Genomic DNA, 72,089 nt, shown 5'->3' with positions numbered 1-72,089 from the left:
TCGCGTGGTACGACTCGAAGCGAGAGAGATGCAGGGACGAAAGAACAGCAGCCGTGGCTGTAGCGTATGAGCTGGCCGAGAACCAAGAGCGTTCTCTTACTTCTCTTGCTCGCACCTCAAGCGACGTGGCTCTTTTGCCAAGGCGGCCAAGGCTGAGTAAGATATTCATTGCAATTATTATTGCGTAGCGGTTGAAAACGTCTAGCCGTAGACTAGCATGGTGTGGGACGGCCTATATGATGCGTGTCCTTATAGGCGTAATTCAAATGCGAAGAATTTCTAGATCACTTCTCATACCTTTATTTTCGAGGTATTTTGCATTTACACATAATAATTACCAAATATAATCACTCTGTGCTGGCCAAAATATCCCCACAAGCAATGAGGCTGACATAAGCCACGCCGCTCGTAGGTTACGTCCCTAGCGGCAGGAGGTATGAACTAAACGTGGGCGCTGGAGAGGGGGCATCTGGGCAGGTTAGTAGTACAGCAGGTCGTGGTCAACACGTCCATGCCTTTTGCTTTTTCGGTCACCACGTTTCACTAATTTAATTTTAATGACCAACTTAATTCCCGTAATGGCATCTTTACAAGCCATGAAAAGGGGTCTGGCAAGTGGTATCCTGCGCTGCCCCTTCATGCAGCGTTAACAATGCCCGATCATTTCTCCAGAATAGTGTTAAGCAATATACTCTGTTACAACCAAAGAAAAAACGTAAGCTCCGCCCACAGAATTGTGGCACGCCTGCCCTACACCTGTGAAATGCAGTCGTGCTAGCTTGTTTGTGCTCGTACTGCAAGTACTTTTTCTATGCTTATGTAAACGCTACTGATACGAATAGTCAAAGGTTCGTCGTTACTGCATAAAACATTATGTTTGGCTGAGCAGCTATGCCTGAATCCCTGACAAAATTTTGCCAGGACGTTTAAGTTTCTGACCAAACCAACGAATCAAACGTTTCTGTATGAGAAAGTCAACTACCTGAAACACTCGAGACGTGCTTGCGTGATTGACGTCACGAAAATGAATAAGCGCTATTGGACGGAGCATTAATGCAAATTCTCTGTGGGAGGGACAGCGATGGCTGTGGGCGGAGCTGGCATTTTTTTCTTGGGTCATAACAGACTATAACAACCCCTTATAAACAAGTACGCTTTCCTGCACGACACCAATGTACTGCGGCGAAAGTGACTTCAGCGGTCTGTCACGATGAGAAAATTTTGGAACTGATGGCTTTAGTTGTAATTTTTAAGGCGAAAGCCTTAGATGCCTCTTCACACGCGAGAAGCGACCATTGGCGTTGGCACAGGAGGAGTCAACATGAGTGATGCAAAGTCATCATGCGATGGAGTCATACTGCGACGTCATCGTGATGTCACAGGTCGCCAAAATTTGCGACGCCATCGTGACGTTGCTACGACGTCGCATTATGGTCCGATCACATTACATCGTAGCTTGGTGGACCGATCCTGGAGGCATGCGAGGTGCAGAAAGCTTGCAATGCCACCGATCTCTGAGGCAGTGCAATACCATGCAAAGCTTTCGGGGGCGAGAGAATCTATAAAATCAACTGAGAGTAAAAAGTAAAAGATGATGGCTTTCACCTTCGAGTCATCTTAGGCGAATGGATAAAGGACCCAGCGAGCTTTTCTTTTCACTGTGGTGCTAGCGCTGTTTTTCGGGAGAGTTACGTCTGTGCCCGTACAATCGGCAGGATTGCTCAAAATTTGGGAGTCATCCAGGGGCAAATTAAGAGAACTGGCAGGCATGGTATCTACTGCAAGCATTAGCTTCTTGTCCCATACCTGGTTCTGCTGCTCCATCTCGTGTAAGAGGTTGGGCACCAAGGACGTGTCGTTGACCGAGCACCCAACCACGGTGGGTGCAAAGACGCGTGCCAGGTTAGATAGAGGCATCTTGGCCTCGGGATGGGCGGCCACCGTCTGCAGGTGCAGCACCAGGGCTGCCAGCGTGTCCCGGTTGGCCGGAGGAAGCTGCGTCACTGCCTGCCATATGGCCCACACCCGGTCCTCATGGTCAAGCTCTGCACGGGCGAGAGAACCAATAAGAAAAAAAAAAAAGATTTGGGTGGCATTTAGCGGTACGACTGTGGCAATAATAATTTTTGGGGTTTAACATCCCAAAACCACGGTATAATTATGAGGCACCACATAGTGTAGGGCTCCGGAAATTTCGACCATCTGGTGTTCTTTAACAGACATTGCTTAGTACACAGGCCTCTAGCATTATGCCTCCATTGATATATGACCCCTGCAGCTGGGATAGAACCCGCGGCTTTAGGGTCAGTAGCCGGGCACCGTAACCCTTGTACCATGTATCGTGGCAGACAGCAGTAATAAACTTATGTCATCGACAAGTCGTGGTGTGTAGACATAACATGGCTGTAAAAGGGCCCAAAAACAGTCACTGTGAGGAGCACAAAACATTGACGCGCATACTGGTTTTCCTTGTCTACGGAGTTTCACTGCGTAAAACTTGTTCATCACTCGGCAGAAGCCATGCTTGAATGCAGAGGAATCTTCTCAAATGTTTCTGAATGTTCCACTGAGATTGCATGCACAACGCATAAAGGTGAGTAGATTCCGGAACTTGAGTGGGCACAGGCAACAACACTGGTCAATCAATACGTTCCCTTCGTTATCACAGTGCCCTGGCATCCAGTATATCACGACATGCTGCTTCCTTGCGTAAACGGTGCACAAATAAATAAATACTGTGGTGAAAGCGACTTAAGCATTTTATAGCAATCAGAAAATTTTACAACTGATGTCTGTGGTTCTTATCTTTTCACGGCGGCACTCTGTGTGTGCCATCGTGGATTTTCCTTTGTCCCGTCTTACGAGCAAGACTACTCATCTCAATGCAGAACCAAAAAGCCCATGTGGAAACCCTATTGACGAGTTTAGCCTTTACTGGCTTGACCGCTGTGTTCTTCACTGTCACAACACACACACACCTATATATATATATATATATATATATATATATATAGAGAGAGAGAGAGAGAGAGAGAGAGAGAGACAGAAAAAGGGGCTGTGGATAAAGACGTGATGAAAGAGTGATGTGCTAATGGTGTCGGTAGCAATTGCTGCCAAACTAAAGCTGTCGAGTGCAGGTGGCTGGAGGCATGCGATCCCGTTTTCATCGCAACAACGGCCTCTCATAAGAGGACACGCTATGAATCTCGTGAACTTCGTTGACACCAGTGGCGTAGCCAGGAGGGGAGGGTTCGCAAAACCAGGTTAGCTGCAGAAAGCTTGCAATGCCTCCAATCCTGGGGGCAGCACAAAACCACGTTAGGTGCAGAAAGCTTTCGGAGGAGGGCGAGGTAGGAACAATACATCGAACTGAGAAGAAAAAGAAGATGGCTTTCGCCTTCCAGTCGTCTTAGGAAAATGCATAAGAGACCTGGCGAGTTTTTCGATCTCCTTGGATTATGAACAAATGTGAAAATTTATTTCGACAGAACTCTTCCTGGATGCCGCCTTGCACCTTCCAGTGTACTTGTACAATCGAAAATTTCCAACGGGGCCTGTAAAAGTCTTGCTAAAAGGATGAAAGCCTCACCTGTAGCGCTGACAAAAGTGTGCCACAGCGACTTGGTGACGAGGCTCTCCCGAAGCGACAGCAAGAAGTCCTTGAGGACTCCACACACGGCATAGATGTCGACCTTGGACTGAAACAGAGAAAACACCGACGAACAGCCCGTCATGCAACCCAATCCATCATGAAACAAGAAACTAAGCAAGTAATAAATGTTGCTCCCGAAGTCGGGATTAAAACATGAGCACAGCACATGCAGGTGAACTTGGGACTAAGTCTACATTCACAGCCAAAACGAAAGAATGCTTGATCTGTGTTCAAACAGTGAGATTCCTGCAAATGTGCATGTTAGAATCTCGTTGCCAGCAGGGGTGTAGCGAGAAATTTTTTTCAAGGGGCGTGGCGGGGGTGATTATTGAATTTAGTAGGTTGATTTTTTTTTATTGACTTGCCATTTTCACCTTAGTTGCGAATCTTTTGTTCTACATTTTTTATACAAGCACGAATAGAAGGTCCCCCTGACAGTTTTTACTTTGGGACGTTCTATATTGTATTTACTTTGTATTTGTAAAAAAAATAATAAAAGAAAGCTTACCAAATTTGGAACACCTTTGCCTTGCTGGAACTGTTCCCTTATCTCGCGCACTTCACGCTCCGAACCAGATACCCTGGATATGAAAAGATGCGATAAGATCCATCTTGCTTGTTAGAAGCATGCAGATGAAATCGGCAATAGAAAAGCACCAAACTAGCCAAGCTCGACAGCTTTCAAAATATGGCCAACCCAGTAAATACACGGGTTGTTTGGATGGGCGGTACATTTTTTACGTTGGAGATTTGATGTATTGTCGAATGCCACGTGACAAAGCCGATCAACATTCTGCAGAAAAGGCTTTGTTAGAATAATCAGCTCCTCGCCTCCAGTTATGTCGTGTGTACCCCTCTTCAATGCACTGAACATCAAGGTGCGTAGGATATTACTATACAGTTGGAGACTTTCCCATTTCGTCATTCATTTTTCCACTTACCTCAATAGAACAGAAAACAAGCTTATCAGAAGAAGCTGACGATTATTCTTGAACTTCTAAAGATCTCAGTTGCAGGTGCCAAATTCTGCAGAGATTTGCCTCTAAGCACGTCTTCCACTACGTTTGTACTCAATTTGAAAAGGTATTTCTTTATGCAAACAATCCATCCTGTCACAACGTATGCAAAAACAATGCATTCTGCAAGGCAAGCGTGTAGTACTCCGCACTTTGAAAATGTATCCAAACAAGTAGACAAAGGCTGTGTATCCGGACGAGTTTTCCATAATTTATTCCTGTCAAAAAATTAAGGGTGGGGGGTGGGGGGATACGAAATAAATATGAATGTTGGCATGTTAAAGCAACATTACATCACAACTAAAAACTTAGCTTACAAATTAAGCTTACATATTAAGCATCAGCACTAGCATACTAGTACTGTGTGCCCAAGTTTTGATAAAATTATCATTCAAGTACACTGCGTGAAGAAGGAATAAAATGCTATTTTTACAGTTCTGTGAAATTCTCAAAAAAAAAAAAAGTGAAATTGACACAGCTCTTGGCATGCGCACTGACAGTCTGAAAGTTTCTTGCCGGCATTGCACTGCCTACCGACTTCGAGTTGTGGTAGCACTGTTATCATGTAGTGCTTCCACACGTGTAGAAAACTCCACATGTGCACGTATAACGAGCATGTGTAACGAGTGTGCAACACATGTGCAATGAGTTTTATGCAAAGAAACCATAGCGCCAGCTGCCGACAATGAAGTGCAGAGATGGCAATGGCATATACAATGTTAGAAATCCTCGCTAAGGGGTGTGCGATTTGGATCTTGCTAGACATCTGCATGAAAACAAGTACTAACAGGGTTTCTGGTATGGTATTGTAATAGTCAATGTTGACTTCAGGTGGAGTGAGACTTTGAAAGTGAGCTTCAATATTTGGCTGTACAGTGGTGGTAATAAAAGCTATGGCTATAAAATTTGCAAGGTATTTTAAAGGTAGACGCAGGTTCCATGGGAGCTCAAAGTTAGTTTCAAATTGTGCTTAGTGTTCTTTTTTTTCTACATACGTTAAGATCTGCTATCTGCATAGCATTGCAATGTTGCACAAACGTAGCTACTAACGTTTTACAACTAAAAACTAAAACTAGGAATTAAAATGGTGAGCGTACAACAAAATATAGATTTGTTATGTTTTTTTTAAGTTTGTCATTGAATGAAAATTGCAACTTACAAACGGTTTTTTTACACTAACAAAATTACAGATGCACCTAGGCTACAGATTCTAGTTCCAGTTATGTAAATGTCACTAATTAACATATGTGAGAATTTTTTTTTTGCTTACGCTCAACAGTTTTTGAGAAAAAGGTATACAAACTCCAAAAATTCTTTGAGAAAATGCAGAATTTGCGTACAGGTACACGTACATTTTCTGTCAACGCGTCAAAGAAAAAGGACCAAAAATTATAACTGAAACAGCGAGTGTCCAAGTGCGATATATTATCTGAAAGATAAAGAAATTCTCTATCGGGTGATTGCAAAATCTCAAATTTAAGCTTTTTGATCAACGGAAGTCTCACCCCGCCTTAATGGTATTTGCCAGCCTTGTAAAAAATGTCAGTGCACTTAGTTGGGCCAGTTGGTTCTGCATGCCGATGAAGTGGATGCGCTTGAAGGACGAGGACGAAGAAGAGACGCACTGTGTGTCCCGTCTCTTCGTCCTCGTCCTTCAAGCGCATCCACTTCATCGCCCTGTAAAAAAAAAAAAAGAAAACAAGGTAGGTGGAAACACTGGATGTCATCCTGTGTAGGCAAGAATGCGTGCTGACCGGTAGATGCCCACACAGTCCAGGCCTCTGCGCTCCACCTCCTGGATGCAGTGGACCACTAGTGCGGGCACCATGGGCGGCGTGGACGGTGCGTGGTCCGAGATGAGGGGACCTCGACGGCTGCCGGCTCCGCCACGCTTGGGAGTATCGCACACCGGGATGCAGGGCAACGGGACCTGGTGCAAATGATTAGTTTTGTGCATACTGCGAGACCATGCAACGACAATGGTACGAGAGTTTGGGAGTTGGATAACACTTTACTTAGAAGGCCTTACTCTGTGCTGAAAGTGTTCTCTCGAGTGTACTAATTTCACAAAATCGTTTACACCAACCAACTACTTAAAGGGGTACCGACACAAAAATTTTGGCCTCTCATTTCTTTCGCTGCAATGTGTTGCTGGGGGCTTGTTAGCAATAACACGGCACATTGTTTGCTGCAGCGCGCGATGGATAATTACAGGCTTCTCATTACCGACCAGTGTCAGTTTTGGTTTGAAATCAAATCAAATCAAATTTATTTCAACATACAAGCGATGTCGTGGACAATGAACTAAAAGCCAGCAAGGCTTGACAGGGTCCATTGCCCATTTTTCAGGCAGTGACAAAACGGGAAAAACAAGAAATACACCGGAATTAAACTATAAATACATCGCATGATATTACAAGAATACAAGAATTACATGAAAAAAGAAATACACAAAAAATACACAAGAATTACGCTATCAATACACCGAAACATGTAACAGGAATGCAAGAATAACACAAGAAGTACCCAGCATTATAAGCACTAATACATAAACATTGGCATTGCAGTAAATAAACATAGTACATAAGCATAGGCATTGCAGTTGCATACATTTTTTTTTTTTTGACATTATGAAGAGTTATATTACATTTTTTGTATTTAAGTGATAGGGTAGTCTATAACGTAGCATCTGATAGGTATAGTTCGTTCTAGACCTCGGTAGTTCCCATATTTCAGAGCTCCTTGTATTGGCCATTTTATGCTTTTGCGTTAAATTAGAAATACGTTTTAGAGTGTCATTGTTCTTTTTAATAGCATTCTTATAACTTCTTATTAATATGCTTTCGTAAATGTTAGGCATTGGTACCAAATTTAGTTTTCGAACAGAGGACTAGTTGGCGTTAAGTAAGGCACATCTAAAATGCAATGCATGGCTTTTTTCTGCATTCTATGCAGGCTAATGATGTTAGTAAGTGTCGTAGTGCCCCAGACGAGATGACAATAGTGTACGTACGACAGGAACAGGGATTTGTACAGTAGAAGTTTAACACTTTCAGGAAGAAAAAAGCGCAACTTGCATAGCATTCCAGTTAGCCGAGAGAGCTTACCTACTACCATTTCCACATGAGCATTCCATGATAAATGTTGCTCAAATACAACACCAAGACATTTAAAAGTAGGCACAATAGGCAAAATAGAGTTATTAAGATGCAAATTTGTTGTAGTAGCAACGTTTCGATTTTTCGGCCTAGAAAGTACGGCCTTTGTTTTATTGACATTTATTGTCAACGAGTTAGCGGTGCTCCAGGATGATAATTTTGACAGTACTTCGTTGGCTTTAATCATGATATCTTCAGCATCTTTCGCGGTTACTAGAATTGTAGTGTCGTCTGCATATATAATAAATTTTACGTCATCATCAATACTAACTACGTCATTAATATAAATACAAAAAAGCAAGGGCCCCAAAATACTTCCTTGGGGTACTCCTGCAATAACTGGTTTCAAATCGGACACGTGACTATTTATAACTACTTTTTGCATACGGTGCTGAAGATATGATTTTAATAATTTCAAAAAAACCCCGCGAAAGCCATAATATTTAAATTTTTTTATAAGTGTGGTATGATTGATGCAATCAAACGCCTTTGAGTAGTCCACAAAAATACCCAAAGTACATAGCTGACGTTCGAAAGAATCTAATATAATTTCCTTCCGTGTTAGAAGGAAATTATATTTGATTAGAAGCCTCCGAGTGCAACTATCACCACCTAGTGGGTGCAGCGCTCAATCACGTCAGCACAGAGAACTGCGAGGCACTTCCGCGCGGTTCACGAGCAGCCGCCGAGAAGTAGGCTGCTGGAGCAAACGCGGCAAAAGGAAATGGCGGCTATAAGTCATCATAGTGGTAACTTGTTGCAGCGTGGTCACATGAGGGAAGTAAGGGGGTCTCCGAGGGTCACCTTTGAGGGTGCCAATAGCGCGAGGGTGTCGATCACTCACGCAGACTTCAAAATTCATTTAAAATACCTTCCAAGCTATATTCGATGTTGATATTTTGCAGATGATATACGCGTGTTCATGGGAATCGATCCCGCAGGCTATCTCGGCCGCGAAATTTTGTGTCAGTACCCCTTTAAGAAAGTGCTGCCCCATCAGCCATTGTGTGCATCATCTAGTGTTGACAATTGCTAAAAAGTTGGAGTACCTTCTGAATACATCAACATTTGCTTCACCCGCCATTATGGTCTAGTGATTATGGACCCGCAGGTCGCGGGAGCAAATCCTGGCCACATTTCAATGGAGGTGAAATGCAAGAGGCCCGTGAGCTTAGATTTAGGTGCACGTTGAAGAACATCAGGGGGTCCAAATTTCTGGAGCCCTCCACTACGGCGCCTCATAATTATATGGTGCTTTTGGGACGTAAAACCCCAACAATTATTAACAGTTGCTTCGACTGTTGTTCCAAAGTCCTAAGAGGAATGAAACCATCTCCCTGCCCCCTATGCTGGTATCCCCACATCGATAACATAAAATAAAAATTATGTTCAAGGAGCTTTGTGTGCCAGAACACAATAGTGTGAGGCATGCCATAATGAGGAGACCTTTTTTTGACATCTAGGATTCTTTAGCGTGAACATAAATGTAAATAAATATACAGGCGTTCGATTTTGACCCCCTTTACTGCTGCTCTTGTAGTTTGAGGTACATTATGTCGCACACTGTGTTATACACACTTATCCACACAATGTGTCATGACACCGCACTTTGACACCGTTGAACCCTTTCAGGGTTGCATTTTTTTGAAAAATAAAATAAGCTTTCCCCGATGGTCGAATTACTTTATTGTGGATTTTGAATGTACGAAACGTGTAATGTCGGGAAAAAATTGTAAAAAAGGAGATCGGGAGCAGTGTTTTGGTGTCAGCATCACTCATAACTGCAAAATGTTCAATAGTACCTCAGAGCGTGGTATTCCTTGAAACACAGGTCTACGCAAAGCACCTTATTGCGGTCTGCACACATAAAATGAGTGTCCATTCTATTGGCGCAATGAGTTGCTGGCACACAGACGGCATCTTCTCTGTGTGTGGCTGCCTTCAGCAGAGTAAACTCGGTAAACAAGGAGAGACGATACTTCGGGAGTGTTGGTTATAAACAAGCCAAGAGCCGCGCCGATAAAGATTGAAATCTACTTCAGTCGTCGCTGCAAGGGAGTGCTGATAAAGATAAAAATCAAGTTTCACGCGCCTCCATTGCGATCACACGGCGCAATCAAAACCACGGAAGGGCATTGCCCATTGGCGTTGCCACGGACCACACAACATGCTGAAGCTAGAAATCAGTCCTGTTTATCGCCACAAGAAGGTAGCGCAATCATTTCAAATGCTTCTTGCGAGTCCTAGGAGGTGGCCGCACCTCACAGTGAGCACGCATAGTCATCACGGCGCGAAATTTCAAACGGAGGGTCAAAAACGCACCCGTACATGTACGACAAAAACCCTCAAAGGGTTAATGGCACCGCATTACGACACTGCCATTTCAAAGACTGCATCACCCTTGTCTTGTCATGCAATCGAGTCGTGTACAAACATCCAAGTTCTGTTTTACGACTTGCATACGTAAGCAGCCACATGCCACAAAATATATTACAGTCTTGTAAGAGGTACAAGAGAAGACCGAGGCTTGAAGAGGTGAAAAATCCTTGAACAGGGATGTCGTTGGAGCCGATGTTTAGACAAGTGGTCAAGTCTTCTTAAGGCAGCAATTGCTGCCCTAAAGAAGACATGTGTTGGCTCCAGCAATACCCCCTGTTCAAGGATTTTAACAGCAAAGCTGTTAAAGCTCAAAGCAAAATGGATGACCACAAAAAAACTATCATCATCATGAATGACCTAGCTGCACCTAGCACATGCAACGCAATAACTCTGCCAGCGCGCTGTCTCTTCTTCCTCTTCATCTTAGGATAGACTATAAATAAAGACATAAACAGAAAGAAAGAAAGAAAAGAAGAAACATAGCATAGAAAGACAGAGAAATCAACAGAAGGAAAGGGAAGAAAAACAAAAGGAACTAAAAAGAGAAAAGAAAGAAAAAGTAACCAGCGTTAGCCAGAAGACTTGAGGATTGACAAGCTTCGCTGTGCCAAGCTTTGCACGAATTAGTGCAAACTTCCAGCAATTTTTTTCATCTCGTAAGAGCACTGACCTGGTTCTTGCACTCCGGGTGGCAGATGGCGTTGCAGCGGCTGCACCTGTAGACCGTCTTGTAGAACTTGATGCGCTTGCCGCAGGGACCACACGTCTCGGTCTTGATCACCGTCTTGGGGCAGAAGGTGTGCTGTCGGGAGAGCAGCTTCTCGGCCGAGTTGCTCCGCCTCGGCATGGTTGCGCTCGCTGCGACCTTCTCGCGCCTCTGAGCAACTGGAGTGTTCGGTGCAGATCCTTCGACGGCAGAAACACAAGAAAGAAGGAAAAGCAGAATAATCATTCATCCATTGCCACTCCAGTCTCGTCGCAACCATCCAGCATAGCAACATTGGCAGTAGCTACGAGCGAAGACACTCTGCTGATGGAGCATCTAGAGCAGTGGCTCTCAAATGGGGTTCCACAAAGCTATTTTTGGGGGTCTGCAAAGCTAGTCCTCGCAAAAATTTTTTTGTAGGCACACTGTGACAGGGGCTGCTTCCGATTTATGGTATGCTTCACCACATAACATTTCCGTACTGCGGTGGAGCTGACTTAAGTTTCCACTCTTCCACGAGATGGCTGTAAAGCTTTTCTTGCAGTTTTGTACATTATATGCACGCAAGCACACTTTTTCTAGACTTGAATATCTGAAGAGCAAACATAGCTAGAAACAGCTGGAATGTGGCTGCACACCACACAAAGTATTGACAAGCTGTTGAGATCGAATTGGCATGGCACTTTAGTTTGACTAGTCTATGCCAGGGAGAAATAAAAGGCGTATATTTCACGCTGCATGTTGCGTTAATTTATGACCCCCCTCCCTTTCTCTCACTGCAAGGCATCCCATTACTTCCACTGGTCCACAAGTGGTCCTCGAAACATCCATGGCTGAGAACCACTGATGTAGAGCATAGAGTTTCATTATAGCACACTAGGGTGGAATCTGGCGCTAGTGTCTGTGGGAGCTGCAACGCCAGCATGGGAATGACGGGCAGTGCATGGATTTGACTAAGCTTCATTCTTTCGGCTTTGTGTGGTCTGCAGCCGCTTTGTTGCAAGACGAAGTTCAGCAAAAGTTCAGCAGTCCAACTTCACCACCTTGACCTTTTTAGGCTCACGAGTTCAAATCGGCTCACGAGGTTCACAACGAGCCATTCCTTTATCCGAAACAAACGTGAAAACAAAGAAATAAACGAAGCCACAGGTGCGTTCAAAGCTACAAGCACGAAGACTAAGCATATCCATGTACTACCCATCATTCCGATAATGACTGAACGGTCGCAGGGCCAGACTTCCCTCTAGCAAATATTGTAGGAAACTACGATCTAGATTATGCCCCAATACATACAGCATTTTCTCGCATATAGCCCACACAAAAAATACAGAAAATTCAGAGGTAATGCATGTGTGTGTGTCGTGCATGAATTTCGGTGTGCAAAGAAGTTTCACAGCAATGCTTCGCGACAATGCAAGGAAGGCAGAGGTGACATTGACAGCTGAAATTGATGATGTTCTGGAACGGCCGAGTGCCATTGGCGACTGAGACCGAGTGAAAATAAAGTTCGTGCAATACATTAGAACCCCGCTGTTACGTTCCTCACTGCTGCGTTTTCCCGGCTGTTACGTCGTTTTCCGCCGGTCCCGGCATAGCTCCCATAGGATACAATGTATTGGGAACCCCGCTGTTACGTCGTAACTGTCGGACCGTTCCCGTATGATACGTCGCGAAGTGCGCCCGGAGCCGACCAAGTGACTACCAAAGAGAGCGGCCATGGCGCATTTTCACGCAGCTTGGCCTCGTTTGACCGTAATATTAGCCGCATGAGAGGCGCAAACAACAGAATCTTTCAATTGATGCAAACAAAAGCATGGCCTTCGAGATTCAAATTGCAAACATGGCGTCTATGATGTAACTGCTCGCGTAAGCAAGGCCTTCGAGATTGGCATTTACTATTGACAAAAGCATAGCCTCCGAGATTTGCATTGCACAAACATGGCGTGTATGACGTAATTGCTTGCGAAAGCAAGGCCTTCGAGATTGGCATTCACTTCTGCCATCGCGTTGGCGTAGACTCATTATCATCGTTATTTGTCGGAGAACGGGAGGAGTTCGAGCTGGTTGGAGCTCGCATGGTCGTGCGTGTGGTTCGCGGTCGGACTCGCCGCGCCGGTCGCGATTGCGTGTGCTTAGTTCTTTCATACCTACAGCTGTTGGTGTTAAAAAAATCACATACGTTGATTACATTTCTGTGGATGAGGCCGTCCTAAGCTCCGCGTTTCTATCCATCGACTAGATCGCGGCTGAGCGCGCCAATTTTCGTGCTGCTCGTAAGAATTGAAATAAAATTCTGTACCACTAAATATTTTGCCGTTTTTCCTGTTTTTCGGCTCTTACATTTCCCGTCTCTTACGTTTATTTCCTACGGTCCCTTCAAAAACGTATCAGTGGGGTTCTACTGTATTCAAGCACAGTTAGTGTGGTCATTTCTATCAAGGTGTAAAGCGAATTTGCATGGTTGGTATGTGTGAAGAATAAGCAGAGATCATGTTAACCACTTTTTTTTCACAAGTTTAGTTGGGGGTTATGAGTTATACGCAAGGGTGGGTTGATACGCTACGTGCTGCACCATTTCATGAACTAATGGGAGATTCGTTAGATGTACAGCCTTGGTATTGAGGACGTCCCAAGAATCTTGGCCCACACGTGAATCTGTCCTCCTGGTGGAGAGCAATCAGTTTCCCTGGGAGAATTTTAGCTTTGACCCTCTAATAGCCTATGACTATAGGTTCAACCAGATTTGCGCGTCTTTTCATTATTAGATGTGCAGTCATGAAAACGCAGTTGTGTTTGAGTGCTCAATATCTTTTTGCCAGTCAATTGATTTGTACTGTGTAGCTTCCAACTGAGCGATGAGACTGAGGGATGCTGCATTAGATGGCTCAGGGTTACTTTTGCAGCCACCAAAGCTGAAAATAGAATCAGACCTCTAAGGCAGCAGGTCGTGTCGGAAGGATCAGATGAGTTTCATATCAGGAATTTATCCATGAACTGTTAAGAAACACAAGTGCAATAAAGCGAAGGAGAATACAAAAAAAAATAGGGATCCGCAATGTACAATCACACATGCTATTTTTCAATATGTATCGAGATTTTGCTAAAAATCATTTTGCCATTTACTTGCATAGTGCATACTAGTGGTGGTGAACATACATGGTCCACAAGACTTAAGTAGGCACACTTGCACTTGTCATAATGCTGATGCACAGCACAGACATACACCAAATTAAATATCGCCACGTGTGCTTGGTTTTTGCATTTCTTCACGAGCGGGTTTCACCGACTAAAATGTTTACACGTTATCGTTTCGCGCAAGCGCCACCCAATTGCATTGAACATTCTCGAGTGCTTCCGAACGCCCTGAGAATGCACGGACAACATGTGCAGTTAAGCGCAGTCTGGAACTTATATGCAAGCACCAGCAATAGCACTGGAATATGTGATGGTGTATGTACAGAAGGCCATGCTTTTCACGAAAGATCGGATTATCCACGACCGTACATTGTGCTTTCCATTATTGTACTGCTAGTGGTTTCTTTTGCTAGGCTTAGGTTTGCACATAAAAAGTTTAATTTCTGCCTTATTGACTGCTGCGTTCTTCACAATCACAACTACGTGAAAATATACAAGCAGAAGCACATCAACATCAGTGGAAAGGCATCGCATCACAACGTTCAATTGGACATTAGTGAAATGCAACGAGGTTAATCGCTGAAAAGAATGGAGCAAAAGCTATGATCCGAGGCACAAGCACAGAGGTGTCATGTTTGCATGAAAAAACAGAGGTGTCTGGTTAGAGAGCTCAACTCATGATGAATCTCTTATGACTGATTTCAACGAGACTTGAACGACTGAACAAGCCAGAACTAAACGATGCATGCCATGTAGCTGTCGAAAACAGCGCACACGAAATGTTACCTACCGCTCGAGTACTTTGGCGTTGTCGTGGGGGTCGAAGAAGCTGGTGCCGGTGGTGGCGGTGGTGGCGGGATCGGCACATTCGGCACAGAGGGTGTTAGTGGCTGTGCGACAACCCGTGTCGTCGCTACCAGGTCCTGGCCATCCGTGATGGTTACAGTTGTGTGCACCATGTTCGCATGAGGTTGATCACCCTCATCGTTTATCTGGAACGCAAGAACAGATTCATACCAAATGAAATGCAATTCAGTGACACTTGCTTACTTGCAAATTGATTCATATGTAGGTGGAAGTGAATGCCTTTGCTCCAATGCCCGGGGGCACTCGCCACAAGTATAAAAAATAAGGATATGCAAGGGGCCTGCATGTGCCTGGTTATCTGTTCTGCAGCCTGTGTGTCAGCAGTCTTCTTAATGAAAAATTTGCGGTGCAACTGAGAATGAGAAAAAAAAAAAGACAGGAGAGGGCACAAGACATTTAACCAGTTTATTGCACATCACTCATGTGTGTATGTATATATATATATATATACACACATACATACATACATACATACATACATACATACATACATACATACATATAAGAAATGTGCATGCAGAGAGGGCGTAGCACATGCAAACTATCACACAACCCTATCTAAACATAAGCATTCACTCTTTAACAGAGACTGAAGGAACAGTGATGCAGCCATCTTCCTTTTCTTGTGTATGCAATAAGCTTCAAGTGCTTGACGTGCTAACGATTCCCTGCTCCTTCCCATCATATGCGTTTCTGCAAACAGTTTTGTGCTGCCACACGAAGTACTTCGGCTGGGCACCACTGTTTGGAGAGACGCGTATTATAGGAAGGAGCAGAGAGTCGTTAGCATGTGGAGTGCTTGAAGCACTGCCTTCGACAAAGTAATCGTGCGTAGCAGAACATTTCAACCAGAGGCGATAAATAACTTCAAGTAACAAGGACTTTTGCTTTACCATAAGCTCAGTGTTCGTGGTTTTAATGCCAATGGCACACATAAATGGCAGAAGAAAGTTCTGTCTCCAAACAAGAACGCTGTGTTATAAAGGGATAAATAAATGAATAAACAAACAAATCACAAAGACCAACCTTGGACTTCTTTGCAAGTGGCGACAGGCCATCGAAGAAGTTGTGCCGACGCTTGCCCTGCGAGCCGGGTGTGTCGAAGCAGCCAGCCGAGTCCTCACTGGCATCCAGGTCATCTCCAGATGGGGAGAGCACCGAGCCGACGGATTCGTCGATGATGCTCATCCTGGAAATCAAATGTTGGGGCACCCTTCAACAACTTCCGCAAAGTCTTGTGCGACCTACACTGTTGCTTTAGGTAATATGCAAGTGTGGAGGACTCTGCCTGAATCCCTCCCCCCCCCCCAACACCCTTTAGTAACAAGCTACACTCAAACCTCGATATAACGAACACGGATATAACGAATTATCGGTTATAACGAAGTAAATGAAAAATAGTCTTGTCACAAATGCAGTGTTAGAATGTACATTTATAACAAATTTTCGGATATAACGAAGTTATTTTCGTGTCAGATGTGAATGTTATAATGACATTATAGTGTAGTAACACACTAAAGAGGTATACTAGAAGAGAATACTTTTAATGCAGGCATATTTATCTTGAGCCGTTAGGCTAGCTTCCCCAAAATGAGTGGCTGCCTCCACCCCCAGGATACTACAGACTATTACAATGCGTGTGCTTGACGTATGCCTCAACTAACCTGACCGGGCGATCTTGCGATCCATTGTGAGTAGGCATAATAACCGAGAGCTTCTCGACTGTCTCGTCGCAGATCTCGCTGTTGGTGAGGAGCCTGCGCACCTGCTCAAGTTGGCGTTGCTGAAGAAAAACGAGCAAAGCGAATGTTAACATGCGCTTAACGACCCGACAGTGGAGCAATTTCTTAAACAGTCTCCACAACACTTTCCCAAGTAATCATCGAATGACCTCACTTTTGGAATTCATTGTATCTCATAAACCGACTGCCGCAAAAACTTTTATAATTCGTCAAGTAAGAGCATAGTTGCGGGGATTTGTCACACGCTGGAAGCGCTTCCTTTCTTTTCGTCCCGGGGAGCACGCTGGAAGCTACAGAGGAAGGAATGACATTCGGGAAAGAAGTTACTCCAGTCAGAGAGTTTTAACCTTGAGCACTTTGCAAGGGTAGATTTCTGGCCTTGGTGCAACATATTCACACCGCTGAGCGCAGAACTAACTTATATGACTGAAGAGCGAGGAACACAGTGCTGGTGTGCGTACTCCTTGTCCCATCCTGTAATTATAAGTTCTCTGCATAACACTGAACTGCGCATTTTCTTTTTTAACTGTGTCTGGTCACTTCCTGTGTGATCGCAAGCACACTATTTTTGCTACTATACAATTCTAGCAGACTAGAGAGCATGGAGTCAGCATGTGGTGGGAGCGATAACCACGCAGCACACGAATGCTCCTATTGACCAATGGCAGTGTTCTTCCCTCCAATGGCCTATTGGGTAAGTTGAAAATTTGTAGAGAGAAGAGCGAGCGATTTCTTGCCTTCTTTAAAATTAATTGTAAATACCCTGACGTGTGCTGTGCTATAATATTTGGCTCTCATGTTCACAGGAGCCTCGACTACCGACCAGCAGCATTTTCTGCTCAAGAAGTGTTGCAGGGCCTAAAGGCCTTTGACGAACTCTGTAGCTTCTATACAAAACTTTTTTTTCTTACTTTCAACAGCCCGGCCTCTGCATTTATTTTAATGCTGTAGAACACCGAACAGCTTCATATACTACAGCTACTACTGGATGCAAGAGATGCTGGTAGTAAACATCGAGAACTTTAAAGTTGAAACTACCGCAGGAGTAGCTTCGCGAGGCAAAGTTTAAAAAGGGAATCGAAGGACCATTTTTGCACTATTTCTGGCAAAGAAGTGTCCATTAGAAGAATTACTACAGTACTTATGGAAATCAAATGCACTTTCAGGAAGTCTTTGTCACAACAAGATTCTTCATTTGGCTTGCTTGCATTTCCTTTCCCGAAAACCTTGCACCCTGCACTTTTCTATCAAGAATGTCATGCCGTACCAAGTAACGTGCATACTGTTTCTGATATTAAAGTACAGGGCACATAGTGTTAATGACAGGAAAAGCATGCAATAAACAGACAAGTTATTGAAGTGGGAAAGAACGATGTACGCAAAGGCTTTTTCGAGTGCAGGGCAACTACGCATGGTGCACACAACTCAAACATTTTCCTTCTAAGCTTTACCTTTTGCCGAGACTCTTCTTCCCATCTTTCTCTGCGCAGCAACTCTTTGCGCAGGACTTCCCTGTGGGGAACGGAGAGTTAGGCCGTTAGTCAGAGAGCTCAGAGAGCCATCACCAGTCAGAATCGCTACATTATTACCTAATAAATGTTGGGGTTTTACGTCCCAAAACCACGATACGATTACGAGGAACACAGCACTGGACGGCTCCGAAAATTTCGACCACCTGGGGCTCTTTAACATGCCCCTAAATCTAAGTACACGGGCCTCTAGCCTTTCGCCTCCATTGAAATGCGGCTGCCCTGGCCGGGATTCGATCCCGTGACCTTCGGGTCAGCAGCCGAGCACCATAACCACTAGACCATCGTGGCGGGTACTACATTAATATCGTATTTGCAAAACATTACGAAATGTGTATACGTGTCACATAGATTTCATATTTTTTCTTTTCCGTTCACAGGTATTTGAAAATGCGAAAGCGATTAACAATTTGATGTTTTAGGTGAACATTGTACTTGCTAATTAATGGCGTACCACAACATGTCCTCTTTGTAATGGATCTATAGCAAGACATATTTGCTATGGATCCATATGTTCTCAAAGAAATTTCGTACATATTTCCGGTTTAAAAATTTTTTTAAATAATGGTTGTAAGTAGAAGCATCGGCAAACAAAACAAGTTGGGACTAATCAAGGGGTATGCAGTTGCGCGGCTACGCCAAGGCGTCCTACATGAATTGCGGCCGACATGCTGTTACCTCTGGCAGAGGGAAACGCAGCAATGCGTGAAAGCAACTCGCATGTGGCAAATCACAAGTGCTGTTCTAAATGTGGGTAAACAGCTAGCATGGTCAGACTTTCCTATCGTCAAACTGCAAATGGCACATATTGTCGCGGTAGCTCAAGTTTAACGCTAGCAATGAGTTACTTTGACATGTACAAGATTTCGGATTATCTTCAGAGCCGTAGGTTATGCAACACTGCTTGGCAGCACTAACTGGCAGGAAAATGCTTACTTGGTGTGGGCAAGCTTTCGTTCGAGCTCCACATTGGTTTCTGTCAGCGACGCAATCTGCTCCTTGAGCTCTGCGTTTTCGAGGACAGTGGCATGCCACTGCTTGCGGCACGCTTCCTGGTTACGCACAAATTCCAAGACGAACTCTAAAAAATTCAAAACAAAATTTATTTCAGTAAGTCAGTTGCTCAAACATCGATGATAAAGCCACTGCCCCTAGCGACATAAAAACTCAGCGGTAAAGATACACGAATCAAATGTAAGGCCAACAGTAGTATCGTAACGCCCTTAATTTACGCTACTCTCGAGAATGAAAAGTGTCATGAAATTTCTCGGAAAGAGATATGATCACATTTATTTTACCAGCTAGCTGTGCAGATGTGCCACCCAAAATGTTCTACGTTGAAATTACCTTGTTATGCAAGCTTGCATATTCCGAAAACAAGATTGTGGACTGAATAAACAAGGCTGCATCTATAGGAATAACGAACTTGAGCATGCTACAAGCAGTGCACGGGAAGTCAAGCAAGAACATGTGCGAGTGAAGCACTCTGTATGTGCGATGCTAAAAGGACTGCCATTTCAAGTAGAGAAACAAGCTTTATTTTTTTTTAACACGCAAAAAAGTCTATGCAGCTTGAATTAGCTTTCTTTGTGAACCTTTAGCACTTTGAGCATTTCTGCCTGCCTGCCTGCGTCTGGGTGCTCTAATGATCGCCTCCTTACCTTGGATGTAGACCAAAATTGGCATGGCAGGATAAGAGGACTTGACCAATATGACTGTCGGGTCATGACATGAATAACGTGAAAATCCTGTCGCGTATGTCGTCAAACCCTTTCCTCCAGACACGTGCTGCATCATACCTGTTTACCACAGGCCGCGGTGTATGGGTATGCGCCACAGGTGATTAACAGTTTATATCTACCCAGGAACGGCGAGAACAGACATTGGTAATTAAATGCGAGTGCGTTGAGAAAAACTGACAGTGGCAGCAGTGACCCGGCGAAGGGAAAGAATAAGAATTAGGATCCCAGCAGGAATCGAACCCAAGCATTCTGCATGGCAATCAGGTATTCTACCCAGAGCCACGCCAGGTCTATAAACTGGTTTGGAAAAACAGCCTATGCAGGCGTAATGAGGGTGCAACGTCAGTTGTGGCTGCGTGCTGGTTATCTAATTTTACAAGAAAGCAATAAACACTACATATGTATTCCTACGATACAGGTGTCATATCAGATTAACATCTGTGGTTCCAGTGTTGGCTCCGCTAATAACCATTACATTTGTATTCCTGTGAATAAGCAAGCTATATTGCAGCATTGCGCAACCCCCAGAGGAATATATTAACGAAAGTTGTGCATGATATTCACATGATTGCACCATAAAGTGCACTTAGTTACGATAATACTGACGTATGTACTCGAACGTGAGGGCTGACATTACCGTCGCACCATAAGTTACCATTTAAACGCCAGTGTTGTTGACGTGCCTGACGAGCCCACGATGTGCATACAGCTACTACACTTACAAAAACATGTCGATTCACCTCATAACGCTTTGCTCAAAGCCATAAAATACAGCACAGAAGGTACTTGCCGACTGCTTCGCATGAAACAGATTCCCACAACGCATGGGATCTGCCAATTTTTTGCTTTGCAGTATCCGCTATACCCCACTAAATCTTCGATGCGAGAGTGATCAACTGGGCGTGTTGGTTTTGCACGATTCAAAATAGTAGGTGCAAAGAAGACACGGACGGAAAGGGAGACACACACACACAGGGACTTTCTGTCCGTGTCTTCTTTGCACCTACTATTTCGAATCAATGGAATAAGACCATGTTTTCCTTACAGACTCCACATATAATGTATACGAAGTCCATATATTATGATATTATATATTAGCCACATATGTCCCAAAAAACTTAGGGGAAACATATTGAGTTGTTGGAATGGCAGACTGAATGTTTCAGTAGGGATACTGCAGATACTTTAGATGAGTATATTGCCATGCATACTTCCTTTGTTTTTTTATGTAACCATCCTGTTACACATGTAGCCAATGCTCTGTGCAGGCCGTGCCAATGTATGAAAATATTCATGATTATTTCAGACTCTTCCGATAAGATACTGCGCGCACAATGTTGATAGTAAAGTTTATTCTAGAAATAATACGGCCACCAATGATAAAGTTGGAATCTTCGATGCCGCTTGTATTAATGCCGAGCACCTTACCCACCGATCACTTTTATTGACGACCGACGACTGTGCGCCGATATACTGTTAGAATCAGAGTGTCATTTTTTTTTTTTCTGGGCACAAGTTCGCCCAATAAAGAGTTTCATCTTTTCCAGCTTCAGCATTTGTTTATCGTCACGACCACGTCACAATATGACACACAGCAGGCTTGTGGAATCGGCGAAGTTCAAGATGAATAGCGTCAATTCGCAGTTCTAAAAGCTCCGCACTGTGGTCAAGATTAAATGACATTCAAACGCAGTTCTGCACACAGTAGTGGTAAGTAATTATAGTTATAAAGACGGCTGCATCTCTATTATGGTATGTGCTGTCGTGCTCAATACGACTCAACACGTAAGCGTGTGTCCTCACAATATCCAAAATCACCCGCGTCTTCCACTAGCCCTTGCCGTCACAACTAAACGCTCTTTTAACAGCCACGTTGCTTGTTGGGCGAGTTGGAACGAGTCAGTCATAGCGTAGTTCAGCGCAAAAAACGTTTTTTTGCGCTGAACTACGCTATGACTTTTAACAGCCACGTGCCGAGCACCCACTGTCCAGTCGAGAAAGTCGGGCCTACGACAGGGTCTGGGTTCATAGGCTTGGTAGAAACAAACTCACCTTCGGCTGCAGTGTCCGTGAACATGTTGTGCCGTCGACAGAGGTCGTCAAACTGGGCGACCAGCGAAAGCCGAGAGCCGCCTGGTGACATGATCATGGCCCCTGAGAAAAGAAGGCCGATAGCAATGCGTTATCGTCGAAACCGATACCACAGCAGTGGCACAGCCGTTGCCAGCCCCGCCCCCCCCCCCCTTTCCCACTCACACAGACTCAAATTTTGTCCTCCCCTCCATTATCCCTGCAACAAGCATAATAACAGGATAGGAAGTTGGGCTAGTAGGTAGAATTGCATAGTTGAAGCAGCGCGACTAGACGTTTACAAGGAAAAGACTCATAGGTTCCCCGCCTCTTCAAGGGAACTCGCTTGTCGTGGGTGAAAAAATCCCCAGTCAAGAAAAAAAAAAAAATTCCTGATGCCGCCCCTGCTACGCTCCTGTGGCACAGCTTACCGCGGCTTAGGTTTAACGTTCCGTAGAAGGGGAAACACGGCATCCTATCAGCCTCACAACTAGCCTAGGACGACAACAGAGGCAAGGGGAAACGAAACACCAGCCTGGGTAACGGGCGAAACCAAATGCACATCCGTGTCGCTCACAGAGAAACGCCCGATGCAGAACAAACGCACCTCTGTTTTCGGCGTTCAAGAGTCCCTCGAAGGAATGGGCCGGTGTGAAGCGACAGTTAAAAGGGAGGCGGTTGAAACAAGCGAGTCGCTCCCGGTCTCCCGGTCGTTGTTTATATCAACCGCCGCGCCGCACCTCCTCGAGCTGGCCAGGCCCCGGAAAGTCGCAAGTTCCAGCGATCGCCGCAGAGGGCGAAAAAATCGACCGCGGCGAGTTCCAGCTTCAAAGACAGGGAGTGGATCTACTAACCTCTGCGTTAGGATAACATGGCGACGTTGTGGTGGCCGCCATTCGCGCTATTTGACTTTTTATGTAGGGGCGCCCTCGTCGGACCCAAACTTCAAATTAAAATATTCTTGAAATAAGGAAGTTTAGTTGTTTGCTTACTGTTACACTTCAATAAACAAATTGCTGTTTATACGAAGTGGCCTTGCCTTGCCAGTTACCACGTCATCAATCTTTCGTAATAGTTTTTGCTCCAACAGACTCGTAGTTGTCAGCAGCCTATCGGCATCATTATCTTCATTTCAAAATATACGGCGGCCGAGGCAACGTAACGGCAGGTAACGGTTCACGGTGCATTCGGATGGGTCTCGCGCTCTTTCGTTTCGCTGTAAAAGTTTCCAGTCACTGCCGGCCGAGACACTCGCTTTCGTTCTATTTGTTTTGACTCGTTGAAATGCTTTCGCGAAACGCATTCAGCAGACTTCGGGAGAACGAAGGGACCGTTGAAGCGTTCACCGGATGAACACTCGTTTCAAGCCCGAGAATATACGAACCGGTGAGTATAAAAACCCACTGCTTCAGCTTTTTACCAATGACCGTGTGGGTGTCACACGGAGGCGACGCACTGCAATATTAAAATTTTCAACGTGTCAAACTCTGTCGATGAGAAAACGTGCGATCCTTGCGGCGTGGCTTCAAGTGGGAGCAAGTTGCTGAGTTTATCGTTCGGCTCACATTAACCAGGCCGCTGCAATAAAGAAAGGCAACTGCATCACCAACGTCTCGCATGTATCTTCGTAACTAGCCCGCATATCAGTGCAAAAAAGATACGAGTTATATTTTGCCGCAGTCGCATTTGAGAAGCCAGGTTTAGAGGTCTCATTTCTCCTGTTGTCAGTTTAGGTTATTTTTAGTGCAACGAAAGCTTCAGATAATTGTGAGTGCACATTCACTTTATTGTGGTGAAGAAACCGGCACTATAATCAGAAATATTTTGTTTTTTTTTCTGCCATAGCCTCCTGGTCTGACAAGGAAACAGCTGTGTGCAATGAGCAAGACACCTGTTACATGACACGCCTGTAAAGAAGCTAGCCCGAGTGTAACAACATGCATTATAAGGTACGTTTACATATATGTATAACAAACTGGTGTTTTTGTTCACTATGTTTATACGTTTATTTTTCCAAAGTTTAATATTCACTGATAATGCTTATCAATATCTGGTGATGTCATTGTTTTTCCAGGATTGCCGGGCAACGACAGGATGACTACCCCCGAATGTCCACTCTGCAAGTGCGGCGAAACATGTGAATGTCTGCTACAACAGGTCATCTTGAACCTCACGCTTGCAATGCTGTATTTGTGAATGGTTTACTAGGCATTTCATGGAGGTGTGCCTACAATCGTCCACAAGTATTAGCGGTCTACTGTGTCATGCAATCTACACCGCAATAGCGTTGAAATTGAGCACTAGCTCCGTGCATTAGTTACGTTACCTGGCACTGCTGAGCTCAACGACGCAGGTTTTATACCCAGCCACGGTGGTCACATTTCATTGGGGGCGCAATGCAAAGACACTCGTGTGCTTAGATCTGCGTCTGAAGTTCAGGGAAAGACGGAAGCTTGAAGAGACGAAAAATTTGTTAACAAGAGGTGTCGCTGGAGCAAATGTTTCGACAAGCAGTCTTGTCTTCTGCAAGGCTACAACTGCGTTTGTTAAACTCCAGTCAGTTAGAATCAATCTAGAGTTGCCCACTACTGTATCACTCATAATCATATCATGGTGTGTAAATTATAAGTTTAAGGGTAAATATATAGAAGTCTGTCTGGCTGGGCAAGATTATAAGAATAAAAACACTCTCCAGCCACATTTAATCATTAGTCTTCTTAATTAAAAAAAACTAAGAGACCAAACGGGTCTCGAAACGTAGGGTCAGTTTTTTTTTAATTATAAATCGCATTACAAAACGAACATCACGGCAGTGAGGGGAATTAACAGTCTTTCCAACATCTAATAATATGTAGGGTTTAACGTCCCAAAATGACGATACGCCGTAGTGGAGGGCTCCGCAAATTTCGACCAACTGGGGTTCTTTGACGTGCACCTAAACCTAAGTACACGGGCCTCAAACATTTTCGCCTCCATTGAAAATACAGCTGCCGCGCAACGTAAATGCAACATTTAGTTGTGCCTTATGAGACAGTTTACACACTATGCTCAAAACTGTTTTGCCTTAATTAACTGTGTTTAGATCATAGAAGTTTACAAAAAGATACGACAAAGCTTTACAAGGCTGTGCTCAATTACATTAGCCTTTGCACATATGTTCAATGGGCTCCTTCAAATTATTTACAGCTAATAAACAAATTATAAGTGTGACGAGCACTTCTTCCAGCACAGCTTCACCAAGCACGTTTACGTTGTCGTGATGAGTGAGATTGTGTTCAGTGAGTATGGTAGTGTTTTCTTTTTTACATAGCAGAGAAACGTGCCAAATTTGTTTGAACACACCTACTTCTGCTGTTTGATTAAATTAACATGTCACAGTTGTAGCACCTACCACTATGAAGTGAAAGTCTGTAAACTACTGTCACGAAAAAAAAACCTAGGAAATCGAAGAGGTAATTTAAAACATACACGAACTTGGACTTATCCACAGCCACACTACAAGATTTTACGTATTTTCACGGGGTCGTGACGTCGACGAAAGCAGCAGTCGGTGTGTCCAAGATGAAACTTCTTATTGGGCCGAACTTGTGGCCGGGAAACGAAAAGTCAAACTACAGCAATACACACTGCACACTGATAGCGGCGAACAGGCGTCGGCCGTCGATAAACTGATCTGTGGCAAGGCGTGTCGGCATTTATACCTGCGGCATCGAACATTCCAGCATTATCACTGGTCGCTGCGTTAGTTCGACAATAAACTGGGCTGTTTGCAATTGCACGTTCCAGCCTAACAGAAGATCCTAAAATAATCTGGAATGTTCCCAGACATTCTGGCACGGTTTGTGCAATGCAGTAACTACACGTACAATTGGCCAATAACATAAAACATAGAAAGAAAGGAGCGCATGTGACAGTATTTCAAGCCGGAGCTTCTAAAAGTAGCAGGGAGAATACATACTTGTGCTCCCAAGCCCAAATATATTGAAAAAGTAAATAACACAATAACAAGTATGCAATATATATATGACCTTTATTTATCCAGCATTGGCACAGGTTCACATCGTGCCCCACAGTTTGATTTCGTGAGTGTTTGCTTGCAACAGAGTGCTCAAGTTCTATCGACATGTCTATGTGATACAGAGATTGTGCTTGCGGCTGAGCAGTTGTTTAGTGTTCTGTGCGAACACCAACGAAGATGTACACTGCATGCCTAAAGCTTATTTTCTTAGAATTGTGCTTCTAGAATCTGTAAGCACTCGCCTTATATCTCTGTTTCTTTAGCATATTCATCTACGCTGCATACTCAGCAGTCCGATTACTACTAGCGCCACGAAATTCTAGCTGTAGAAACTGTGTAACTGAACTATATCGAGGAACAAAACGAGCCTGAAATATTTTCTTCCACCTATTACCTGAATACGTACTACCTATGGTATGGCTTCACGGCCGAGAAATTCGTGCCTGCCCTGTAGACACAACGCGATATTCCTTATTTGTAACGCATTCAAGGTGACATCGCAGAGCGAGAAAGATGCAGAACTGTACGCATCCGCGATTGTTTACGTAAAAGATTAATCAAAACTACATTGCTCTCACTGCGCCAACTATCTGTCGGCGTAGCGCACGTTTCGTTTCCGACTCCACACCATGCACTCAAAGATCAACACAACCTGGCAAGCGCCGCATAACTAAAGGAAGGATAAGACCTTTGTCCTAAAGCTATGCTGTTAAAACTCGGACGCTGCTACACAACGAGAGCAACGTTCTTTCAGCGATCTCGGTGTTCAGTTATGCACATAATTGTTAGCTTTCAGACTGATTACACACGTACGGGTTGAAAGCTTTCGACGTGTATGAGTGACTTGTTTTGCTTGGACCTGACTGTATACATTGCTTGTACCAGCTTGGGCACTCACAATAAACGATGCAAACCTTACTTGATTGACGTTGTTTTTGCCAGTCGAGGCCAGTTTGGTCACCTGGCGATAAATATTACACACGCGAGCCGCGATTTAGCAACGACAAAGAACAAAATACCATAGGGAGGAGCAAAAAGCGCAGTAGCGCGACCAGGGCGAACCAACCGCACAAACGCGTTTGTCTAATGATGATGATAGTACTTGCAGCGCCATCTCGCCTCGCTCTATTGCAGTTCAGTACGCCGCCGCTACCCTTATTTCCGTACTACAGTCAAAGGTACAGTTTCCGTTCTCTAAAGTGGTAGATATTCTCTGAGCTGGCAGTTAGATTGATTCAGTTAACCGCCGCTGTGTGGCGGGGCTGGCGGCACCAAAAGCGCGATTCAAACAGCAGTTGATAGAAAACAAAAAAAAAACATAAAAAAAACAGAAAAAGAATGGTATGAGCGGATTTGTTGAGGGCACGAGCAAATGCCATGCAGCACGTTCCGGCCAAAACGATCGGCCCATTGTGCCTTAGAGAAAGCCGTCGTTGTGGCATGGAAATGACAAAGGCGTGCGTTTCTTTCCGTTTTTTTTTTTGTTTTTACTGTTGCTGTGGTACAGGTGAAATGTTAAAACAAAATTGCATCCGAAACATGGTCTTTACGACGAATTTTCGGCCTCCAAGTAGACGCAGCCGGCAAAAGCATGGCCTTCGAGACTTGTTTTTCTTATGCGCGATAAACTCCGTAACAGCTTTCGGAGCCGATTGCGGAGGCCACGCTCCCGCCCCCCAGAAGAAAGAAAAAAGAAAAAAAATCGAGTAAAAAAAAAGGTTTCTTTTCGTTTTAGAACAATAATTTTCATTTGGCTTGCTTACGCTTCCTTTCTAGAAAAATCGGCGCTCGCCACTTCGCGTATGCCGTTCTTTGAATAGCGTACGCAAGGCTTGCGTTGGCTTTTCGCGCAACTACGCATGCGTCATACGCTAACCGCTTGCGGGCTCCCGCTAAGTGACGGGGCAGGGGGAACTCTGCGCATGTATGTTGTCTATGTATTTCTTGGTTAGCGCCCAGACCCATTCAATGCTCATCCTTTACAAAGTGTGCAGCTGCGCATGTGCGTGTGGCGCACGTCACGCGTAAGGCGCCGTAAGAAGAATTATGGAAATCTAGTAGAGAGAGAGAATTTATTTACAGAAAGGCAGAGAGGTCGGCCTGAGCTATAGTTTGCTCTGGCCTGCTACTCTACACTGGGGAGGGGGGACAGGGGAGCGAAAGAGTGATGAATGACGATGGTAAGGTAGGGAGATGAGAATATAGTTCGTGACGCTGGGGCAAATCTAAAGACGTGCATCCAGTCCAGTGGCTTGTAAGAAGGCTACGACTGCTTCTATGACCACACTTGTGCTGCTGACGTCAGGCCAAGGACCTAACACAACCTCATCGGTTAATGGCCTACTATGATATTGCCCAATCGATGAGATCCGTTTCTGTCGTTCTCGTGCGTACGCTGTACAGGCGCAAAATATATGTTCAAGTGTCTCTGGTATCCGACAATGACCACAATCGGGACCTGTGTCACTGCAGCCGATCAAGTGGGCATAGCGTCTTGTGAATGCCACACCAAGACGAATGCGGTGAATCATGCATGTCATCTTTCGCTTCAGCTTGTGAGGCATACGAAACTTCATTTCTGGGTCCCATTTATGAAGCCGCTTGTGCCGGCGTTCCGGTTTTTTTCCAGTGCTCCGAAGTGGAGGTGCGCATTACTTGCCGAAGTAAGGCGTTAGTGTCTGTTCGCGAAAACGCAATGCACACTTCCGGTGCATTATGTAAAGCTGTTTTAGCTTCGGCGTCAGCCTTTTCATTCCCCATCACGCCACAGTGAGCAGGTATCCACTGGAATGCTACATCGGAAATCTACATCGGAAATCTACATCGGAAATCTGGAATGCTACAGAGGAAATCTAGTACACTCTAATTATGGCATACTGGGCCTTTGGCAGCTCTACTTGCACTAATAGTTTGAAACGGCCAATGTTACCACCACAAATGTTCCTTTCCTGGCGGCATGGTTGAAGGCGATGCGCACGGGACCCGATTACGCTATCGCGTTCTACTCTTGAAGGCCATGCTCAAGCGTCCTCCAAATTTTTGTTCTGACATGTCACAGGCACAGTTTTCCCATGTGCACTGGGGGAGGGAGGGCGCCAACAGAGGATGAGGAGTTATAGTCGACGAAATATGCGCACTGAGAGTGAGTGCACAAAATAAGTTTTTCATATTCAAGCTGCGGGTGTGGCCGTCGTTGCACGCGAAAACTCCGGCGCGTATGTACCACAGAAATCGGCAGGCCATACTACTTTTAGCAAGTTACGGAAATACGGTAAGGCAGTACGGTATCGCTCCTCCTTTCCCTCTCGTTCTCTCGTTGTGCTTTTGCCGGTGAAGGCACCCCAACACTACAAAAGCTTTTTCAAAAATTACTGCGGGGTTGTCCCGCCTCATTGTTGCCTGTCAGCCTACGCGTTGTTGATTAACGAGGAACCTGTCGTTCGGGGGGCGCACTCTGGAACTGGGAGCAGGTTAAGCAAGACACGTGGGAAAGGAGGAGCGTTATCGTACTGCATGGCTTACCGTATTTGCGTACCGTATTTCCGTAACCTGCTAAAAGACTGTATTGAATGTAAATGTGTTTATTGGACGGCACTCGGCGACAATGCGAAATGGCGACAGTCAAGGAGCAGCACGGACACTCAGCACGATCGGCGTTCTTTCAGAGAGGAGTCAAAGAGGACGACCCACTAGAGAAGACGACCCAAGGCTTCACTACCATGAGAAAGACTGAACTGTGGAGACGGCTCATTAACGTCATCCAAATAAGGGCATGGAGGAAGGAAAATGTTAGAGGGGAGCAGAGCGCGCAATGCGAAAGAAAGAAAGAAGGAAAGGAATAAATATATTGCCATGCGCGCTTCTTTGGCTATTTTTATTAACCAGCCTGGGAAGTCTGGGAATGTCTGGGAAGCTACTCGATTATTTCAGAATCAACCGGTAAGATTGCACGCACAACGCTAACCATAGAGTTATCCTAGGAGTAACGCGGCCACCAACGATTACGCTGGAATCTTCGACGCCACATGTATAAATGCCGACAGGCTTTAATTACCACTGATCACATTACCGACGACCGACGATTATGCTCGAGGCTATCGCTGCACTGAGACTCAATGTCACTTCTTTTCCTTCTGGGCACAAATTCGCCCAATATTGTGTTTCACCGTTACCTACTGTGTTTTGCTAGTTTCACCAGCGCCTCTATTTTTGCGCTGGCTTCACCTTCACAACCACGCGACAATATACATAGCACCAGATGCCCATTACATTCACCACTACTGTGGTCTACCGAATTACCTTGAGGCTCTGTAGTGGTAGGTAAAGTGGGATTTCTCACTGTATGTCTTTACCGGTGGGCACTTGTGGCCCGAGTTGGTTAATTTGTGGACACGTCCTGACCAATAAGGGCACGCGTTCCGTTTCAAGACGGAGTGTGGAGGGTGGCACAAAAACACCTTGAAAGCGGTGGTGCCACCAAGCGAATAGTCCATGCTGCTTGAACGTGCGGCGTGTTTACAAAGGTAAACCAACGCAGTGGTAGTTCCCTCGAGCTGCTTGTATAAGCTGCTCTATTAAAGGTTAGAAAAATATAGAGTCTCGGCCGGGACTTGGGGCATACCACAACGCAGGCCCATTTCAGTTCTTTGGCTTTGCGCTATCCATGAACTCCCCCGGAACTGTTTTCACGCATACCTTATTTTCACACATATAACCCGCATAAAAAAACGGAAAATGTGCTTAAAAAGAGGGGTTCGGGCTATATGCCGTTGGAGCAGATACTGTTATTTTCCTTGAACAAAAGGTCCCGATTTCTGGCGTGCGCGCTCTCTCGGCACGCATGAGCGGACGGCTCGTATACCCTTCTACATGCTGTCAAAGCGGGCTGTGCGAAATCCGCTTCTGTCCCTGGAGCGGCCGTATTCCCTTACACCAGCTTTTTGTACAGTTACGCGAGATTAGACCTAAAAAAGTTAGCCGCCAGCCTTACTCCGTATATTGTTATCATTTGTTGCTATCGCATTCATTGCTTCGCTCTTGCGGTGAAACTGTGATTCTTTTCATGTTGACTATTTCAGTACACGGTAAAAACATAACGTCTGCCCAAGACGTTAAAGCAGGGCGGGATGTCGTTAGAGCAGATACTCTGGCGCGCGCGCTATCTCGGCAGACATGAACGGACGGCTCGTATACCCTTCTACGTGCTGCGCTCTGAAAGCGGAGAGACTATGCGAAATCCGCTTCTGTCCCCGGAGTGACCGTATTCTCTTACACCAGGTTTTTGTACAGTTACGTGAGATTAGACCTAAAAGAGTTAGCTGCCAGCCTTACTTCGTATAGCATTACCATTTCTTGCTAACGCATTCATTGCTTCGCCCTTCCTATGAAACTGATTTTTTTTATATTGACTATTTTAGTACACGGTAATGCTTTTACATCTATAGACAGAACGATCTATGCTACATCGAACAAATATAGCCTGAACACTTGATATATCGAGCGACCCAAGAAGTTGGCTTTCCCTCATAAGCTCTCCCCCCCCCCCCAAAAAAAAATTATTCATCGTTGCGTCACCAGGCCACCGTGCTTGGTCGCCGTTCACTTCTCCGCTGGTTTTGTTAAAGGGACACTAAAGAGAAAAAAACGTCGGTCTCGTATAAGTAAATTACAGCCTCACAATTCCAATACCAACACGCTTGCCACGAGAAGACTCTTGGTAAGCGAGAGAACGCGCAAAATAAAAATCTGGGTGGCGACGCCACCTTACAATTCCGGCACCAAACGTCGGGACGTCATGATTTTCACGGCATCTACTAGGTCCTACGTTGTTCCTAATCAGTACAATAGTAGTACATTGTCCTCTGACGGGGCCATAGACTGAACATACCAAGTTTCAGGAAAACTCGTTGAGCTAATGTTGCCAGAATGCGGAAAGTACGCTTCGAAATCCGTGACGTCACGCGCGACGCTTTCGGCGCGAAATTTAAAAATTAGACATTGACCTTGATTTTTTTTCCTTCTGTTATTAAACTTACGATGGTGGAATTAACGACATAGTATTCTCAAAGCACGATTTAGCAATCTAAACCGATTCATTGTTTCACTTTACTGTCCCTTTAACGTGATGGTTGCCGTAAAACAGAAGAACCTACCGTTATCCGCAAAGCTGGCAATAATCAATGCAGTCGAATGTGGCGACAAGAAGCCGCACGGTGCCGCTGCGTGCAGCGTCCCAAGAAGCACGCTGCAAGGCTAACATTATGACCAAGGCAGACTGGACGCTGCGGGCGCGCGACGAGTACGCATAGCTGCGTACGATGACTTTGAGGTACTAATTGCTCGATACCGCATTATCTCGCGTATAACCCACCCCTGCATATTGTAAAAACTTGGACGCAGTACACAGGTCCAGAACGCAAAAGCGTTTATTGCCGCGTCAGTTTCTTCGAGCTTTATAATCCCAAGCCACAGTGGCGTCACGAAGTGTGCGCGCTTCAAACGCTGGCCAGCATTCTGATCATCCTGCTTACGCTACAACAGTCGTCCCCACTTAATCGAAAACAAAGAAGATGCACATCACTTATAATTAGAATGCTTAAACCAGTTCGGCTGACGACGCTCCATTATACACTTCGCCTCAGTGGTACTGTAGACAAATCTGCCGCTGTGGTGTCCCTCTGAGGACCATTTGACGGCGAGTTGTGTGACAAGAGCGACTTCAGAGTCGTCCTTGGAGCCCTCGATCTTGTTACGGTTGGGCTCGAAGGTAAGGGTGGTGAACAGTCTTCTTGCCTCGTCTGTGACTCAAGAAACGGCTGTACCTGCTCGTCTTGCGGCTGCGGTGTCGTAGGTATAATGGGTCGCGTGTACATCGGGTCACGTGGTGGTGGATCAACAGCAGGTGTAGGTGCTGGCAGACCTGATTCTGGGCAAGCGAATGATGGGCGCAAGTGGTCAAAGTGGACCAATCGCACTTGTTCTGCCACGCGCACAAGAGAAGTCACTGGGCTAACCACTTGCGTCAAGATGCCTTCTTCCCAGGAAGTAATCTCGCAGCGCACACACTTCACCCCCCTTTCCCCTCGCACCCACAAACACACGTTGACGGTCTCTTCTGGTGTCAGACGTTAACGCGGACTTGTTTGTTCACCATATCACTCACAAAGTCCGGTTTTAGGAAGGTTCTAACTTCACGCTAGGCTGCTGCTCTAGGAAGAGCTCGGCTGGTGTCTTACCTGTAATGGAATTCTGTTTATTGAGATGGGACATAATGGAGCTATTCCGTCCTGCAGAGATTTTTTTATTTCTCATTTTAGATTGCCCAAGAACCTGCTTCAGCAACACTTGTTTAGCTCTTTGTTCTAGGAGCTTGGCAGCACCATCAGAACTTGCGTGATTGGGCAACGTCTTTGTACGCTTTAATTTACTCTTTTGCATAAGGTCGGCAAACTCCTGTGAAGTAAACTGTGGCCCATTACCACGAACATTTTTTTCTCGGTAACAGTATGCCAGAAAACACTGCGTAGCCTGCGTATTGTTTGTGATACGTTCATTGAAGATATCGCCCAAGCATCTATCCTCTTTGAATAAGCATCAACCAAAACCAGGAAGTTGTGTTGGGTTTTTGATGCTAAGTCAACGTGAAGGCTCTGCGAAAACTTTGCAGCATTTGAACATGGCTGCAGAAGAGCAAGTCCGACTACACGTACCGTGCGTGCACAATAGGGCACACTCCGCTGTCAATACTCTTCAATACCTTTGTCTAGTCCCTGAAACCAGACGAAACTGCGTGCTAGAAATTTCATTCTGTTGGAGCCAGGATGATCCTTATACAAAAAATTCGGCAGATCCCACGCATTGTGGGAATCGATGTAATGCGAAGCAGCCAGCAAAGAGCTGCATACATCGCCTTGTTTGTCTTTGAGCCAAATGAAATCATTCATGCCATGGCATCTAGTCCACCATATATCGCATGTTTGCCATGCACGCATGCATGCACAATCTAGTGTACACCATGCCAATGAAACGCATATTCTGGTATATAAATACATGACCTGTCGCTTATGTTCCTCACGCACTCGTGTCATGCCATACCCATTTCGGTATATATCTCACGTTAACAAAACGGCCGGAAGCGCACCATGACAGTGGCATGTAAATCATACCGTACATGACATGCATAACATGGTTCGCATGTTAAGACCTCTCATTTATGTTCGTCATACAGTCACATCGCGCAATACCAATTTTGGTGTATATCAAAGGAGCGAAATGGCCGCGAGCGCACCATGAGTAGAGCATGTAAATCATGCCATACATGACATGCATATTATGGTTTTTCATGTTACCACCTGTCACTAATGTTCATCATACAGTCACATCGCGCTATACCAGTTTTGGTGTATATCAAACTATCGAAACGGCCGCGAACGCGCCATGAGCGTGGCATGTAAGTCATGACATACATGGCATGCATGTCATAGTTTTCATGTTACCACCTGTTATTCATGTTCTTCATACAGTCACATCGCGCAATACCAATTTTGGTGCATATAAATCTAGCGAAACGACCGGGAATGCACCATGAGCGCGGCATGTAAATCATGACATACATAACCTGCATGTCATGATTCCATGTTACCACCTCTCATTTACGTTCGTCATGCAGTCGCGTCGCGCAATACCAATTTTGGTGTATGTCAAGCAAGCGAAACGGCACGAGTGCGTCATGAGCATGACATGTAAATCATGTCGTGCATGTCATGCATGTCATGATTTTCATGTTACCACGTCTCATTACCTTCGTCAAACAGTCGCTTCGCGCAATACCAATTTTGGTTACATCAAGCTAGCGAAGCGGCCGCGAATGCATCATGAGCGTGGCAATTAAATCATGACATACATGACATGCATGTCATGGTTTTCATCTTACCAGCTGTTATTCATGTTCTTCATACAGTCACATCGCGCAATACCAATTTTGGCGTATATCAATCTAGTGAAACGGCCGCTAGCGCATCACGAGCGTGGCATGTAAATCAGCTCGTACATGACTTGCATGTCATGATTTTCATGTTACCACGTGTCAAGTCGTAAGTTTCGTATGTATCCTTCATTACAGAATGGAGCGCCCCGAGACCATGTCTGTAAATATGTGCCATGATTTGCGCGTCATGATTTGCATGTTAGGACCTGTCATTATGTTCGTCATGAACTCTTGTCACGCCGTACCAATTTTGGTATATATGAAATTAACTGGAACGGCCGCAAGAGCCCAAAGGCCGTGGAATGTAAATCATGCTGTTCATGACATGCGTGTCATGATTTTCATGATATGACCTGTCATTTACGCTCATGATAAGGCAATGTTATGACACACCAATTTTGGTATACATCCGATTAACGGAACGGCCAGGGAGCCCAAAGGCCGTGGAATGTAAATCATGCTGTTCATGACATGCGTGTCATGATTTTCATGATATGACCTGTCATTTATGTTCGTAATAAGGCTATGTATTGACACACCAATTTTGGTATACATCCGATTAACGAAACGGCCAGGAGAGCACAAAGTCGTAGGCGGCTAGATAGATAGATAGATAGATAGATAGATAGATAGATAGATAGATAGATAGATAGATAGATAGATAGATAGATAGATAGATAGATAGATAGATAGATAGATAGATAGATAGATAGATAGATAGATAGATAGATAGATAGATAGATAGATAGATAGATAGATAGATAGATAGATAGATAGATAGATAGATAGATAGATACGCTCAAAGTCGCAGAAGTTCGCTAAGAAATGCTTCGCATTTAATAAGGCTAGTACCCGCATTCTCAACGTCTCCTGTAAATTACTCGTCACCCCAGATCCCACAGTCATGCTCAATAATGAGCTCAAAACGCTGTAGATAAAAACTGGCCGCGTATCTGCGTGCTTCGTTGCAAATGTCATCGAAAGACGATAGTCTCCTGCCGGCCGTACTACATGAGTCCTCCTCCTCTATGCTGAATCGCCGCATCTGGCTCATAACATCGCCTTTTCAGTGCAGCCTAAGAAACACTGGGGTATTTAGATTTGCGTATCTATATATTTTCTAGTAAAGGAACACAACACCTTATACTTGTGTATTGATGTTGCGCCTCAGATATGCGTAATATTTGCTTTCTTGATCGATACTGTTCACAATTATGAACGCCGCTACCAGTTCAAGATGGCTTGGCGTTCAGCAAGTGCTTAAACTTTGGCCGGGTGGCTGAATCGTGTGGCAGACAGACAGACCAAAGTTTCTGCGTTCAAGTATCCCAACAAATACTATGGTCTTTAATAAGGTTGCAGATGTTCCGATACGTCTGCAGGCCATCCTGGGAGAGTGTGCTCGCGAATGGTGCAAAATACAGCATCTCTGGCAGTCGCTCCTAGTCATATCCTGCGCCGTAAGCGCAGTACACTAAAAAATTGATAAACACGCGGTTTCATCTGTTTTGGTGTCTCAGCTTGAAGGTAGTCTTGAAAGTCCATAGGCCACTCCAGATTCACTTCTCTTACGGTACCTTAAGGTGTACCGGCATCCTGGCAGTATTTAAGACCATCGATGTTATGTAGTCTATAGCCGCACCTAGAGAGTGAGTGGATAGGCTTGTCTTGACCAAGAATACCAAAAGATGGCCGATTGACAGTGTAGAGAGTACAAACTGGCGACCAAAAAGAAACTTATGAAACTTATTATTTCGAATATTACCGCAAGCGCTTTACTTTTACACTGAGCGTAATTTCTTTCCGCTGGTGTCAGAGTCCGCGAGGCAGGGCAATAGACCATGACCTCCCCCTGCAAACTCTTTCACGAGTAGTTCTTGAGTTCTTGATAAAATATCTCGTGCGATTCGCATGTTTCACAAAAATGCCCCTACTGTACTGAAACCGCTGATAACTCTTATTTGAAGGTACAAGAGCAAAAGGCGTATCGTACAGAGCACCGATTACGTGAGATATTGGTGTTAAAGAGCATTGACACCATGATCGAAAAAGCTAATTTTACACTAACGGACTCATGAGTCAGGCTCAGGCTCACTCAGACTCTGGTCAAGCCGCGAGTCTGAGTGAGTACGGCTGAGTAATATGTTGGTGATTTTGAGTCTTAACGAGTCCGGTCGAGACAAAAGCTTAGCGAGTCTGAGTACAAGTGAGTCCGGTGTTACGAGCGGCGTCGTTGGCCAACGCGGACTCGGGGGGTAGCGTGGAGCTGAGCGGCGGGAGTCGTACCGCAGGCCCAGGGACGTCCAGAACAGCAGGAAGCCGAGGCAGAGAGACCGGGGTTGAGGAATACTTAACAGACGTTTATTTACAACATCACAGAGGACAGGATCGTCAGAACGACATCTAGTCCGATCGATCCGTGCCGAGCAGACGCTCTGCTGCTCCTTAAATACGCTTCATTCCCAAGATAGGGAAACTCCTTAATCGGCAAATGTCCAATCACAAACGTGCATGCCTTTGAAGCTGCATAACTAGCAAACGTCCAATCACAAGCATGCATGCCTTTGGAGGGTCCGTCTCTTCGACACATAGGTCACCGCCCCCAGGATGGCACGCCAGGGACCACTGCAATCTCACTCTCCACGTCCGACCAGTTTGATAGAAAGGGGGAGGGGGGGGGCAATGTTACCTCAGGGAACTGATAATCCTTTTACGAACAAAGGCACCAGCTTTAGCCAAAGCAAGCTCGTTGCAAACACGTGTTCCACGGAAGAGATCCGAGCGTAGCTGCCAGCTTCCCGCCGAAGCGCTCAGTTCAGGGAAAAGACAGCAGGTGTAGGTGTCTAATCCGTTCTCCGAAGTGAGGGGGGGGGGAGTCCAAGAAGCAGGAAAACTCGTTTGGAGACAGCTGGCCCAGGACCCCCGCATCTGCTTTGTAACATCGGTTGAGGAAAATTTTGATGAGTCTTGAGTCCGAGTGAGCCCGCAGAGCAAAATATATTTGAAGGAGTCTGAGCGAGCTCCAATTTTCTTGACCTATGCTTGTCGGCAGTCTGACAAGTCAAGCAGCACGCAAACCACCTTTACACTTCAGACATTTCACGGACAAGACGACTCTTCTTCGATCGTTGTATATACATAACCCCGCAGCCCCGCGGACAAAGGACACCCATTTTTGTATCTGTATATATGTTTTTGTATGAGGACAATGAAAACTACACAAGAACATTCATTTAGTGATCGTCGGTGTCGTTCTTCGCATCCGTGCTCCTGGGAGAGTCCTAGCGTCGCCGTGCACAAGAACCCGGTAGCTGCGGGACGCCATTGTTGGTAGCCGGTGTGGCTGAATGTGTGCCGCATGCTTACGAGCATTTTACGGGCTCGCGCAAAGTGCCCACGCGACGGAGTGCCAGCTGTTAATGGAAATTCGCAGATTTTAAATGCGCTGAATATTAAGAGAGTTTATATTAGCAAAGCGGTGTGCTCCAGGGCTATCTATGAGACCACCGGCATAAGCGTACAATTGCACCTGGTGTAGCACCATGTCAAATAGTTAAAAGCTGCCTACCCCTTACAAAGGGCTCAGTCATAATTCAACATCACCGGCTACAGCATCAGCAAAGCGTGCAGCTATTTAGGTGAACTTCTTGCCTCACAGAGGTGCAATGGTACCTGGCTATAGTTTGCAAGATGATGAATTATGGCTTAGTCGGTACTTCGCAATTGTGTGTGCATTAGGTGCCCTAAAAGAGTTCACAATGAGTTCTTAGAAGACCATATTTCCAGCTTAAGCTGTAGCTGTGCTGCGTGTACTGCGCAGGTCTGGCGTTTTGCACTAGATGGGACGGTTGTAATAACATTTTACCGTAAGAGATGTGAAAGATCAAAGCAACCAGCATAGAACAGTTGCTTCTCTACGGTACTTCAGTTGACACGCAGAATAACAGTTTTGCAACACAAATTTATTAAAATAGCGCACTGTACAGAGGTTGTCGAAGCGTATAAATAAAATAAGAGGGAATCAAGGGCGTCCTGGCATGCCGCAACTTATAGTCAGGACGAGAGATCAGCAGGGTACTCATTACACCAGGCCGGGCCGCCTGAAAGTTGCAAAAGGACATAGCGACAAAAAAAGCGTTAAGCTCGACGCAAGCTTCACCATGAACGTATCGAAACCCTCTCGAATGCTTTAGATTACTATATTCTAATCAGATCACGTGCAAGACAAATAGCGGAGCATGCTCCTGAACGTATGCAAGCACCAACGACTGTGCTGGAATGTACCGCGGCTCATGTAATAATTTCAAATGCGTCATGTCTGCTGATCAGATTTCGAGGACCGTGTTCACCAGTGTTGTTGGACTGGGAGCGCTTTGTTCGCTGGTCAAAAGATTTCGAAATGTAGAGTACAATCTTTAGGTTCAGCTGCAGCGTCCTTCGCGGTCAGAACCGTGCGACATTATGCGGGGCAGGCCAAACTTCGCAAATGTGCTGTGACCATAGGCCGGCAAACTCGCTCATGAGTCGACTCACTCAGACTCAGATCGGGCTGTTAGTCTGAATGAGTAACGGCTGAATAATATGTTGGCGAGCGAGTCCGAGTGAGCCCTCAGAGAAAAATATATTTCTTGCCATACTGGAGAGTCTGGGAGCTCTCAATGTAGGCACGAAGACTTACAATTATATAAAGGATTTTCTTACGAACAGAACGGCAACGATCAGCTTGGGAGGGCAGTCATTGGAAGGTATTAAACTGGGAAGCAAGGGTACGCCGCAGGGATCAGTTCTGTCGCCCACCTTATTTAACATCGCGATGATGGGTCTCCCCAGGAAGCTGGCAGGCATAGAAGGACTGAACCATACGCTCTACGCGGACGATCTGACGCTATGGATGAGCAGAGGTAGTGACGGGCACATCGAGGAGACGCTGCAGAGGGCAATCCAAGCTATCGAGGAATATCTGGAGCAATTGGCCTCAGGTGCTCAGCGGAGAAGTCGGAGGTCCTTTTCCTAACATCGCGGGCGCGGCGACGGGGAAGGGGACAGGACGCGGGGCACGGCATCGAGCTGAGAGTTGACGGTAACATTATTCGCACTGTCGACAGTATCAGGGTCTTGGGTTTGCGGATTCAAGCGAACGGAAAAAACGCCGAGACCATCCAGAGACTGGAAGCGAGTACCAACCAGACGTGCCGATTGCTCAAGCGAATAGCAAACAAACGTGCGGGTATGAAGGAAGCGAACCTCCTAAGGTTAGTGCAATCTTTCGTAATTAGCAGGATTGTATATGTAGCTCCCCTACCTGAAATTCACCAGAGCAGAGAAAGACAAGGTCGAAATCATTATTAGGAAGGGAGTCAAGACGGCTCTCGGACTTCCCCCAAACACACCAACGAACAAAATCTTAAGTTCAGGGGTGTCCAACACCTTAGACGAGCTCATTGAAGCGGCGACAGTATCGCAATATCAGAGACTGCTGCGCACTCAGACTGGTAGACGGATCCTGGAGCGGCTGGGGTTTGAGCCCCAGGCGTGTTCCAAGCAGACAGGCAAAGTCCCACCGCGAGTCAGGGACAGGCTAAGAATACTCCCGTTGCCCAGGAATATGCACCCGGTGCATCACGAGAGCAGGCGAAAGGACAGAGCTGAGGCGTTGCAGAAAAGCCTGAAAGGCAGGCAAGATGTGATTTACACAGACGCGGCCGAATACAAGCAAGGCAAAGTATACGTAGCCGTAATTACACGCGAAAACGGAGGCCCTGCCTCGTGCTGCAGCGTCAGACATTTAGGAGCAACAGAGGCGGAAGAAGTCGCCATTGCGCTGGCTTTGACTCAAAAGAATGTGAGAGTTATTGTTAGTGATTCACAATCTGCAATCAGAAATTTTGATGCGGGCAGGATCTCTGCCATAGCTGTACACATATTAGCCGTCGGACAGCCCCCGGCGGAGCAGGTTTCACTAATCTGGACACTGGCTCATCAGGGTTTGCGAGGGAACGAGAAGGCGCACGCGCTGGCCCGAGGTCTCACTTTCCGGGATTCCAGCGCTGTCTCGACAACATCCCCAAGCGAGGAACCCCTACAGACCGCTGACGAACTGAGTACTTATAACGAAATCCTTAACCATTATAAGCTGGGGCGTAAGACTTACCCGAGAGCGCATAAGAACCTTTCAAAAAGTGAGGAAGTTATGTGGAGAAAGTTACAAACAGGGGTATTTCCAAACCCGCAATTGTTGAGCAAGTGGCATCCCTCGGTGTATAGCCCTCGGTGTAGGCATTGCGATGGTAGAGCGGACTTAGTCCACATGGTTTGGAGCTGTCCTAACTTTGATGAGCCAGACAGATGCAGAGAGTCCTGGGAGTCCTTGCTACTCAACGAAGAGGAAAATGCTCAACGGCAAGTCATCGATCTCGCCCTAACCGCCGCCACGTCCCAAGGGATCCCGGTCGACGGTTAGGGAGGATGAGTGGGGGTTTAGGCTGACGCCTCTACCCCGTCATCTATTTGACGGGTGCCAATAAAGTTACTTCTCTCTCTCTCTCTCAGTGAGCCTGAGTGAGCTCCAAATTTTTTGCTGACCTATGGCTGTGACTAGGCTAGTCTTTAAATAGGAAAAGCATGAAACAATATGAAAAAAAAGGTTTTAAAAGATAATTTTTTAATAGAACTCGATGAAACCGAAAAATGTTTCAAAGAAAAAGCTAAAGACCGTTCCACTCAGTGAAAGTGATCAGTGGAGCAGACAAGTGCGAGATCATCGACATACTTTACGTAAATACGTTTCTTTATCACAAGCTATCCTTTGGGAGTTGTCTAAGGGATGTGTAAGCGTAGAGCTTTATTAACTGCACCTTTCCCTAGAACGCTGTTTTCGGGCAGCATCAGCAACACTCATCCCCTCATCCCCCAGCAACACTGGTGAGCTGCCCACAAGTGCTCCTGTCACAAACAAACATATTCCTCTCCAAAGATATTTTCTCCATGGCTAACATGCCAATTCAAAATGTAGATGCCCTGTGTGTTCCAGGAGTATGTTTTCAACAACGCCAACGTAGCACAATCTAGAGAAATTCAAAGGTTATCTCCCCCTACGATGTACAAATGATGCTGTACCAGAAAGACCCACTTGTGATGCTCTTGTGCTCCATGTGCTGAAGAATACGCAGCGTTTTGAAAGATGCTGACAAGAAAAGCTTAAGGGGAGGGTTAAGTCAAGTGGAAATAGCCACTTCCGTGGCTTCTGAAAGAAGAAAAGCTTAGCTGTACAGTTTAACCTGCATATTTATAATGAACACCAATGTAATAATAACTTCTGGGTTTTTACAATACAATACGATACAGATTTATTTCCAGAAATACAAACATTCTGGGGGATACCGTTGGCTAAAAGCCGTTGGAAAAATAGCTTTACTGGGTCGATGGTCCCTCTTTTATGAGCCAGAACCACGATACAATCATGAGACACGCCGTAGAGGCGTGCTAAAAGTTAGACCACCTTGGGTTCTTTGCCGTGCACCTAAATCTAAATACATAGGTCACCAGTATTTTGCCTGCATCAAAATTCTGGCGTCGCGGACGGGATCAAACCCGCGACTTTCGGGTCAGCAGCCGAGCACCATAACCATTGCCCCCCCCCCCCCCGTTGGCAGAACACCAATGCAACAAACTGTCACACACACACACACGCACACACACACACAAACTAAATCTAAAATTAAGAGGCTACTTTTTTTCTGAAAGACGAGGTGCGGTATGTTACGAGAAATTCACAGCGGCACCAGTTCGACTCCGTAGATCTTTACATCAATTTGACCCTATCTTATTTTTATCAGTAAAGACTAACTCAATTACATTTTGAAGTAGCCAGAGACCGAACTGATCACGCTTCAAAAATATATATATCAAATTTCGGGCCCACTGATGCTTTGGTGCTATGGTGCCAGTGTGCTTTATATTTCACACTCACTTTCACAATAATCTATTAGTATTACTACAAAAACAAACCGTTCCAAACAATTGGTGTAAGTTAATGTTGTGGTCCTTTTTAATGTCTTTTTCATTTGAGCAATGACAAGTCGTGGTCCTGTATGAATGCAACTTTAATGCAAAATAAGCAATCGAATGAGAAAATTTAGGCAATGGGAGCTCACCAAACACCGCTTTCGTAGTGCCAAGGGCTTTTTTGTCCGACTGCACTAGGCGTCCAGGAGCTGATTCCAGTAGTCTGCTGGCAGCGACAGCAACGCCTCCATCACCTGAAAAGAGGTGGAATGCAAAAGCATGTAGCCACGTCTGATGCAATTTGTTCGCTCCAACAAAAATATTCTTTTGCCAAAAATGATCTCTGCATTTTATTTATTAACACGAAAGTGTTTTATGCCTGAGTCCACCACGGTTCCACTGACGTATTTCCGTCACGGATATGACGTTGTAAAATATAAAGACTAACAGTTGGAAAAGAAAAAAAAACAAGAAAAAGTTCCGTCACCGGGAGTCGAACTTACGACCCTTCGCCCCGCAGCGCGAAACGATTCGGCCACAAACAGCACGTTCTTTGCCATGCTAATGGCGCGCTATTTATATACACCATTTGCCGGTGGCGGTACTCGGAGATCGGTGGTATATCAGCGTGTTTTCGTTCTCACTAGTTTTCGTTATCAAGAGCGTGCTTTAAAGGTCGTCGCCCCGCGCAGATGAACGCGCGCCTCTACATGACGTGGTCGCTCGTGCGCGTGCGCGTGCTTATCTCGTGATGGCGGTGGTTTCTACGTCTTGTGCTCTCACCGCAAGTTTGTGCTGAGAGCACGAAGGTCACTTTGCTCACTGCAGCGGCCGCTTTTGCGAAAGGAGCGCGCTGCTCACACAGAAATAAGTTACAACTGTGACAGTTAGTTCGCGCTCATCCTGTGTAGGTTCGTTCCGTGCGCCCTTTCTGCTTGAGCAGCGCGTCGCAAGTTTCGAGGTGCTTGCCGTTCTTCGTGTGACATTGCAATTTGTGGCTGCAGCATTCATGCTTGGGGCCAAAGAATGCACAACAAACGCTCAACTACGTCTGTGAAGACACGTTTCACTTTCGTGTTATACCGATTCCTATGACAGAGGGATCAGCCATGTTTTTAAAATTTATTTACTCCCCCCTCCCCCCCCCCCACTTCGGTCACATGACCTGCGTGACGACTGCTACGACAACAAAGGCACAGGGTAGGTTAAGGCAGCTTTGCTGCAAGAAAGGTACTTCAGTAAGATGTTATGGCGGGCTAGTTGGTTCATAGCTTCTAAACGCTATTAAAGTGTGCGAAAAGACAAGCACATAAGTAAGAAACATTCAGAACAACACGGGCGCAGAATGCTAACTGTTTATTTCGGGTAAGCAAGGACACAGGCGTGCGCAAGAGGGAAGCAGAAGGGAGGGCGGGCGGGCGTGACACCACGGTGTAAAGCGGCGAAAGTGACTTAAACGACCAATCTTGATCAGAAAACTTTAGAAGTTATGTATTTGGTTGTAATTGTTAAGGCAAAAGCCTTAGATGCCTCATCAAGCGCCAAAATTGACCATCGGCATTGGTGGCAGCACTACTGATGCAAAAAGTCATAATGTGATGACGTCAATCTGGCATAGAAAACGACAAACAGCGCCAACCACAGGACATGTACCTACCAGCCCAAATAATCACTCAAGTTAATCTGACTTAACCATGACGTCATAGGGCACCAAAACTTGAGACGTCATCATACGTCACTATGGGGTCAAATTGCGCGGTCACATTGTGACGTCATCACATAGTCACTTGGTCATAGGTAGACCGATGCTGGAGGCACGTGATGTGCATAAAGCTTGCCTCCGATCCCGGAGGCAGTACAAAACCATGCTAGGTGCAGAAAGCTTTCTGGGATGGGAGACTCAATAAAATCGACTGAGAATAAAAAGTTAAAGAAGGTGGCTTTCGCCTTCGAGTCATCTTAGGCTTACGCATAAAAGACCCTGCAAGCTTTTCTTTTCACGGTGATGCTAGCACCGTTTTTCGAGAGATTATGGCCATGCCTGAACAATCGTGAGGATTGCTCAAAATTCGGGAATCACCCGGGGCAAACAGAGTCGGCAGGCATGCCTATCTACTGAAGGTATTAATAAGTTCTTGTCCCGTACCTGGTTCTGCTGCGCCATCTCGAGGAAGAGGTTAGGCACCGAGGCGGTGTCGTTGATCGAGCACCCGACCACGGTGGGTGCAAAGACGCGAGCCAGGTTAGACAGAGGCATCTTGGTGCCGGGGTGAGCGGCCACCGTCTGCAGGTGCAGCACCAGGGCAGCCAGGGTGTCCCGGTTGGCCGGAGGAAGCTGCGTCACCGCCTGCCACATGGCCCACACCCGGTCTTCGTGCTCAAGCTCTACACGGGCGAAAGGGCCAATAAGAAAAAAAGAATCGGGTGGCATTTAGCGGTACGATAGGGTTATTCATTCAACCTTATGCCGTAAGGGCCGGATGTGGCCAAGGAGCACTAGGGAACTTATTCCTGTCCTCAACGAGTCGTGATGTGATGTGTAGACATATGGCTTGAAAAAGGTCCGGAAACAGTCGCTGTAGCATTATTTACTTTAATACAGACATCCGCTAAGTGAAAAGGACATACAAGCCACACTTTTTAAATTGCCTGGCAGAAGCGAATGTTCTGATTCCGAGATCTCTGATGATGAACACGTAGAAATTGGCTTATGAACAGTAACGTAGCCAGAAATATTTTTCGGGGGAGGAGGGGGGAGTTCAACCATACCTCATGTGTGCTCGTGCGTGCGTTTGTATGTATGCGTGTATATTTACACATCCAAAGTTGAAAAATTTCGGGGGAGGAGGTTGCGACATTATCATGACGTCACAAACCGCCAAAATTTGTGACGTCATAATTATCTCACTATGACGTCATATAACGTGATGACGTCACACATGATGCCGTCACCGCATGACCTTGTCGCCTTCTCAAAGGAGCGCCGATCACGAAGGCAGTGCAAAACCAGCTGAGGTGCAGAAAGCTTGCGGAAGGTGGCCTCACCTGTTGCTCTGACGAAAGTGTGCCACAGCGACTTTGTGATGAGGCTCTCCCGAAGCGAGAGCAGGAAGGCCTTGAGAACTCCACACACGGCATAGATGTCGGCCTTGGACTGAAACAAAACATTGAAGAAAAGATAGTCATGCAATCCAATCTACGAAACAAGAAACTAAAAAAAGTAATAAACGTTGCTCACAAAGTCAGGATTAAAATAAACACGAGCACAGCACATACAGGCAAACTTAGGACCCAGTCTACACCCTCTGCCAAAAGGAAAAAAAAGCATCTGTATTCAGACAGTGAGCAATTCCTGCAAATATACAAGTTAGGATCTCGCTGCCAGCAGGGGTGTAGCCAGAAATTTTTTTTTCGAGGGATGGGGGCCATGCATGTGTTTGTATGTGCTCATATATATATATTACTCAGAAATTCAAAATGTTAAAATTTAGGAGGAGGGGGAGTTGAACCCCCCCAAACCACCCCACGGGCTACGTCATGCACTGGTTCATTCTAAAAAGACAGGGCGTGCAAACACCGACACAAGAAAGAAGTCAGGACACCACAAATGAATAATTACAAACTAGCTCAGCTCTCTGTTATTCTAAGTCACTGATTGTCAGCTGTTTGTTGCTATTTGTTGGCGCACACACCAAGAACATTTACAAGTGTTTGCCAATATGTAATGGGACAGTATCTCCAAGAAAGAAATCCTATTGCGCTAGAGTTCGGAGAAACAGTGCGACAGCCCACGTCACTTCACTCTTTGCTGAAAGGATGAATGTAGGGACACCTCTTGTGATTTATCAGGAAAGCTGTGCAAGCTGCCAATATTACATCTCGACTGCATGACAATGTACATACTGCTGCACACAATCTTGCATTCACAATAAGAGTACTATGATGCATTATTATCGACACTATGGACATCATAGTTGAAATCAAGAAGAAGAAATGGATATGGGCCGGGCACGTAGCACGTCGGCAGGATAACCGGTGGTCGTTAAGGGTAACTGACTGGATTCCAAGAGATGGTAAACGCATGAGGGGGAGACAGAAAATTAGGTGGGTAGATGAGATTAAGAAGTTTGTAGGTATAACGTGGCAGCAGAAAGCACAGGACCGGGTTGATTGGCGGAACATGGGAGAGGCCTTTGCCCTGCAGTGGGCGTAGACAGGCTGATGATGATGATGTTTCTCAAAACGCCGCACGTTTAGGGCCACTTGAACGACCGTTAAACACGCCTTTGGTCGCGTGTTGAGAAATTTTACCAGTAAGATTTTTTTATAGTAAATTCAATCATTAATGCAGTCTGCATTACATAACTACAAATTGTGAAAGTCCTTTTTAAAACGTGTATTACTGGTATGTTTCTAGTTCTACGTGTAATTTTGACCAACCAAGATCATGAATAATTACTTTTACTATGTTGATTTTCTATTCGCCCACTGTTTTTACCGTTGTTGGCAATCACTTGTTCTACATTTTTTATGCATGTACTGACAGCAGGTCCCTCCAGACAGCTTTCACTTTGACACCTCCTTCTGTATCATGTTCCACTTTGTACTATTTGCAAAAAAATAATAATAATAAAAAACATACAGGCTTACCAAGTTCGGGACACCCTTGCCTTGCTGGAAGCGTTCTCTTATCTCACGCACTTCACGCTCCGAACCAGATACCCTGTATATGAAAAGATGTGATTAGATCTATCTAACTTGTTCAGAGCACAGATGAAACGAGCGATAGAAAAGCACCAAACCAGCCAAGCTTGACCGCTTTAAAAGTGCGACCAAGCCATTACACACACAAGTAGTTTGGATGGGCCGTGCGTGTCTTACGTTAGCAGTGTAGAGTGTGTATACCTGTAGGGTGACTTTCCGTTTCCCGGCCACAAGTTCGGCCAAATAAAGAGTTCAGTCTAACACGCCGACTGCTGCCTTCGTCCACGTCACGACCCCGTGACAATATGATGCCGATCAACATTCCGCACAAAAGGCCTTGATAAAATAATCAGCTCCTCGCCTCTGATTATGTTGTCTGTACCGCTGTTCAGTGCACCGAACATCATGGTGCTCAATATATTATTATACAGTTCGAGACTTTAAAACTGCCTCTTATATTGGATAGAATGCTTTATGCAGCAGACATCCCATTTTGTTACTCATCGTTCCTTTATCTCATCAGAACTTAAGACAATCTCATCAGGAGCAGCTGAACATTATTCTTTGGACGTTCGAAAGGTCTCTGTCTCAGGTGCCAAAATCTGCTGAGATTCGCCTCTAAGCACAAACATTCAACTAATTGTGTGTACTCAGTTTGAAAAAATATTTCTTTATGCAAGCACTGCATCCTTTAACAACGTATGCAACAAATGCATTCCGCAAGACAAGCGTGTAGTGCCTCGCAATTTTTAAGCATATTCAAAGAAGTCTTTATTTGTCAGTGCATGATGTTTAATATATTTAGTCTATGGATCCACAATGAGCCAAAGGCTCTGTATCGAGACGAGTTTGCATAATTTACTCCTTTCAGAAAAAAAGGGCGGTGGGGGTATGAAATAAATACGAATGTTGCCATGTTAAATGCACACTAAATGCTTGAGAATGTCCAACATCTCAATAGTATCATGCATCAGTGTTAGCCTTACACCATAACTACTCATCACTATAGTACTCATCAGTATGACTCATCAGTTACCTACTCATCAGTACCATGTACAGAGCTCTTAATGAAATCAGTACACTGTGTAAAGACTGAATAAAATGCTACTAGTGCATTTCCATTCAATTGCTAGAAAAACATGGTTTATCCCTCCTTCATAGAAATCGGTATTGCACGATACGAAACGTGTCTTCGCAGAAGTGGTGGAATGTTTATTATACATTGATATACGAGAGCTTGCACAATGTCTCTTGGCGTTTGGCAGCTACAGCACCTCTTGATGTGGACGCACCCACGTTGCCGCCTGGTGGCACATCTCCATTCCGACGACTAACGTCCATTAAGATGATTAAACCTTTGTGGTAGCTGTAGTAGTTAACATATACACCTGGACGCAGCATATGGTGAATCCGGCTCAAAGATGGCTACAACATGCACATAATAAACACTAACTCGACATGCACTCTTTCAAAGCGTCGTCATTTGAGGAGAGAAACTGCAAGGTGTGCGCTCCCTAGAGGTCGGTGCCAGTGCACTCGAACCAGTAGGCGGCTGAGAAACAGTCCATTTGGAAGCGCCCCTATGCTCACGAGGTGTCACACGGTGACGCGAAAGGCGAATCGCGTAACTGCGTCGTCACCGAATCGAATCGAGTTTTCTACAATATTGCATCGAAAGCCTCCGCCGCGCTGAGACTGTCGAAACGCTCGCAGTCGGTGCTCGTTAATCGTATGATGCATTACCTGCAGCCTCCGAGATTGGCTCCGGCAACGCGTCGTTGCTAGTGTTGCTGGGGCCGTTCCATTCGCACGGGGAGAGCGTAATCAGAGAAAGCGTTATGACAGCCAGAAGAGCGTCGGTTATTGGACGCCGAGCTTTACTGAGCTTGGGCTAAGGTCGCCATCCCGTCGAATGTTAAAGAAGTAATTGAAAGGCCGCACACGGCCGGGCCAGAAACGCGACACGCGTTCTACCTGCGTCTTGCCTGGCCGTGATTTCTCACGGTTCGAGCGGGAAACACGGTGTGAAAGCCAGGCGAGTGTCACAGAGCTATTTTTTAAATATGGACGGATGGATGCTATGAGCAAGGCTCGTGGCATCCATCCACCTCGCGGTGTCGGGCGTTGACAGAATTGCACTTCTTTTGGAAACGCACCGAATGGGACGGCCGTAGCAACGCTGCAACGGCGCGTTGCCGGAGCTAATTGAGGAGGACATGCATTACTTCACTCTACCGCTTTCAGACGGCGACACCATCCCACAAACCAAAACGTGTGAGAGGCGAAAGTGTGAGAGATAAAAGGCGCGTTCGTGAAGCCTCCTGCATGTGTGGCCGTGGTGAAGTGCTTAGTGTCCGTCACCTATCATCGCGGACCGTGAGGTCGTGGGTTCGACTCCTGGTCAGGAGCTTTTTTTCTTTGATATCTGATCGTGTGCATTTTGCTGACGTATTTCCGTGACTGAAATAGTCATGAAAGTCATGGTAGGCCCGGCATGAACCACTTTCGTGTTAAAAAAATTCTGACGTTACTCTTGACAATGACACTGGTAGTCACTGTCAAGTTTTGCGTTTGTCTGCCTCTGTGGCCACTCACGTTTAAGCAGCATCGTTATGGCGGAGTGCTGCATTTGGTTTTCTTGCACTCAAAACTCGCTCCGACTGAATTTTCTATTGAACTTTCCATCGCTAGCATAGAGAAATATTTACGCATGTGCAATGAACTTTACGCAAAGAAACCATAGCACCGGCTGTTGGGCAGTAAGGAGTGGTGATGGCAATGGCCCAATGCAGCATCGCAAATTGCTGTATTGGGACGAGCGATATAGACTGCACTAGATGTATGTACTAGGACCCTTTAAACGCGATCCTCTTAAACTAACAATTTTCTTTGTACGATAGCAAGGGCTACGAGGTTTCTAGAATGGTAATTTAACAGTCCATGTCGACAATGTAGCATTTGCCTTAAGAGCAGTTTCTAAAAGAAAATAAAGTAGGTAGCAACACTGAATCTCATCCCGTGTAGACAAGAATGCGTGCTGACCGGTAGATGCCCACAGAGTCCAGGCCTCTGCGCTCCACCTCTTGGATGCAGTGGACCACGAGTGCAGGCACCATGGGCGCCGTGGACGGTGCGTGGTCCGAGATGAGGGTGCCTCTGCGGTTGCCGGTTCCGCTGCGCTTTGGAATGTCACACACCGGGATGCATGGCAGAGGCACCTGATGCGAAATTATTGTTTTTGTGCATACAGTCCAGTGACACTGCGAGTTGTTGGATAACGCTCTGTACTTATATACCTCACTCCTTGCTGAAAGTTCTCTGGAGTGTACTCGCTTCGTAATATCCAAGATGGAGCTGCTAATGACTGTTGCCCCATCAGCCATTGTATGCATCATCTGTATGCATCATTGTATGCATCATCAATGTTGCCAACATTTGCTTCTGCCATTGTTCCAATAACCCAAGAGGGATGAAATCACCTCTATACCTCTATTGCTGCCATCCCAACACCAACAACGCTGAAGAAAAAAAGTTCAAGGGGCTTTGCGTGCCAGAACATAGATATTAGGAGGCACGCCTTAATGAGGGAACAGATTAATTTTCTGAAAACCAGAATGCTTTGACACGTACAGAAGTGTAATTAAAAATTGTTGGTGTCTTACGTCTCAAAACCACGACATGATTACGAGGGACGTCGCAGTGGAAGGCTCGGGAAATTTCGACCACCTGGAGTTGTTTAACATGGACCTAAATCTAAATGCCCGGGCCTCTAACAGTACATAAATGTAAATACATATGCGGGCATTTTTTACTCCCCCCCGCCCCATTAAAATGCGGGAACAGCGTTCAAAAACCTAACCCCTGCCCTCATGCTCTCAGCGCAACATCACAGCAGCGATGCCACTACGGTAAGCAACGCTGCAGTAATCTAGAACTTCATTTCCATCTAGCACAAAAGTAGATTCGTTGAATGTAAACAGTTTTAAATGTACATTCATATTACCATTACTGGCAAGGCTACTATTTACTCCATTATAGGCGATTATTCGATATATCAGTATTCATTATATCGAGGCTGCCTAAATGTCACAGACATTTTACTTTTGGCAGCCCCCCCCCCCCCCCCCCCCCCCTCGAAATTTTGGTGAAGTAGGTGTTTTCACCAAAAATAATGAAAATAGGTGTTTTCATTATTTTTGAACTAAGAACAATTTCTCCTCAAAACCCGGTAGGACTATACAGGAGGATTTCAAGCTGTGGAGGCTTTTAAATAGAAAGAAGTCACAGCCATCTTTTCCATCACCTCTCCACCTGCCAAGCGTAGACTGAGAAGAGAAAGAAAAATGCCATCGGTCTAATATGCATTTCGTACAGAAGTGCACACAAGTTGCCGATTATCAGGAAGCATAGGAACTGCAAAGCGTGGTCTCGCAAGTGCCAACCCTGCATTTTAGTACCACGCAAACATCGCGGATACTTGCGGAACTGTAGAAGTGCTGCAGTGAAATGCAAACATTACTGCTACTCTTGTAGTAGGACTTTCATCATGTCACTCGCTGTCATCCACACTGTCGTCCACACAACGTTGCATGAGTGACACCGAATCATGACACTTATGGCACCGAATCACGACACCATGCAATTTCAAAGAATATCGTCGTTATGTTCTTTGTCATGCAGTTGAATCATACACAAACAGCAAATTTCTATTTCACGACTCGCATACATAATCCGCATGCCAAAGAATATGTTGCCATCTCATTACAGAAAGCACCGACTGACCTGGTGCTTGCACTCCGGGTGGCAGATGGCGTTGCAGCGGCTGCACCTGAAGACCGTCTTGTAGAACTTCGTGCGCTTGCCGCAGGGACCGCACGTCTCTGTCTTGATCACCGTCTTGGGGCAGAAGGCGTGCTGTCGGGAGAGCAGCTTCTCGGCCGAGTTGCTCCGCCTCGGCATGGCGGCACTCGCTGCTGCCTTCCCGCGCCTCTGGGCAACCGGTGTGTTCGGTGCAGATCCTTCGATGACCGATGCACAAGAAAGAAGGAAAAACGGTACAAGCATTCATCCATTGCCACTCCGGTGTTGTCGCAAACATCCAGCTTAGCAACATTGGAAGGTACGGGCGAAAACACTCGACTCATGGGACATCCTATTCATTCAGTGTTTTGTTGCATATAACCCACACGAAATGATACAGGTAATTCGGAGCTGAAGTCTGTGTGAGAGGTGTGCGCAAACTTCGGTGTGCTAGGAGGCTTCACAGCAATTAAAAAAAGGCAGCGGTGACAGTGACAGCTGAAAGGTGCTTTGAGACGGGGCAGTGACATTAGTGACGGAAGCTGAGCGAAAATAAAATTCGGACAATATACAAGCATAGTTAGTACGTTAATTTCCATCGAGGTATAAAACGAATTTGCGTGGTTTTCATAGGTTTGCCCATAAACAGTTTAATCTTTACCTTATTGACTGCAGCGTTGCATCACCACTATGTGACAATACAAAGGAAGCAGAAGCATATCAATGCCAGTGGAATGGCGTCACATCGCAATGTTAAACTGGACGTTACTTCAAGCGAAACTAGAATAATCGCTGAAAAGAATCAAGCAAAAGCTGCGATCCAAGGCACAGGCACCGAGGTGTCGCCTTTGCATGAAAATATTGCGAGGTGTATGGTTAGAGAGGTAAACTTTTGCTAAATTTTCTGTTACCGATTTCAATGTGACATCTGCGGAACTGAACAAGCCGGAACTAAACGATGCATGCCACGTGGCGGTCGAAACCAGCGTACGCAAAATGTTACCGACCACTAGAGTACTTCGGCGTCATCGTGGGTGTCGAAGAAGCTGGTGTCTGTGATGGTGGTGGTGGTGGCGGGGTCGGCACGTCCGGCACAGAAGGTGTCGGTAGCTGTGTGACAACCCGTGCAGTCGCTACCGGGTCCTGGCCATCCGTAGTGTTTACAGTTGTATGCACCACGTTAGCACGAAGCTGATCACCGTCATCGTTTATCTGGAACGCAAGAACAGGTTCCTATATACCAAATCAAATGTACTTCAGTAACTTGCTCGGTAAGTCGATTTACATGTAGGTGGAAGGTGCTGTAGCGAACGAGTCTACTCCAGTGCCAGGGCCCATTCACCGTGAGTATTAAAAAAATGAGGATATGCAAGGGGCATGCATGTGCCCGGTTATCTGTTCTGCGGTTCGCGTGTCGGCTCTCTTCCCTGTTGAACTCTACAGTATCGTGAAATAGACATGAACACAAAGCAAGTTACAACAGTCTACAGCATGAAGGAAAGAAGATGGCTCTTAAGGGCATTAACGGTTTAGTTAAGCAACTTGCGCGAACAGTAGGATGCCTGCACAGAATTGGATCACTTATTCCTCTGTGGCTAAAGAAAAACTTGTACAATGCCCTCTTCTATTCGAGACTTTCTTACGGTGTACTAGTATGGGGGACGACAACACAAAAATTACAACTTATTATGCTACAAAAGAAAATACTTCGTAGTTATGAAGATTACAATGGTAGAATAGACTGTTGGCGCACTTCAGTGCTCTTTTATAAGCACGAAACGTTAAGGGCAAACCAAATATACTATTTTAAACTACTACGAGAGGTACACAAAAATAAGTGGTATAAACCAGAAGAAAAATCACCAACGTTACCCTGTTAGAAGAAATTTACAGCGTTTACCCAGAACTAGGACAAATTATGGAAACAAACTATGAAATACCAATCAATGCGAATAGTTAATGAATTTGATAATAGCTTACAGTTTGACGTTTCTCTAGAGGCATTTAAAAAACAAGCTAAGGACATTATATTGAAAAATGAAAACTTATCACCACTAGACAATATTGCTCAGAACTTGTAGTCGCATCGTGGTATGACATTTTTTGCTTATGTACGGAAAGTGTGTCATTGATCCTTTTCTAACAGATAAATACTTTAATATTCATGTGGTTATACGATGCATCGGTTTTTCTGTTCTTGTTTTTTTATGTGTGTAAGACTTGCGTATCTGAGTATCTAAAGCGTGTCATGTGTTGCTTGTGTTGATTGCAGTACTCCTTTGTTAGCGCTCATGTGGTTTTATGATGCGGCAAAACTTTTTTCGATGTGCATATGTACAAGGAATGTGTATGTGTTGCGAACTTCAGGTACAGACCCCCGCCACAGTGGTCTAGGGCAACGTTACTAGAACAAACTCAGTTTAAAAGCTCCGCCGGAGAGGCGGTCCGCGTGGCGGTCGTGAGAACTAGTGGCGCTGCAGTCACGTCTAGCTCCCGCGGCTGGCGCTTGTGATCGGCGCCGCCGATGTACGAGCGCACGTGGGTTACAGCGTCGTCTGCGCTTTGTTAGCTCGTCATTTTTGCGACTGTTCTTGACCAGGCTTAGCTTCTTGTACGAAGATACGTGCATGATGTACGAAGCGTAACGAGGGCAAACAGATTCACAGTGCGGTATGCCGACTTACTTTGCGCCGGGCTGCAAGAGCGGCTACCGCAACGACGACTCCGCTTCACGACACTTCTTCGGACCTCCAAAAGACCCTACGCCATTCAAGCTTTGCATCGCAAAGATAGAAAGCTTACTGCGAAATGCAAGGTCTGTGACGTTCATTTTGAGAGTGACGACATTGTAAAGCACTATCGTCGTGTCGTTGCGGGACAAGACGTTTTGATCCCACGTGGAAAGTGGGAACTCGCGCCCGGTGCCGTGCCGCGCTTGTTCCCAGCACTTCTACCCCACATTTCAAAGCCAAAATGTTCGGGACCGAGGCGCACATCCCCCCAAAAACGCACGGCGTCCCGCGAAAGTCCAGTGCCCAGTTTGGAGGAGCCGCCAGAAATAGAACAGAAAAACGAAAGGCAGGCGATTACCTATATACGCTACCGAGACAGAGTTGCATCACACTAACATTCGATCAGTTGTCAGCTGTCGCTATGCCTTCAAAGCAGTGGATTTTCGAGAGGTTTTACGACGAGGTATTGAACAAGATGTGCGGAATATTTTACACTCGCCGGCTTGGGAACGGGCTGCTCAGCGCAAAAATTTGACATGATACACATAGAAAAGGCGAGGACCAGCGCTGGTCCTCGACTTTTCTATGTGTACCGTGTCAAAAATTTTGCGCTGAGCAGTTTAATAATGGAATACCAACTAGCCCAATCCCACACCTTGCTTCGGGAACGGAGACTTACTTGTGCAAAACATAATTGTAGTTGCGTAGTGAACGGCTACAGCACGAAACGCAAACGGCTGTCGCACAGTGTAAAGTTCTGCGGGCATGGAACATCTGCTTGGTGAAGTTGAAAAACTGAAGGACGACTCTTCTAGCGACAGAGTACGCGCGTATAACTGCTCGGTGCTCACTTCACGGCCGATCTGTTCGAATTGTTTAAGGTACCGTAGAAGGATGCGACGTAGAAAGATGAGACACCAAAAATACAACTATCCGCTGAAAAAATTGCCCAGAGACGACATCTATTCGATGTAATCGCACACTGAGATTTCATTTACCGAGTTCTCGTAAAATTTTCTGATTTTGGGTCGGTATCCCTTTAACCGTCGCGAAAACGTGTCTTGCAAACATTGCAAAGCATTGGTGATGTTTTTCGAGAAAGTTTTTTCAATAAATTCTAGAAACATGAGTACTGTTTTTCTAGAACGTTTTTGTATATCGAGTAATGTACGCTTCTTTGTGCACTATAAAGGCTTTTAGAAACGTGTTGGGTTGTTTTTGGTCTAGATAAGACGGCAGCGGCTAAAAATGTAGTGGTAGTTATAAAAATTACTCTGAAAACCCTCATTCGCTTAGAAACTCCTATGCTTGGAAGTTAAGCGCAATGTAGACAGCTCAAATATTGTCACAGGGTCGTGACGTCGACGAAGGCAGCAGTCAGCAGGTCCGAGATGGAACTCTTTATTTGGCCGAAATTGTGGCCGGGAAACTGAAAGTCAAACTACAGCAATACACTGATAGCGGCGAACAGAGCGTCGACCGTCGATCAACTGACAAGCGGTCAAGCGCGTCGGCTTTTATACAGGCGCTATCGAGCTTTCCAGCGATATCGCTGGTGGCGGCGTTATCTCTCGACAAAGCTGAAACATTCGCGTCCTGTGCGCAATCTTACCAAAACGATCTATTACAATCGCGACGCTTCTCGAACACTGCTTCGCGGACGGCGTCGAGCGTTGATAACCGTCCTTGCTGGTCAAACCAGAATACATCAAAATAAAACAAGAGGCGTGGCAATATAGACCAAACATCGATTCTTAGCCAATCAATGAACAACGCACGCGGGCCAATGCATACAGACGACCTTATGCATATCCACCTAAGTATCCACCTAACTAGTACAATAAGAAAGTTGCCGTGCAGTTGCCGCGAGCAACTGCGCGGCGGACCGCAGCGTTATGCCGTGGCAGCAGACGACGCGCCGATAGTGGCGCAAGACGGAACTGCAGCGCCGCTAGTTCTCGCGACCGCCGTTCGGACCACCCTCCTCCGCTGGCGGAGATACGGAGCTTTGAAACTGAGTTTGTTCTAGTAACGTTGGTCTAGGGGTTATGGCGCTCGACTGCTGACCCGAAGGTCGCGTATCGAATCCCGGCTGCGGTGGCTGCATTTTCGATGGAGGCGAAAGTGTTTGAGGCTCGTGTACTTAGATTTAGGTGCACGTTAAAGAACCCCAGGTGGCCGAAATTTCCGGAGCCCTCCACTACGGCGTCTCTCATAATCATATCGTGGTTTTGGGACGTTAAACCCCACATATTATTAACTTCAGGTACAGAGGTCTTTGTCAGGCGTATGAAACGCCTTTTGCCTCTGTTCCTTTTTCTTGTATTACAAGAAATAAAATATACCTAGTACTAGCTACTACTCGTTTTGTTTGTTAAACACAATATTAATGAGAACAGACAATAATTCCAGGAAAAGTATAAAGGATGTGATTTGTAGTAATTAGGATATAAATGAAGAAAGAAAAGTGGACGAAAAGATAACTTGCCGCCGGCAGGGATCGAACCTGCGACCTTCGAATAACGCGTCTGATGCTCTACCCCTGAGCTACGGCGGCGGTCATCCTCCCGTCCACTTTATGGGGTATAGATATATATATATATATAATGTGTGCATTTAAACCTGGGAGTGTTAGTCAGCGCCGATCGCAGCCATGGCGCCGTGTGTGGAACACTATTCTGCCCGTTTGCGTTATTTATTTTTTTTTTTTTTGCGAAACAGTTTCATGCCGTGGCGTGGCTGTGTGGCAGAACACCTCCTTGCCGCGCAGAAGCCCTGGGTTCAATTCTCACTAGAACATCTTTATTCGCATCTATCTCGAATTGTCGCTCACTGACAACACCAATTTTTCGCTCGCAACCAACGACGTCGACATCGGAATTCCTGCGAAACAAGCTCTATCACGCGATCGCGTCAACGGAAAGTTGCGTCTTTAAGTGAGGGCGCTGTGTTGCAAAGGGATGAATGACGAATATATAAACAAATCCCAAAGACCAACCTTGGACTTCTTTCCAAGTGGAGACAGGCCATCGAAGAAGTTGTGCCGACGCTTGCCCTGCGGGCCGGGTGTGTCGATGCCGCCGGCCGAGTCCTCACTGACATCCAGGTCGTCTCCGGAAGGGGAGAGCACCGAACCGACGGACTCGATGATGCTCATCCTGGAAATCAAACAATTGGGCATCCTTCAACAACTTCCACAAAGTCTTATGTGACCTACACTGTTGCTCTAGGTAGTTAGTAAATGTGGATGACTGCCTGAATCAACACCCTTAAAGGAACACTAACGTGAAACAGTTAATCTATGTAGTGGATCATACCAACGATGTGACTGGCGCTTAAAGGAGAGTCGAGTGAAAGAACGAGAAGGATGGAATTGTGTTCGCCTGAGTTGCTCTCATAAATTAATAACTTGTACTCTGAGAACTCCAATGTCGTTAATTTCACCACTATAGGTTTCTAAATAGATCAGGAAATCAAGGTGGAAGTTTAATTTGTAAAGGAGCACTGACATGAATTTTAGAAAAGTTCGCATTGTTGTTGTTAATAAAAGCACTTGTGTCAAAGACACTAAATAGTGTAGCGTGGTTGCTCGGAACACATTTATTGATAATGCCTTTTCCTAAAGAACGACTTTCGGTTTCGATGTTGACGGGGTATACCATCATAGTGACGTGTAAAGACAGTGACGTAGGTCTAGTCACGTGGGGACAGCAACTCTTGACGTTGTTGCAGCACTCTGTAGTTTGCTGTTAGTTGTACGTGTTGCACGTGAACAACGAAAAGTGAATTGGCATGCAACGGCTCCGACAGCAATTCCGGCTACATCCAGGACGCAAAGTTCGCAAATCCAGCGAACTGTGTTGACTCGTCATGATAATATCCATTGCGGTGGGGTTGTCTTGCAGATGCTCGGCGACAAAAACGTTAAAATCAAACTAAAATATGTTATGCGTGTTTCCTGGCTCCGGTGTGGGGAGAGCGTAACCACTACATGCCAAGGAAACAAAAAAAAATGTCCCTTTGGCCATGTCTCAAAATCGTTTCAGTACTCATTTAAATATTGCGCCGAAATCTCCACGCGTGACATCACAGCTCTTAAATTGCAAGTTTCGTATTTTGTCGACACTGGCTCAACGAAATTATCTGAATCTTCGTATGTTAAGTTTAGACCCCTCAAAGGACAATGTACTTCCTTTTTTTACTGATTAGGAATTACGTATGACCTTGTAGATGCCGTCAAAACCTATGACACCACGGCGTTTGGCACGGGAATTTCAAGGTTGCTTCGCCACCCGCAATTTCTTTTCGTGCATTTTCTCGCTTACCAAGCGTCTGCTCGCGGTAAGAGTGGCGTTTTCGGTATTGTGAAATTGTAATTGACTAATACGCGAAAATTCGTTTCTCTTTATTGTCACTTTAACACTAGTAACAAGGTAAAGATGTAGTCTAACTGATGAGATTGATTTCAACGCAGGCATATTTTTCTCGTGCTGCTAGGCTAGCCTCCATGAAACGAGTGGGTAGATCGACCCCTGGATATGACGGACTATTACAGTGCGCGTGCTTGAAGTGACCAACTGACCTGACCGGATGATCTTGGGATCCAGTGCGAATAGGCATAATAACCGAGAGCTTCTCGGCCGTCTCGTCACAAATCTTGTTGTTGACAAGGATGTCGCGCACCTGCTCGAGTTGGCGTTGCTGAAGAAAAACGTGCAAAGCGAATGTTAACGTGCAGTTAACGACCTGACAGTGAACAATTAACCCCTTAAAGGGATTGTGCAACACTTTACAAATAATCGCCGAATGACCTCACTACGGGAATTTGTGACCTCACGAATCGATTGCCGCAAAAAGTTTTCGAACCCTTCAAGTCTGAGCGGAATTACACGGATTTTAAGCACTTCCTATCTCCTTTAGTCCCAACGAGCGCGCTGAAAGCTACACAGGAAGGGATACAAAGGGGCAAGAAGTCACGTCAGCTTATGACCTCAAGCACTTGACAGCGGAGCTGTTTAGCTGGGCGTAATGCGTCTGCTGGATACGAAAATATCATCATCATGAACCGGCGCAGGCTCTCATCCAGAGCATGGTAGGCGTTCCAGAGGTAAGCTAGCCAGAGACTGAGCGCTAGGACGCTGACCAATGGTTCCGTAGACGTTGCAGAGGTAAGCAAGTCAGAGACTGAGTGCTAGGACGCTCGCCAACGAGAGCCCGAGTTGAAGCTTAGTTTAGCTTGTGGGTATACTTTCATAAACATGGGAAAATACTGGGATGAAACTTTTATGAGGAGGGCGAATGAGGGATACACACTGTCAACCTTTATATAGCACAACCATTGTAATATGAACGTTAAAGCTTGATACGACTTGCCGAACTTAGCAAAACTTGATATAGCATAATCTAGTAAAACTATAGCAAAACCACCGAATAACAGAAAATACAGCTACGCTGTGCCTTTAGCCTTGCAGCAGCAACGCCATGCAAAGTTTTTATTGCGATAGCAATTATATGGACAGTCTCGACGGGTTTTTGCCGTTGCCGTCATGTCCTTCCGGTATGAAGTCCAAATCGATAAAATCCCCCCGCGCATCGTATGTTCTACCGCGGCTAAAAGCGCGTGAGCGGGGGCGACGAAGGCGGCCGAAGCAGAGATCAAACGAGCCGTCCCGTTTCTGTCGTTCGAAGGGTGCATGCGATAACATCACCCCGCTCGGGAGGCCTGCCGTCGAAGCAGACAGGAAACGCCCCACCCATCTTTAACGAGCATGAAAAAAGACGCGAAGACGCGAGGGGGGGGGGGAGGTGTCGCGCGAGAAGTAACTTCGAACTTTGAATCGAAGGGCGCGGTCGCGATCGCTGGCGCGCGCGCGCTATCTCGAAAGCCACACCAGCGGGCGGCTCGTATACCCTTCTACGTGCTGCGCTCTCAACGCGAAGTGACTGTGGAGAGCATCGCTCCCTGGAGCGGCCGTATTCTCTTACACCAGCGTTTTGTAGTTACGCGAGATCGGATACAAAACAGTTAGCTGCCAGCCTCACTTCGTGTAACACTACAATTTGTTGCTATCGCATTCATTGCTTCGCCTTTGCGTGAAACTGACTTTTTTTTCTTTTTCTTTGAACTCGTCAGCTCACTTACGAGCACTCTACTGTGTAACTTAGCACACGAAAGAGCGCAGTGCTGGCACGTGGCGACATCCCATGGCGGTCACGGTAACTAAGCAACACAAGGATGCTCAAATCAGTCAACTGCCGTGTCCTCCTCCGATTACGTATCGGGTGTGGTGATGGCAAAATTTTTTAAGAAGAGCGAGCGATTTCTAACTTTTAAACGCGACTGTAAATTCCCTGCCCAGTGCAGCACTATATTCTTTGGCTGGCATGTCCACAGGAGCCTCGACTACCAATTGGCAGTGTTTGCTCACCATGTTGAACAAGTTTCAGAACCCCTTCAAAGTTTTTTAGCGCCACAGAACAGAACACTCTCGTCCACAGTTTCCACTGAATGCAAGAGACACTGGTAGTACACGTTCATAAGTTTAAAATATGGAACTTTGGGAGGCCCAGTCTAAAGAGGTAATCAAGAACCAATGTGTTCGTACTATTTTTTCGTGAGAAGCGCTCACCATTAGAAGAGCTACGACAGTACTCGTAAAAAAGCAAATGCACCCTTAAAAATGTCTTCACAATATTCGGCTTGCTTGCGTTTCATTTCTCGAAAACTGTGCACTCTCTACTTTTCTATCGAGAATGTCTTGTCATATCGACATTGTGCATACAATTTCTGATATGGAAGTACAGGGCACGTGCTGTTAATAAAAAAAACGAAAACATATAATACAGAAAAGATTATTGTTGTGGGACAGAAAGAAGTGTGCAACGGCTTTTTAGAGTTCAGGGTGATTACGCATGGTGCACACATTTCAAACAATCCTTCCAAGCTTACCTTTTGTTGAGTCTCTTCTTCGCATCTTTCTCTACGCTGCAACTCTTTGCGCAGGACTTCCCTGTGACAAACAGAGTTACGCTGTTAGTCCAACGGCTACCAGCAGTCAGTGTATTGTTGAGTTTATTTACCACATACAGCTTTACAGTAAGTGGTTGGGACAGGGAAAAATGCTGCATGAAAACGGCTTGACAATGCCCCACGTCCGAGATTCACTGTGGCAAACACGAAGTAAATTTAAACACAGTTCAAACCAACAATGCACCTGCTATACATTGAAAAAAGTTCGAGCTACAAAAAGGAAATATTATTACGGAAATATTTAACAAAGTATATTTAAAACAAGAATTAGAGAAAATACGTGCATATTTCACAAGTAATTTTGAAATTATTTAGAGTATTTGTCAAACAATAACACAGTGCCTGAATATCAATATCGTATTTTAAAAAAAAACTACTCAACATGTGCACATGTCACGTTTATTCCGTTTTTTTAAATACACAAGTGTATTAGAAAATGTGAATGATAATATCTGGGGTTTTACGTGCCAGAATCAGGAGATGATTATAAGGCACACCGTAGTAGAGGGCTGAGGAAATCTCGACCATCTGGTGTACCATAACGTACTTTGACATCGCACAGTACATGGGCCTCTCGAATTGCTCCTCCATCGAAATGCAACCACCGCGGCCGGGATCGTACCCACAACCTTCGGGTCAGCTGCCAGGCACCGTAACCACTGTGCCACCGAGGTGGATTTTGAAAATTTGAATGCGATTTAAGATGTATTTTTTTAGGTTAATATTGTAGTCGCTCATTAATGCTGTATTGCAAAGATGTCATCTTTGCAAGGTATTCATAACTTGCCATATCGGCTATGGATCCAGATGTTTTTTAGAAATTTTGTACATGCTTTTAGTGAAAAAAAATTATAATAATAATGTACCAGCAAACAAGTTGGGACTAATAAAGAAGCATGGATTGCTACAGCTCTGCCGAGGCATCAGCACGATAGCGGCCGGCATGCTCTCATCTCTGGCAAATATAAATAGCAATGTACCATGCAAGGCACGTTGCAAGTCACAAGTGGTGTTCTCAATGCTTGTTTGCATTCAGATAGCACGGCCAGGCTTTCGTATCATAAAAGTGCAAATGGCATATTCTCACGGCAACTAAGTCACTAAGTCAGCGGCCACATTTAAACAAATGAAATCTGCAGGTCTGATCCCAGCCATGTCTGTGCTGCAATCCACTGGAGGTGGAGCATAAACAAAAATGCTTTGGGCATAGGAACCCCTGCAGGTGATAAAAAATAAACCACTCTCTAATTATGACATGCTTCGTAATGAGATGTTGGTTTTGGCATGGAAAACCTTACAATTAAAAATACAGCAGGATTAAAATGTATATCAGCTCAAGCACCCTCAACTAACACTGAATGACCTCCTCCACAGTTTTATACAAAACAAATCAGCTTCATTCATGCCTCTTAGAGCCAGAAATCAGGCGTGATACCGGATAAGAATAGTGGCTTTTTTTTTAGCTGCATAACTGATTGCCTTTCCATCTAATGTTTCACAGGCAATTAAAAATAGCCAGTTTTATTTATAAAATAATTTATGAGGTTTTGTGTGCCAAAACCAAGTTACGATTATAAGGTACACCGTAGTGGGGTGAGTATTGATTAATTCCAACCACCTGGGGTTCCTTGGTACCACAACGGGTCAATATCAAAATTAATTGATTAATTGGCTTTATTGTCCAAAAGAAGTACGGCGGCTGCTCATGTGTAAGTTGCATTTGAAGATAACTACAGAGTTGTTTCTGCATGCTAAGGCAGCGAGAATGTAGCCGGAAATTTAATCTGCGACCTCAGTAGCAGATTGCCACAACTACTGAATAACTGCACGAAATTAGACAACTAAAACACTACATACCTGCATAACTAAAACTAAAATACCTGCATTAGATGCACCTTCCAGGTGCGTCCATTTTTAAAGCGAAGGCGCATATGGCTAGGTTTTTGGCGGATCGTGCCTGCGGGCAACAGACGCAAGAATTTTCGGCTAACCGATTAATTTAACTAATGCAGCGTTTTTTGCGTAAAAGATGGATATGACGTCAAAGTAAACGTAAAGCTGTATGAGTGGACAAATGGTAGAATGACATGAACAATTTTGCCGCAAAGACCACTTGCACAAGAAACAAACGTCATGACATTTTTGCACTTTCGAAATAACGGGGTTTCTCATATACTACAGGATTTCATTCAGAGACCACTGTTGAGATAATATGCATCACGCGCAAGAGGAACAGAGGTATTTGCGTGTACTTTTCTTTATTCGATCAATATAATTTACACGATTGTAGGTCGACCCATTTTATCTAACTTTGAAATCCGAAGTTGAGGGTCGACTTACAATCGAAACCAAAACTAGTGTTCCGGTTGTAAGGTCCACTGACAACCTGAACCGTAACGAACAAGAAATCAAGCACGCTGTGGCATGGTTACGACAGTATCTTTACGTGCCGGCTCTACCTGTAACGTGTACCGTATTTTCACGTGTACAACCAGCACGCTCAGCAACGATTCGCGGAACGTTTTCTGAATATGATCCCCGCGTAGTGCCGCGAAGCTAGCTTTCCTGCATAGCTTTGAAGCACTGCCGTGAAGCCACCTTTGAACACCGGAAATCAAGTTTGTTTTCTACAGCGACATCGTAAATACATTTCCTTTATAAAATATTCTCACGCCTTTTTCTTTGTTCCCTTGCGACTTTAAGGGTATCCACCTACATTTGAGTCGACTTACAATCGTGCAAATACAGTAGTCAATAATGGCAATATACAAATGGACAACAGCAATATTAACTACACCTGACCGACCATATTCGCACCTTCGCTGGCTTTATCTTCGAAGTAGTGGAAGTGCTCCGAATTTTTTCCCTGCTTTTTTTATTCCACAATAAAGCTTAATGCTATTAATTAGCTACTTTGTGTACAAGGTTTTAGATTATCTATAGAACCATAGCTTACTCAGTACTGCTTGGCATCAATAACTGGCAGGAAAAATGCTTACTTTGTGTGGGCAAGCTTTCGCTCAAGTTCCACGTTGGTTTCCGTCAACGACGCGATCTGCTTCTTGAGCTCCGCGTTTTCGAGGACAGTGGCATGCCACTTCTTGCGGCACGCTTCCTGGTTACGCACAAATTCCAAGATCAACTCTGAAAAAATCACAACGAAATTTGTTTCAGTAAAGCAAGTTACTGAAACTCGTCCCCGAGCACTTATTAAGCTACTATTTTCGCTCGTCCCCGAGCACTATTTTCGCTCGAGGCCCATTTCTTGTATTTCGCAGCTTATTATTATTATGAATACCAATGATGAAACCACGGCCCCTTGTGACAAAAAGATCACCAGTAAAGAAACATGAATCAGCTGAGCTTTACATCTGTGCTGTAAAGACTATTTCAGACAAATTTTAGGGAATAGAAATAGTCAAGAAATTTCTCGGGTAGAGATGACCACGAATTAATTTTGCCAGCTAGTTTTTTGGATTTCTTATTTCACTAAATGCTGCATGTTGAATTCAACTCGCTTGCAAGTTTACACAGTGCGTAAACAAGATTGTGGACAGAATAAAAAAGGCTGAGTCTGCAGGAGTGATAACCTGTCTTGATCACGCTACAAACAATGCACTAATAACATCTCAGGTTTTATTGGCCAAAACCACGATATGATTATAAGGCTCGCCGAAGCTGAGTGTTTCGGAAATTTTGACCATACGGTGTTCCTTAACGTGCACCGGCATCGCACAGTACGCGGGCTTCTATAGCATTTCGCTTTACAAGCAATGCACGTGAAGCCATGCAAGAGAATGTGCGTGTGAGGTGCTCGGTACATAGAAGGCTAAAAAAGACTGCGGTTTAAAATGCAGAAATGGGACATTTCTTTTTTTTTTTTACGTGCAAAGAAGTTTATGTGGCTTGAGTTAGCTGCTTGGTACATCGTAAAGTTTCGTAGCAGTGAACATGCTCCCCACGTCTTCAATTTGCGAACAATTGAGGCCAGAAAACAAGCGAAGGGACTTACAGTGCCAAATATATGCATGTGGGTCACGTGCGCCACACAATCGCGCATCAGAGGAGGGGAGGAGGAGGTCAATGACCTCCACTCGGTGCATCTAAAGGGGCCCTGCAACAATTTTCCAAGTAATCGTCGAATGGCTTTATTAAAAGAGCTTTTTGCCTCACGAATCGACTGCCGCAAAAATTTTTAGAATCCGTCAAGAACGAGCGGAGTTAAGAGATTTGTCGCACGCTTGTTCAAGCGCTCTCTCTCTCTCTCTCGTTACCCCTCATTTCGCACTAGCGAGAAAGCTGAAAGCTACGCAAGGATCGAGGGGTATGACAAGGGGGCAAGAAGATGCGTCCTTTCGGCAGCGCGCGTCATGATCTTGAGCACATTCCTTCTTCGAATGCGCGGCTTACTTTCAGCGTGATCGCACTCGCGCGGACACGTCGCGGCACCTCGCGGCGGCCGCGTTAACTGTGCCGCTCACGATGCTCAAATCAGCCAATGGCCGTGGTCTTTGGGTTTATGGCGCGGTCATTTGGGTTTATGGCACCATTTCTCGAGAGAAGAGGGAACGATATCAAGCCGACTTCGATAATTCATTGTAAATTCCAGCCCACGTGCTGCGCTATAATGTTTGGCTCGCGTGTTCTCAGGAGCCTCGACTACAGATCGGCAGAGTTTTCTGACCATGCCGAAAAAAATGTGTTGCAGGGCTCCTTTAAGCAACTGTCCACTAGAGGAGCTACACACAAAGTGGCACCTGGTTACACAGTGTGATGCCAAGGTACAGTTAACTACAAAAAGCTTACGAACCATGTGAGCGTGCGGCTTAACAGCGGCGATTGACAGGAACAAAACGCCCTGGCAGTGCGCCCAGGGCACATAGGGCCGTACTCAGGAATTTTTTTCGGGGGGTGTTTGTGTGTAGAACGCTTAACTTTGGCAACTGGTGGTCGCTGTGAAGGCGTGAAAGTATTTTAGTGTCGCCCGAAAAGTTAAGCATGAAAAAATTTCGGGGGGTGTCAGAACCCCCTCAACCCCCCCCCCCCCCTTAGTTACGGCCCTGTGCCTGCCTCACTTGATGGCCTCTTATATATGCCCAACAGCACACCGTTCGAGGCACACTTGATTGCTGCAATACTGCTTTCAAAACGGCACTGTGACGGCCTTGCTGCGCTTGAGCACTTTGCATTAAAACAGTAAAATAACGCGCTGCAAGGTAGCGGGAAATTTCCGGCCGAGTGCTGCGGCGGCTCACCACTAGATGGCGCATATAGGCATTTCGGCATGCGCTAGCCTGCTTCGTTAACTTTTACAGTCGACTGTACGTAGACAGGGTGTGGAACAAAGAGCAAGCGTTCCCTCTTTAAAATTTTATTTATCCATGTATTTTATTGAAAAATACCTGACAAGCCCGAAGGCATTCAGTAAGGAAGGTTACGATGAAATTACAAGGAAACTTATAAGGAACAATTCAAATGAATAATAACCAATGAAACTACTACGCAAAAAAATTAACAATGCAGTACGTTAGCAAAATTTAGCATCACATACAACAGCGGATTACAACCCATTAAGGAAAAGAAAACGAAACACTTTTGTAAAAAGTTTCTTAAACTAAAACAATTTTACGACGTCATTGTAAAAAAATGCACCTCAAGTATGCGTCGAAACGTGTTAGGGTTTCTATCAGAAGTCTTATCAAGAAGATCATTCCACATGCGGATAGCTTGCGGTAGCTGGTGTGTTAAATGCATTTGAGGTACCGAAGACGCACGTGAAGCTGAGGTGATTACGTAACCTGCGTGACGTGTATATGGGGCGTTCAAGGTGTAATGAAATTTTGTTACAATAGACGTACACCTTCGCAATTTTTTTTAATAATGTAGCGCGAGCGTTGACCACTGGACATTGTAGCGCCTAATGCTGGCAAGAAGTAAAGAGATTTCCTAAATGATGCGCAAGCGTAGACAGCACACTCCCGTGCGAGCGCCTTCTGCTAACGCTGTTTGCTTAGAGATGCATGCAAAACATCAGCCGTATCTGGGTGATCATGTGTTCAGAAAGCCAATGTGATGCTCATCGTATCGCTGGTCTCGTTGCTTTTCGCCGATATTAGAAGCTACCATATCCTCGGGTCGACGCTTGCGTGATATTATTATACAAAATTTTCAAGGGTGCACTTGTGAAATAGGCATAGCAAAGACATTTGACGGCGAACGTATAACAGCCGGAGGGGATAATCGAGTTAAAGTCGAGTCACTGGAATGATCGTCGTAGTTTTCTTTTTTTTTTTAATGTAACGGCCGGCTCTGTTCTGAACTGCTTCAAGCATGTTAATTTGATAACGAGCGGAAGGGATACAAACCGATTAGGCATATTCAAGCTTATCCACGACAACCAGGAAAGACACCACCCACGTCCCTAGCATCCACTGTCCAGTCGAGAAAGTGGGGCCCACGGCAGGCCCTGGGATTACAGGCTGGTAGAAACATACCCACTCACCTTCTGTTGCGGTGTCCGCGAACATGCTGTGCCGTCGAGAGAAGTCGTCAAACCGGGCGACCAGCGAAAGCAGAGAGCCATCTGCTGACATGGTCATGGCCCCTGAGAAAAGTCCAGGATTACAAGCCATAAACTACACAGGGGCGAGAGCAATGTGTACAAAACATATGCGCAGAACTTATAGGAATAAAGAAATTTTTAATGTGCATAGGCCAGGAAAAAAAAGATATTTGCATTACTGTTGCCCCGATGTAATTGCCGCGAAAATGGCAAGTGTTCATGCGAAAGCATCTAAGCTCAGCTTCGGTCGCTCAAGAATTCAACAACCAGAAACGTATGCCCGCAATTAGAAGCAGATAGAAGCAAATGTTATTTTCAAGACAGAACCGATAGACATCTATTAATTATTGCTGGGACAAACTGCTGACAATTACACCTTGAAGAACTTAAGCAACAACTCTATTTCAAAGCTGTCGTCACTTAGCTTGCCTCGCTTCTTATTGAGTACGTCGGCGCCTGCGGTAAACAGGTAGGTTGTCGACGGACGCATTAGCTGATACTCCTATTGTGAACGCTCGGCAGGCCGAGAGCGGTCCGCCACTGCGACAAAAGTATAGCTCTGAGAATGTGGCGCATACGAGACGAAGGAGTTCTGTGTAAGATTCTCGGGATAACTGGAGTAACAAGTAACGAGTAACTTGACCCCCCCACGTTACCGAAAATGTTTACGTGAGTACGTTACCCGTTCCTGTTACGAAATGGTAACGAGTACGTTACTAAATCACCGAAAAAAAAAGTAACGCGTAACCGGTCACAGCGTTACTTGCAACGCGTTACCGCTAACATTGCCAAGAAGCCCGCATCGGATTCCTCGCTTGTCGTGGGTGAAAAAATACACACCTCCACCCGCCAGGAAAAAATATCCTGGCGCCGCCCCTGCAACGCCCCTGTGACACGGCTTACCGCGGCTTAGACTTAATGCTTCGTAGAAGGGGAAACGCGGCCTCCTATCAGCCTCTCAACTAGTCTAGGACGATAGCACAGGCAAATATATAGTTCAACGAAATGAAAAGGGTAAACGAAACATCACTGAGTATAAACGGGCGAAACCAAACGAACGCACCTTTTCTATTTTTTGCCCCACAGGAATCCCTCGAAGGAATGGACCGGTGTGAAGCGATGCTTAAAAACTAGATAAGAACTGAAACAAGAAGATCGGCCCGGTTGTCGTTTATATCGACCGCCGCATCCTCCCCTATCTGCCAGTGAGATTGGTTCAGTTAACCGCCGCTGTGTGGCCGGACGAGAAGCGCTGGTATGGACTTGTAAGCAACTGAGGAAAAAAAGAAACAAAAAAAAGACATTGGCAGTATTAATTGACAAAAAGAAAAGAGAGAAAAGAGTGGTATATCCGGATTCGTTGCAGGCATGAGTAACTGCCATGCAGCTCGTTTTGGCTAAAACATAGCCTTCAAGATCTGTCATTTGTGCCTCTGAGAAAATCATTGACGTGAAAATGACAAAGACGTGCCTGTCTTTTTTTTTTCTGCTTTTATACTGCTGTTGTGGTACATGTGAAATGTTAAAGCGAAATTGAATCTAAAAACATGGTGTTTACGACGAATTGCTGGCCCCTAAATAGACGCAGCCAGCAAAAGCATGGCCTTCGAGACTTGTTGTTGTTGTTCAGCTACAGCAGTACTTTAAACGCAGCCTCCGCGACAAGCTCCGGCAGCGCGAATCGGGGAGGCCACACTCTACAGAAAAAGAAAAAGAAACAAAGAAAGAACAAGTTGAGTAGAAAGACATTTATTTTTTCCACAACCGGTGGCCTAAATTTTTGAGTGGTCAGGGGGGTCCTGATCATCTTTTGTTCATTTGGGTAGGGGGGTTTGGGGGGAGGGGAGGATCTCGTGCAAACGTCCTCCCTTGAGTTTTAGCGTTCGAACATCAAATCTGAATTGCTTGATGGTTAAAGCATCGCGCACTAGCGCAAAAGTCCACTCTGATATCTGAAACCCTTTCAAAGATCAGAAACAAAGTATGAAAGTGAAATGTGCTTTTCGTTTCAAAAGGTATTGAGAACACGAGCTTCCTGAAATGTTACTGGTTACTTCTGACGTGTCGCAAGTGTTAATTGCGCTGCGCTTTAATATGTAAAGTAAACAAAGAGACCCGATCATCCACCTTTATTTATTTATGTCGATGATTTGTTGGAAGCCATTGACAACGAAGTATCAATCTGATTGCTCCACCATGAACGTGTTATTCAAAAAACAATCACCGGTGAACATAAACATCCTTTACGAGGGAGATTCCAGGGGTAAATTGCGGGAGGCTATGTCTAACAGGTATACAGGATAGGGAATGGAGCTGCGGTTAACGAGAAGCTGTACCTTTACGCGTTACAACAAAAAAGTCCGAGTATTTTCATCTGACGGTTCGCCCCGAATGGCATATTAACTAGAAATATGCTAGAAATTGGCTGCTGAGCTAGGGTTGTTAGGTTAAGCTTTCTGACTCGGCGCCGAGGTATATGCTCGCGATTTATTTGTTTTTTATATGACAGCATGATCTAAAATTTTTATATAATTAATATTAAAACCTAAATTTACGAAAAAAAAATTGCTGCCATGGCAACATATGTGTGCCCCCTTGTGATTCATCGATATGCCACTTTCCACAACAATAATCATCATCTAGCTCGCTTGCCCTTCCCTTCATGAAAACTCGGCGCTCGCCACTTTGCTGTCACGAATGCTACATGCCACGCTGGTAAAGCGCATGCCGTTCGTGACCTCGAAGTGCCGGGCGCGCGGCGATAATCCAAGGTAAGGCGCGCGAGATAGACGACGATTAGTGTTGTGGGACAAAAAGACACCCTTCTTACACTCTAAGAAAAAATCGAGTACTTGGGGAGCATTTCTGACCCACAGCTATGATTCTACCTCGCCTTCTTGCTTCGTCACCGTGGTCCCGGCACTTCCCGGTCACGAAAGACGCGCGTGCTATTAGCGTGACACAGCATTCTTGATAGGGAAGTGGCCAGAGTCGTGTTTTCTAGAAAGAAAACGCGAGCAAGCCAGGTGAACATAACGTTGTCATTTGAAAGAAGGCATTTACCGTATCTCATATGTGGGTCATTTCTAAAATAGATTACGCCTTAGCTCCCAGTTAAAAAGAAAGTACAAGCATTTCAGTTGAGAGACAAAATGGCAAACGGTGGAGCAACTGGAATGACCAATTGAAACTGTGAAGTCCAATTGGTCTTTTTTGTTGAAGTGCAACATTCCAGTCGGTTCCCAATTCATTCCATT

At 45.4% G+C, this 72,089-nt stretch overlaps 2 protein-coding genes across 3 annotated transcripts in view; both read right to left on the bottom strand.

The window, feature by feature from the left end:
- Positions 1 to 27,022, bottom strand: part of LOC119399644 (rac GTPase-activating protein 1) — a 30,220-nt gene extending 3,198 nt beyond the window's left edge. The window contains exons 1-12 of one of the 2 annotated variants that reach the window (XM_049417802.1): positions 26,934 to 27,022; positions 21,979 to 22,080; positions 19,121 to 19,265; positions 18,107 to 18,167; positions 16,578 to 16,696; positions 15,940 to 16,102; positions 14,837 to 15,038; positions 10,876 to 11,111; positions 6,423 to 6,598; positions 4,161 to 4,233; positions 3,590 to 3,698; positions 1,807 to 2,045 (exon numbers count right to left, since the gene is read on the bottom strand). In XM_049417802.1, coding sequence (XP_049273759.1) covers positions 1,807 to 2,045; positions 3,590 to 3,698; positions 4,161 to 4,233; positions 6,423 to 6,598; positions 10,876 to 11,111; positions 14,837 to 15,038; positions 15,940 to 16,102; positions 16,578 to 16,696; positions 18,107 to 18,167; positions 19,121 to 19,265; positions 21,979 to 22,075 — 1,620 coding nt within the window. In that variant the 5' untranslated portion in view covers positions 22,076 to 22,080; positions 26,934 to 27,022. Of the gene's footprint in view, positions 1 to 1,806; positions 2,046 to 3,589; positions 3,699 to 4,160; positions 4,234 to 6,422; positions 6,599 to 10,875; positions 11,112 to 14,836; positions 15,039 to 15,939; positions 16,103 to 16,577; positions 16,697 to 18,106; positions 18,168 to 19,120; positions 19,266 to 21,978; positions 22,081 to 22,603; positions 22,744 to 26,933 lie in introns of those variants that run through there. The other variant, XM_037666460.2, reaches the window with a different exon arrangement.
- An 11,919-nt stretch (positions 27,023 to 38,941) lies between these two features.
- LOC119399645 (rac GTPase-activating protein 1) lies at positions 38,942 to 68,836 on the bottom strand. Its single transcript, XM_037666462.2, has 13 exons — positions 68,773 to 68,836; positions 65,270 to 65,414; positions 62,190 to 62,250; positions 59,823 to 59,941; positions 58,239 to 58,398; positions 53,516 to 53,720; positions 52,491 to 52,726; positions 50,751 to 50,926; positions 47,655 to 47,727; positions 46,050 to 46,158; positions 45,151 to 45,389; positions 43,154 to 43,258; positions 38,942 to 39,100 (listed from the first exon to the last, which is right to left on the bottom strand). The coding sequence occupies exons 1-12, from the start codon at positions 68,795 to 68,797 to the stop codon at positions 43,199 to 43,201; spliced, it is 1,608 nt and encodes a 535-aa protein (XP_037522390.2). The 5' UTR covers positions 68,798 to 68,836; the 3' UTR covers positions 38,942 to 39,100; positions 43,154 to 43,198.
- Positions 68,837 to 72,089: the final 3,253 nt, after the last annotated feature.

Source organism: Rhipicephalus sanguineus, chromosome 7 (assembly GCF_013339695.2).
Source record: "Rhipicephalus sanguineus isolate Rsan-2018 chromosome 7, BIME_Rsan_1.4, whole genome shotgun sequence".
Taxonomy (NCBI): Eukaryota; Metazoa; Arthropoda; class Arachnida; order Ixodida; family Ixodidae; genus Rhipicephalus; species Rhipicephalus sanguineus.
The sequence above is the reverse complement of the archived record's forward strand: the minus strand, read 5'-3'. Positions and strand labels throughout refer to the sequence as shown.

What these genes read in the sequence shown, in the direction of transcription:
- LOC119399645 (XM_037666462.2), bottom strand. Translation starts at nt 68,797, where the DNA reads ATGTTCGCGGACACCGCAACAGAAG. An exon ending in CACTTGGAAAGAAGTCCAAG is followed by an intron (nt 53,721 to 58,238) that starts GTTGGTCTTTGG and finishes CTTGCGTTCCAG; the next exon opens with ATAAACGATGACGGTGATCA. An exon ending in GCAAGGGTGTCCCGAACTTG is followed by an intron (nt 46,159 to 47,654) that starts GTAAGCCTGTAT and finishes GTTTTGTTTCAG; the next exon opens with TCCAAGGCCGACATCTATGC.